The sequence below is a fragment of the Oryza glaberrima genome, chromosome 1 (genome assembly GCF_000147395.1).
Source record: "Oryza glaberrima chromosome 1, OglaRS2, whole genome shotgun sequence".
Lineage (NCBI taxonomy): Eukaryota > Viridiplantae > Streptophyta > Magnoliopsida > Poales > Poaceae > Oryza > Oryza glaberrima.
The window spans coordinates 13,013,214-13,085,302 of record NC_068326.1 but is presented as its reverse complement, the minus strand read 5'-3'; the positions used below and the strand labels follow the sequence as shown (position 1 = coordinate 13,085,302).

At 41.9% G+C, this 72,089-nt stretch overlaps 3 protein-coding genes and 1 pseudogene across 3 annotated transcripts; 1 reads left to right on the top strand and 3 right to left on the bottom strand.

The window, feature by feature from the left end:
* The first annotated feature begins 27,044 nt into the window (after window positions 1-27,044).
* Window positions 27,045-31,160, top strand: LOC127760458 (disease resistance protein RGA5-like; annotated as a pseudogene).
* A 121-nt stretch (window positions 31,161-31,281) lies between these two features.
* Window positions 31,282-32,992, bottom strand: LOC127759320 (cytochrome P450 89A2-like). The gene has a single exon (XM_052283971.1). The coding sequence runs from the start codon at window positions 32,980-32,982 to the stop codon at window positions 31,408-31,410; it is 1,575 nt and encodes a 524-aa protein (XP_052139931.1). The 5' UTR covers window positions 32,983-32,992; the 3' UTR covers window positions 31,282-31,407.
* Window positions 32,993-51,223: 18,231 nt separating this feature from the next.
* On the bottom strand, window positions 51,224-53,003 carry LOC127758070 (benzyl alcohol O-benzoyltransferase-like). Its single transcript, XM_052283694.1, has one exon. It carries the CDS (start codon window positions 52,987-52,989, stop codon window positions 51,622-51,624), a length of 1,368 nt encoding a protein of 455 aa, XP_052139654.1. The 5' UTR covers window positions 52,990-53,003; the 3' UTR covers window positions 51,224-51,621.
* An 11,704-nt stretch (window positions 53,004-64,707) lies between these two features.
* LOC127771206 (cytochrome P450 709B2-like) lies at window positions 64,708-68,040 on the bottom strand. Its single transcript, XM_052297054.1, has 5 exons — window positions 67,738-68,040; window positions 67,357-67,580; window positions 66,525-66,778; window positions 65,888-66,269; window positions 64,708-65,374 (listed from the first exon to the last, which is right to left on the bottom strand). The coding sequence occupies exons 1-5, from the start codon at window positions 68,024-68,026 to the stop codon at window positions 64,943-64,945; spliced, it is 1,581 nt and encodes a 526-aa protein (XP_052153014.1). The 5' UTR covers window positions 68,027-68,040; the 3' UTR covers window positions 64,708-64,942.
* Window positions 68,041-72,089: the final 4,049 nt, after the last annotated feature.

Below are 72,089 nucleotides of genomic sequence, written 5' to 3'. Positions count from 1 at the left end.
TCTTACTCTCCGTTGAGGAGCTCCAAAGAGCTGGGTCTCGATTAACCCCTTGCCTCACTTGTGCAAAAACCCCAGAAAAAATCCACAGCCTTCAACCCCAAACACCCCTAGGAAAATTTCTAGAATTGAGTGACCACCAAGATCCAACTCAACCTACTTCTAGAAATCCACCACAAGTGTGGTTGCTCTACTTGGAAAGCCTCTAGAATCTTAGCACAAGAACTTCACTAACTTACCTCGTTCCCTTTCGGAGGAGAGGAAATCCTTCACAAACTTACCCGGGACATCCACAATATGCAACGGATTCTCGCGGGCGACACCTAACCATCTAGGAGATCATCTCCAAGAGTAATAAGCACCAAGATGACAGCCCACGAGATATTCCAAGTGCTCACCCAAGATCCTAGGCTTCACACCTCTCCAAATCTTCTTCTCTCCCTCTCAATCTCTCTATCTCACAAGAATTAGGCTCTAGATTGAGTGGAGAAGGCAAGAAACACTTGGGAGAGGCTAGCAACAGTTCTAGGTTTGAAAAGTGAAAGTGGAATAGCCAAGGAACGAGCTGGAAACGAGCTGAATATGTATAACTGCTAGGTGACGTCATCTAGCCATTAGTCACAATTTTGAACTGGAAACTAGACAGGAAGTTCCGGACCTGGAAGACAGGAACTTCCGGACTACACTTAGGAAAAACTTTTTCACAAGACTGGAACTTTCGGACCTGGAAGATAGGAAGTTCCGGAGTTGCACTTTTGGACAGATGGAGTATATGCAAAAATGACTCCTAGGGAAACTTGACACTTGGTTCACACTAAGAGCACTTGACATATCTCAGAGCATCACCTGGAACCCCTCTTAATAGTATGGTTTTTCCTAAAAACTCGATTTCAAAAGATAAACTATCCTATGCACTTCTCGAGTTCCGGTCCGCTTTGATTTTGTACTTTTGGGGGGGTCTCAAAGCATCCATCTTTCACACCTTGGACTAATGCACCTGAAAGTCATTCAATGAACTCATTAGTCCCTTAACCACATTTGTCATTAATCACCAGAACCCACTAGGGGGATTAATGCACTTTCAATCTCCCCCTTTTTGGTGATGATGACAACATGGTTAAAACTTACAAAAGATTGATAAGAATTTTGTTTTGAATGGTTAGAGGTGAATGAAACTCCTCCTTAGTGTATGCATATATAATATATGAGAGAAGCTCATATGCATATATTAATGGGAGCAACCGAAGAGAGTTTCCTTCATCTCTACTCATTCGTGGAATGCAAATAAGCAGTAAGAATAGATATGATATGCAAAAGATACGACATGATGAGCACTCAAAAGGATAAAATCAACATCACATCACAAACAACAAATAAGACACTCATAGCATAAATGAAGTGCAGTATAAATAAAGAGCAGCTAAGAGCATCTAACAGTTATTACATCCACACAAATAGAGAATTATTACATGTCCATAAGATCTTAAGAGTAGAGGCCAAAGGACTGCCAGGTCCGGAACTTCCGGATAAAATACCCGGAACTTCCGGATAAGCTGACATGAATATAAAGCGAGGGAGCTGCCAGGTCCGGAACTTCCGGATAAGAGGATCCGGAACTTCCGGATTAAACAGACAGAGCAGGCAGCAAGCATCAAAAACAAAATTTTGACCCCCTTCGATTGCAATTTTCTCCCCCTTTGGCATCAAGACACCAAAAAGAGACAAAATCACAAGGAAAGAAGAGGATCAAGCCTCATCATCATCGCCATTAGAAGGAATGATCTCGGTTTCGCCGGAGTGAGGAGAGTCGATGTCTTGCCCGGTGGCATCCACCGCCTCATCTGGATCTGTAGGTACATTCTCAGTAGGTGCATCGGACTCCTCATCATCACTGCTCTCCTCGGAGTGAGAGGACTCCTCATTGAAGAAACGAGAAGTGCCAGAGGGACCCTCACCACTAGCAATGTCTCGAGCAGTCTCATAAGCAGCAAAAGGATCAACAAACTCCTCATCATCAGAAATGTCAGAGACATCCTTGCCTTCTGCAATCCAATCTTCCTTCTGACGCCTCTCTATCTTCTTTACCTTCTTAGCTGTCTTGGCACACATACAAAAGATAGCCCTGAGAGCCTTCTTTATGGGAGAAGAAGACTCAGAACGCTGTGGTGCAGCAGAGGAAGAAGGAGCAGCTGAGGTAGAAGTACGAGTTGCCCTGGTAGAAGGAGTAGCTGAAGTAGAGGGAGCATGAGGTCAGAAAGGCTTGTGTTGATTGTCCTTGAAATAACAAATCCCAGTCTTGGCCTCAATCATCTTCATGATATAAGGAGCATAGATGCAGCCGCTCTTTGGCTCACACACTGTCTCATAGATCTCACTCCAGATAAGCTTCATGATGCTGAAATCTGGCTTGTTGTAGCGCATGCGACTGAGGAGGAGCGCATGCCTACTCGGAAGAGCTGTAGCATCTCCCACTTTGGGGAGCAAAGACCACCTGAAGATAGAGTACAACACTCTATAGTATGGACGCAACCCACGAGTAGTCCCCAAACAATCCTTGGGAGCATCCTTCTTATACATAAAGGTAGTGCTGGTCGGTGACAGAGCATCCTCTACAAAGATATGTGGACGACTCATGTCATCATCATCTAACCCCAAAGCTACAGCAAACTGTGCCATAGAGACCCTATACTGTTGCCCCTGAATGGTCCACTTCACAAAATCAAGCCCCTTCTTGGTGGTGCCAAAGAAAGCAGTGGAGTAGAACTGACCAATCACTTCCTCATTCCAGGAATACTGCAAGGCCAACAAATCTGCCACGTGCTTGCGCTCGCACACCTTGCGTACCTCATTGAAAACTAAGTTGTTCTTTGAGGACATGTACTGCCAGTCTAGCCACTTCATCTCTACCACTGGATGAGATCTTCCCATGATCACAGAATTATACCAATCAACCTGCACCAAGGTCCTGAATCTGTCATCCTGAGAGTCAGCAGGCAAAGTATTAGGACTCACCATTTTGTCCTTTCCACACTTGAGCAGATTCTTCAGATAGTTCACTCTTGGGCGTCTAGGATCAGGATCAACAGCCCTTGTCTTATAAAGCCTCAAGGGATTGCTTTCAGAACCAGGCTCATCCTCATTGCCACCATCATCTGACCCTGATGCAGCTGGAGAGGGAGAGTGGGGAGCATCACGAATGACAATGCTACCAGCCCTCCTGGATCGGAATCTGACTCCCACTGTAAAAATCTCCAACTTTTTCTTTACCCAATCTCCCCCTAGGACCATGAACTGGGGGGCTCGAGTCAGCAGGAACATCTTGTGAAAGCTTCTGTCTCTTCTCACGAGGCATACTGACCACTACAACAAGAATCAACAAGGTTGGAGTGCAATGGTTAAAAGAAACAGTAGAGGAATCAAGGTTGCTGGCTGGCTGGACAGAGACCGGAAGTTCTGGGCCAAGAACACCGGAACTTTCGGCCTGCAAAACTGAAGAACAGAGGGTTCAAACAGGCCAGTGCATGTGACAAAATCCTATAGATCAGCAAACTACAAGGTAGCAGGAAGAATTCTATCCAAAAGGTTTTCTCCCTAGGTTCACATATTTAGAGATCGGGGCAAAAACATGATGAACCAAAAGAGAAGATCAAAAGTGCTACCTTGAGAGAGGGAATCGCAAATCGATCGTGGGATGAACCTCCTAGCCACCAATGTGGTTGATTCCACGGAGAGGAATCAAATTTCCACGGTTGAAAGTGAAAATCGCCGAGAGGAGTACTGTAGCGGCGGCTAGGGTTTTGGAATCGGGGAGGAGAAGAAGTGAGGAGAGAGATGGCAAGCTCGGGCTCCCCCTGGGTATTTATACCCCCGACCCCCGGAAGTTCCGGATTGGGGTGACCGGAACTTCCGGCCTGGCAGAACAGAGGGCAGTCAGGCCCAAGTTCAAAGGAATAGATGAGAATTCAACGAAAAGAAATAGAAACCTATGGATATATAGAGACTTATGATGAATATGACCAGCGAACAATCAACATTACTTAATAATGGTCAATATACATCACAAGAAATGGATAAAAACCAAATTTTCGCAATAAAAACACACACGAAAATTTTCGCAAATTTTCACAAAAGGGTTTTTGGATAAGAGAGGGAATGTTTGAGCTTTATTCCTGGTATCAAGACCATCTTCTACACAAGAAATGATCTCAAGACACAAAAGCTCAATTTTTTTTAATTTACATTTTAGTGATACATGTTTGGCTATGAAGTAGCCAACCACCCATCACCTAATGTTACGAGAGTCTAAGATATTGAGCTCACTCCTAAGCTCACAAAATCTTTTCTCATCTAAAGGCTTGGTGAAAATGTCGGCTAATTGGGTCTCGGTTCTCACATGGGTAAGGCAAATGTCTCCTTTAGTCTCATGATCTCTCAAAAAGTGATGGCGAATATCTATGTGCTTGGTTCTTGAACGTTGAACGGGATTATTGGCTATTTTGATGGCACTCTCATTGTCACATAGGAGTGGGATCTTGGTGAAGTTGTAGCCAAAGTCTTTTAGGGTTTGTTTCATCCAAAGGAGTTGAGCACAACAAGAACTGGCGGCGACATATTCGGCTTCGGCGGTAGATAAAGCAATGGAATTTTGCTTCTTGGAGGACCAATTAACAAGGGACCGCCCAAGAAATTGACAAGTCCCGGTTGTGCATTTTCTATCAACCTTACACCCGGCATAATCCGAATCGGAATAGCCCAAAACCTCAAAGTCACAACCCTTAGGATACCACAAGCCAAGATTAAGAGTATGAACTAAATATCTTAGAATTCTCTTGACGGCAATCAAATGGCACTCTTTAGGTTCCGCTTGAAAACGGGCACACATACACACACTAAGCATGATTTCGGGACGAGATGCACATAAGTAAAGCAAAGATCCTATCATGGAGTGATATACCTTTTGGTCCACACATTTACCATTATCGTCGAGGTCTAGGTGGCCATTAGTAGGCATGGGCGTCTTGATAGGTTTGGCATCCTACATCCCAAACTTCTTGAGTATGTCTTTCACGTACTTGGTTTGAGAGATGAAGGTGCCCTCTTGTGCTTGCTTCACTTGTAGCCTGAGGAAGAAGGTCAATTCGCCCATCATAGACATCTCGAACCTTTTAGTCATGATACTACTAAATTCTTCACAAAAAGAGGCATTAGTAGAACCAAATATTATGTCATCGACATAAATTTGGCATATGAATAAATCACTCTTAAATTTTTTAGTGAAGAGAGTAGTATCCGCCTTTCCAATTTCAAAACCATTCTTCAAAAGAAAATTTCGGAGACATTCATACCAAGCTCTAGGGGCTTGCTTGAGCCCGTAAAGCACCTTGTGGAGCTTGTACACATGGTTTGGCAACTTTGGATCCTCGAACCCCGGTGGTTACTCCACATAGACTAACTCCGAGATAGGTCCATTGAGAAAGACACTCTTGACATCCATTTGGAATAACCTGAAATCATGGTGAGCGGCATAGGCTAAAAGAATTCTAATTGACTCAAGGCGAGCGACAGGTGCAAAGGTTTCACCAAAATCGAGACCGTCGACTTGGGTGAACCCTTGCGCAACTAACCGGGCTTTGTTCCTTACAACCACCCCATGTTCATCTTGCTTGTTGCGAAAGATCCACTTGGTACCGATGACATTTTGCTTGGGTCTCTCCACCAAAGTCCATACTTGGTTGCGAGTGAAGTTATTTAACTCCTCTTGCATGGCCATCACCCAATCTGGATCACCAAGCGTATCTTCCACCCTGGTTGGTTCCAAAGAAGAGACAAACGAGAAGTGTTGACAAAAACTTGTGACACGAGAGCGAGTAGTTACCCCTTTTCTTATGTCACCAAGTATGTTGTCGACGGGATGATCTCTTTGGACAGTGTGATGTATCCTTGGATGGTGCACTGAGGGGACCTGAGCCTGATCAGTATGCTCTAAAGTGCCCGCAGCATCGATCCCATCCACTTGTGCCGTTGGCACGTCTTCACTGCCACTGGTCCGGAGGTTCCGGACTGTAGAACCCGGAACTTCCGGGCCTGGAGATGTCCGGAGGTTCCGGTCAATAGGACCCGGAACTTCCGGCTCAGCAGACACAACACTTGTAGGGCTATTGGATGTCGATGACGGAGGTTGATCCCTATCTTCTTGGTCATCCTGCGTCTCGACTGGTCGTATGTCTCCAATAGCCTTAGTGCCTATAGCTTGACTTGGATCCACATCACCCACAACATGTACAACAACTTGCTCTCCTTGGGAGCCATTAGATTCATCAAATGTCACATCCTTAGTGACTTCAACAATACCGGAGGTTTTGTTGAAGACACGATAGGCATGTGCATTTGATTCATAGCCAAGTAAGAATCCCTCATCCACCTTAGGTGAGAACTTAGATGAGCGAGGCCTCTTACTTAAAATAAAACATTTGCTCCCAAAGACACGAAAATATGAAACATTAGGCTTCTTACCACTCAAGAGCTCATATGAAGTATTCTTTAGGATCTTGTGGAGGTACAAGCGGTTGATGGTATGACATGCGGTACTCACAGCCTCCGCCCAAAAGACATCCGAAGTCTTGTACTCATCAAGCATTGCCCTTGCGGCTTCAATGAGGGTTTGGTTCTTCCTCTCAACAATGCCATTTTGGGGAGGATCATAGGGGGCGGAGAAATCGTGCTTGATTCCTTCTTCATCAAGAAATTCCTCCACTTGAGTGTTCTAGAATTCTCCTCCATTGTCGCTTCGCACCCTCTTGATAGTGAGATCATAGAGGTTTTGAGCTTGCTTTGCGAAGCGCTTGAAGACATCTTGAGCTTCGCTTTTGTCATGGAGAAAGTACACCCAAGTGAAGCGTGAAAAATCATCAACAATGACGAAACCATACTTGTTACCTCCAATGCTTATGTAGGCCACGGGCCCAAATAAATCCATATGAAGAAGCTCGAGTGGTCTTGTTGTAGTCATGATGTTTTTTATGGGATGTGGACTCCCAACTTGCTTCCCGGCTTGGCAAGCACTACACACATGATCTTTCTCAAAAGAAACATTAGATAGACCAAGAATGTGTTCCCCTTTTAGAAGAGACGCCAAATTTCTCATTCCAACATGGGCTAGCCTACAGTGCTATAGCCAACCCATAGAGGATTTAGCAATCAAGCATGCCTCCGGATTCACTCTATCCACGTCGAAATCAACAAGATAGAGATCACCATTTAACACACCCTTGAATGCTATGGAAGAGTCATCTCACCTAAAAACGGTCACATCCACATCGGTAAATAAGCAATTAAATCCTAACTTATACAATTGAGACACGGATAATAAATTGTAGCTTAATGAATTGACAAGGAGGACATTAGATAGAGATTGATTCTTGGAAATGGCAATCTTACCGAGACCCATTACCTTTCCTTTACCATCATCTCCAAAGACAATATTCTCACGACTTCCACCCTCCTCATCAAGACTTGTAAACATACTCCTCTCTCTCGTCATATGATTGATGCAGCTACTGTCCACAACCCAACTTGAGCCACCGGAGGAGTATGCCTTCAAAAGAAATCAAGCATGAGATTTACAAACCCAAACTTGTCTAAGTTTGGGTCCCTTGATGTTAGTCACCAAAGCCTTTGGCACTCATACACAAGTGCGGTACTCATCATTGTAATTCCCATTAAAATAAGCAACCACTTTGCCCTCTGAATTTTTGGAAATTACATATGAATCATAGTAAAGACCCTCTGGCCGGAACTTCCTGGCATTATACCCAGAACTTCCGGTCACCCCCTTCGGCCTATCAGAAGCCCGGAACTTCCTGACAAAATGTCCGGAACTTCCTGTCTTACAGGACAGGAACTTCTGGTCATTTTGCCCGGAACTTCCGGGTGTCTGACCAGTGAAGGGGCAAGTCACCTCACTTGCTTGTGGAGCTTTGCCTTCTCTCACAAACATCAAGCATTCTTTCCCATTTACCATCACACGCTTAGACACAGGACTTCCACCAGAAAACTCGAGCCCGTGTCCATCCTTGTTAGGATGAGCGGTGATGGTCTTGTAAAGGGCATCTTTTGAATGGTATGTCTTCATGCATCCATATTTCACCAATGTGCCCAACCTCTCATTCTCTTTCTTAAGAGCTTGCATAGCATCAACATTAGTAGCATAAGAGTTCAAATCATTATTGTAACACCTAGCACAACCATTGCTAGTAGAAGGGTTGGAAGAATTAGAAACCACATTTGGTTGAGAAGTGCTATTCCAAAGAGTGTCAAATTGAACTTTAAGATCTATATGACTTTTGTCTAAATTAGCAAATTTCTCTTGAAGAGTTTCATTGACAACCCTAAGGCTAGCTAGAGAACCATTAGCCAAATTAAGATCATTAGCTAGTTGTTCATTTTTAGCACATTCTTTAGCTAGGTTCTCCTCTAAGACAAGGTTTCTTTTCCTCTCAAGAATAAGCAATTCTTTTTGCTTTTCGAGTGATTGTTCTTTACTATCCAAAGCTCTCATTAACTTAGCCAAATGTTGCATAGCGGGTTTGCTAAAGCTCTTAAGCACATCATCTAATTCATTATCACTTTTCTCATCACTAAAATCAACATTAAGAGAGGTGTGAGAGGGCTTTTGAGTCATCACCTTGCGGCCTTGGGCCATGAAGCAAGAGTAGTGGTAGGAGTCGTCGTCGTCATCACTCAAGTTATTAAAGAAACGCTCCTTGCTTGAAGAGGATGACTTGAAGGCGACGATAGCAACACCACCTTCTCCTTCAACCTTGTCTTTTGGCTTGGGCTTGGGCTTGACCTCGGGATCTTCTTCATCTCCGGAGTACCACACCTCCGCCATGTGTGCCTCCGCCACATGAGCACGCTCCGGCTTCTTCTTGTCTCCCTTAGCCTTAGCTTCATTTGACTTGGGAAAATCGGCAATGAAGTGGCCATATTCGCCACAATTGAAGCAAGCTCTCTTTGATTGCCTCTTTCCCTTGTCATCATCTTTCCTCCCTTTGCCATAGCCACTCTTGCGAAGAAAGTGCTTGAATCTCTTGACAATAAAAGCCATCTCTTCATCTTCACTTTCTTCACAACTTGACTCTTCTTCTTGTTTTGCCTTCAAAGCTACTTCTTGATTTTTGATCATGGCGGCATTCTTCACCATTTGCCTCACTTCACGAGCTTCCTCTTCTTGCATCTCATGAGACACAATTCTTCCAAGAATGTCACTTGGGGTGAGCCTCTTGAAGTCTTTCCTTTCCTGTATCATTGATACAAGAGTGGGATTTCTTGGACCAAAAGCACGGAGAAGTCTCTTGACCACAAAGTGATTTGTCATGTCCTCACTCCCAAGTCCTTTGATCTTGTTGACAAGGATCATCATCCTATCATACGTCTCTTGAGGTGTCTACTTGTCATCCATCACAAATCTTCCAAGTCTTCCTTCCAACAACTCAATCTTGGCCTCAGGAATGGGGTGATCCCTCATGAGCCAATTGCAAAGTATCCCATATCTCCTTGGCCTCCTCAAGCCCATCAACCTTGTTGAACTCCTCCGGACTTAAGGCAGAGAGAATTGCATTGGAAGCTTGAGCATTGCGGTGGATGAGTTGTTCTTGCTCCGAAGTGAGCTCCATGTCATCATGGGGTACATCAACACCTGTACAAACAGCTTTCCAAATACTTGGATGCAAAGAGATTAGATGCAACTTCATCTTGTGCTTCCAAGCGGCGTAATGTGTCCCATCAAATTGAGGAGCACGCCCGAAAGGCACGGAGACAAAGTTGTGAGGGGGAATGGTAAGTTTGCTGTAATCAAAAGGTATAGTAGCTCCCTTGGGTGATGGAGTTCCCTTGCTGCTCGCTCCATATTCATTTCCATTTTCCCCGTTCTTTCCCCCTAAGTCCGACATCGTGGATCACTCAAAGCGGTGAAGCTTGAATCAAGAGCACCTTGCTCTGATACCAATTGAACGTGCTGATGAAGCCTAGAGGGGGGGGGGTGAATAGGCTGTCCCTGAAAACTTAAAAACAAATCGCAGCGGTAAAATTCAAACAGATAAGGAACTCCGGAACTTCCTGGTAAGGAACTCCGGAACTTCCGGCCTGCCAGGCCCGGAACTTCCGGTGTTCTAAGACAGGAACTTTTGGGTAATAGAACAGAGATGAAATTCAAATTTCGAAACAGGAGACTAAGCCAATCTTCACAAGATGGTGCACATGTATTCTAAGCAGATGATTTATCACAGAATCATCCACAGAAACATTACAGAAAGAGATAAGAGCGATTTTTTCCCGAAATTCGGATCTTGCGATCCTACTCTCCGTTGAGGAGCTCCGAAGAGCTGGGTCTCAATTAACCCCTTGCCTCACTTGTGCAAAAACCCCAGAGGAAATCCACAGCCTTCAACCCTAAACACCCCTAGGCAAATTTCTAGAATTGAGTGACCACCAAGATCCAACTCAACCTACTTCTAGAAATCCTTCACAAACTAACCCGGGATATCCACAATATGCAACGGATTCTCGCGGGCGACACCTAACCATCTAGGAGATCATCTCCAAGAGTAATAAGCACCGAGATGACAGCCCACGAGATATTCCAAGTGCTCACCCAAGATCCTAGTCTTCACACCTCTCCAAATCTTTTTCTCTCCCTCTCAATCTCTCTATCTCACAAGAATTAGGCTCTAGATTGAGTGGAGAAGGCAAGAAACACTTGGGAGAGGCTAGCAACAGCTTTAGGTTTGAAAAGTGATAGTGGAATAGCCAAGGAACGAGCTGGAAACGAGCTGAATATGTATAACGGCTAGGTGACGTCATCTAGTCGTTACTCACAATTTTGAACTGGAAACTAGATAGGAACTTCTGGACCTGGAAGACAGGAACTTCTGGACTACACTTAGGAAAAACTTTTTCACAAGATCGGAACTTCCGGACCTGGAAGACAGGAAGTTCCGGACTTGCACTTTTGGACAGATGGAGTATATGCAAAAATGACTCCTAGGGAAACTTGACACTTGGTTCACACTAAGAGCACTTGACATATCTCAGAGCATCATCTGGAACCCCTCTTAATAGTATGGTTTTTCCTAAAAACTCGATTTCAAAAGATAAACTATCCTATGCACTTCTCGAGTTCCGGTCCGCTTTGATTTTGTACTTTTGGGGGATCTCCAAGCATCCATCTTCCACACCTTGGACTAATGCACCTGAAAGTCACTCAATGAACTCATTAGTCCCTTAACCACATTTGTTATTAATCACCAAAACCCACTAGGGGGATTAATGCACTTTCAGCCACGGGCAAGGAGCATAAAAAAGACGAGGGCTACGCATGAACTCACGTATTGACAAGATCAAGATATTGGACTGTTCCTTCCGTTTCTTGAAAATTATGTTTCTTCCGTTTCACGGTACCACCAGTTCTCCAATATTATAGGAAATATGTTAAGTGTGTTTACATGTGTGCCAAAAAAATACCAACAGATAGTATGGTATATCGTCTAAACCGTTTAGACTTGTGTCTAGATTGTCTAGACTCTAGATCATGGGTCATCGTCCGTCTAGAGTCTGGTGTTTGGGTGAACACTGCCTACCCATTGACTAATTGTCCTCTTCTCTTCTCTTATATTTTTCTTTTATTTTCTGGTCTCCTTAGAGGCAGTAGATGAACTGGTGCCTTCCATCGTCTCAGCAAGTTCATGAAAGTGGTGCTGCCCGGATGCCCGCGGCCCCGATCCCGTCAATGTTGCGTGGTGGTGCTGCACGCGGAAGGGGGTCATGGAAGGGGATGGAGATGCCGCAAATGGAGGAAAGGGAGGAGAGTGCCGATGAGAAGGCAGAAGAGATAGACGGTACGTAAGAATTTTGTAATACATATACTCTATGACAGCTCAGTATTCTTTTTCCGTTAAAAATAAACTACTAAATGCAGCCTAAATAATTTCTTTGATGCTAAGGTGTACTCGTATACTCCCTCCAATTTCAAATTAGTTGATGTCTGCGGTCTGTTTGGCCAAAGAAGGGACGATGAATGGGAATTTAAAGGAGGAAGTTGATGGTAGGATTGATCATGGGAGTTATATTTTTAGTTTTCATTCCTTGTTTGGTTTAAGATAGAAATTAAAGGTGGGAATGTTAGGGGATGTTTAAAACCTCTCTTTGGTAGCTTGCAGGACGTGCGTTAAGGACACCAAGCTGAGGGTGCTTTCGCCTTTTCACCTTGAATTCCCTCGGTCTCACGAATTAATAGCCACCCTCCTATGAGATCGATGGGAATATTACCCATCCCAAACCCTATCAAACTAGGTGAAACCCCGCGCATTGCTGCGGGAACTTAGTATGATAACAATAAAAAAATAACGTGTAAGATAGCTAGATAACATCAGATTAAGTAAATTAATGTGGTTTATGATAATTTAAATTTAAATAGTATGTAGAATGATGATTTAAACGTAAAAAGTAAGGTGGTATGACTTTATGGAAGAAGAAAAGTAAGGAGATAGTTTGGACCGTAGATTAATCATCTAAAGGCTAAAAACAATTGATGTAATATGACTTAATTAGAGGAAAAAAAGGAGAAATATAATTTGGACCATAGATTAATTATTTAAGCACTAACTAAGTGAGGATGAACTATAAAGTATATAGGATATCATAAAACATAATAAAGATATACATTGAAACATTATGTGAATTATGTTGGATGATAATTTAACATGTTTGTATTTGAAAAGCTCTTAAATTATAAAAACTATAAAGATATAGCATGTTTGCATGATGTTTAAATGTGATGATTGTTAGTGGATGATGATGTGGCATCTTTGCATGTTATGCTTAAGGAGTTAGTGGGGGATAACTTTATAGTAAGATAGGATTCCTAAGTCTTCCAACCAAACTCCAAACTTAAACTTCTATTCCTTGCCACCAACTCCCTCCAATTAAATAATTAAGTTAGACCCTTTGGATGAAAAATGTTAACGTTTAGCCTCCCTGTGATAATTTAGGCTGTGTTCGGGAGTAAGGGTTGGGAACCATCACTCCATACCACGTAAAACAAAGTAGTGTTTAACGCATGATTAATTAAGTATTACCACAAATAAATTTGAAAAATTGATTAATATGATTTTTTGAAGTAACTTTCATTTAGAAATATTTTTGCAAAAAACGTACTGTTCAGCAGTTTGTAAAGCGTGCGCACGAAAAACGAGGGAGGTGAGTTGGGAAAGTAGAGATTAGAACTCAGCCTTAGACTGATTTGCCCTTGCATGAAATCGTGTGGATAAAATCAAATTACCGCATCATCTCCTACAACATAATAAAAATCGTGTGAAAAAGGTAGGTACCAGGTTTCGAAATTAGCACATGAATCTTTTGGGACTAGTAGTCATAATCACCAGGTTAAGAAGATGTGCTTGTTAGGCCATTCCCAACCCAATAACTAGGATGATGTCTATACCATTAAATAAGTTGTCATCTAAGATGAAAGATGATGTGGCAAGTGAATAAATGAGGAAAGAGAATAAATCCAGGTCTTGCATGAGACATGGTTTCTACACAACATTCAATACATTATGTGAGATAAACACATTAAATTTGAGTAAATTTCCTGTGTACCCCTGAAAGCTCACTCAATCCCTTTCATACCCCTGAAATTTACCCGATCCCTTCTATACCCCTGAAATTTCAATTTGATCCCTTCCATGCCCCTACCGTTACATTTTCCATCATTTCATTGTTACATTTGGTTGTAAATGTCCTTTTTGCCCTTGATGCTTTAGGTTCAAATATAAGCTTGAAAAACAATTAAAAATTTTGTTTGAGTGTACAGTATGTGCATTTTATAAAACTAAAGAGACTAAATAATTAGTGCAGAAAATTTTGACATAAATTTTGAAAATAAAATAAATGTAATAAATTAAAATTTTTATTTGAAATTTTAATAGGACAATGGTTTTTTTTATCGGGAGCATTCATTAAAAGAATGTTGTGAACATTGGTAGTTCTATTTTTATATGAATGCTCCTCATTTTTATGACTTTTTTTTAAAAAAATAAATATGTATTTTTTATTTCATTATCTAACAATATTTTTTGGGATAAATAATGCATCGAACAACAAACTCATAACTATAATAGTCTCATGCGAGAAGCTTTTATATTTTTAATAATGTAACTTATGAATTTCTTTGTTCATCCAAGAGTAAAATGGTCATTTTTATGGAAAATAGACGGTCAACTAACGGTCAACTGACGGGAGGGGTATGGAAGGGATCAAAATCAAATTTTAGGGGTATACAAGGAAGTAAGCAAAATTCAGGGGTATAGAAGGGATTAGGTAAAATTTGAGGGGTATACAAGGGATTTTTTCATTAAATTTAAGTATGGAAAAGTGTTGTTTGCATTGAAATAGTAGTCTAAGTACAAGTTTCTTGATGATGTGGAGTTTATGGAAACTATGTCTAGTGTCTTGGGTTGGGAATGGCCTTAGAGTAAGGATAATAGTGAGCTATAAGTCTACTATAAGCTTACGTGGAGGAGAGAGGTAACAAAAAATCAAGAGTGTTGGCTCTTATGTAAGAGCTAGCTTAACACAAATTTAAATACAAATACATTAAGGCCCTCTTTGTTTAGACTTATAAGCTGAAAAGTCTAAGCGTAAATAAACAAGTAGTTTGTTCGTTTGGCTTTTTTAAGTCATAAGCCACTCTAACACTATTAAGCCAAACGCTAGGTTGGAGAAACTTTTTTGGTTTATGTGAGGTAGATGTATGACTCTACCAGTAAATTTAGGATATTAAATTCACCGGCTTATGAATCATATAAGCCAATAAACCAACTTAAAAGTCTAAGCCAATAAACATAAATCTAAACAAAGAGGGATGAGAGATAGAGAGAGAAGAATAAAATTGTAGCCAACCTTATTATAGCTAATTTATTATTTATGTTGGCTTTAAGATAGGTTAATAGTAGCAAGTGAGCTCTACAGCTCTACTATTACCCTTACTCTTAGACGTGCTATCCTAATGTATTTAATATGGATAAAACATAAATATGCATCCTAATTAACCATTCCTTGGTACATGAGATCCTGTTCAAAACGTTAATAAATTTAAAACCGGAGGGAGTAATTGGGTTATCACTGACGCTGTGGTCCCACTTATTTTTATAATTATAATGTCATGCAACCACCATGTCACCCAAAACCAGTCCGAAAACTATCAATTGACTCAATTTGCACTGGTAAAGTTTAAGGATACCATATATCTGATTTTACGATTAAGGAATGCAAATGGAACTTGACCTATAGTTGAGGGATGTAAAGTGAACTTTTCCCGCCATTTTTTGTGGAATTATCGGGTTAGATAGGAGGTGTGATGGCCCAGCATCTACAATCCACCAATTATGACAGTATTTGGACCCGCATCAACCGAGCATGACCAACAACAGCCTAAAATTGTACTCCCTCCGTTCTGTATTATAAGTCGCTTAGACTTCTTTTATTCGAACCTTTTCAGTTTAACTAACTTTATAGGGATTAAAGGCTTCCTTTTTTCGGTACATCAAGCCATGTCTGATACGAGTATTTTTTTTCTAATCCCAACAGACTGACCCATAGGGCCATAGGTGCTCGCCTATCGGTCCATCGAAGCGCTTATTCTGACGCACAACCCACTTCCCCCTGCCCTAAGAGCCTACAGCCCTTTTTCAGATCCATATAGTACTTGCATAAACTTAATTTAGATGCTTATGATCACGTTAATTTGCCGCCATCAAATGATTAGTTACAATGTGCCTCAGTACAAACCAACGAAAGTGGCAGTGTCGCATAAGAGAACGTGTATACTCTCAGGTGTTTAAAAACTTTGGATTTTTTTCCATACTTCCTAGGATTTTTTTATCATTAATCATGGGAAATGTTGGATTGTTTCCATAGTTCCTAGGGTTTTCTGTGTCAACCATTCGAAACGGCCATCACCTGTTTTCATCTCGCGTGCTGTATTCATTTCGGGGTGAAATCATAGCGAGAAAAAGAGCAATTAAGGCCTTGGGAAAAATTTTTAGGTTTGGTTGTCACATCGGATATATGGATACACATTATAAGTATTAAACTTAGTCTAATAATAAAACAAATTACAGATTCTACCAGGAAACTGCGAGACGAATTTATTAAGCATAAGTGATCTATCATTAGCAAATGTTTACTGTAGCACCACATTGTCAAATCATGGCGTAATTAGGATTAAAAGATTCGTCTCGCAATTTATACGTAAACTGTGTAATTGGTTTTTTGTTTTGTCCACATTTAATACTCTATGCATGTATCCAAACATTCGATGTGATGTGAAAAGTTTTTGTTTTGGGTACTAAAAAGGCCTAATATGTTTGCTACCTCGGAGCAATTATTTATAAAAAATAATTCATGATTATTTTTTGTGCTCAAGATAGGCTAAACAAGATCATAGTGTTGTCTTTTCTTTTAATAACTTCAAGAGCTATATTTATAGTGAATATTTCTCTTTGCGATTTGATAACTTGATCTCAATAAATCATGTAAGAGCATCACCAGCACATACTCTATCTATCATGTCCTCCATCCATGAAATAGTGTATGGTGGAAGAAATCGACTATAGCGGATACGCCATTTGGGCATGCAAAGATAGTGCATGCACTATCCTTGGCGTTTCTCTCTCCTTATGCCATCCCGCAACTGCCGCTTGCATTCGGTTCTCCCGCTTCCATCTGGATTGAGCCATGGAGTGTGAAGGAGTGAAGGTAGAGAGGAGAGAGGATGCGCTGGTGGCCACCTATGCTGGCTGCTCTAGCCGTCGGCCACCTGCGCTCGCGCCGCTCCCTCCGTCGGCCACCTACACCCTCCCCTTCCACCGCATGCACATCCTCCTCCATCCGGCTACTCGCGCTGCTCCATCCGCACTGGCCCTACGCCCACGCTGTCCCTTTGCCTGCCCCGCCCTGCCGCACTGCCCACGCCGCCCCTCCGCCTAGCCACCTGTGCCACTCCTCCCATCGCGCTGCCCTGCCTGTCGGACCTCCTTGTCCTCCCTGTCCTCTCGACAGTGGACATAGAAGAGAAAAAGAGAAAGGTGAGAAAGTTTATTTAGAGTGGTGAAAGGTGAGAAAGTTAATATAATTGTACGGTACTTGAAAAATATTAGTAAAATATAGGATGTTGGTATATGTGTTGGTATTTCTTAACGACATTACTAGAAATATAATTCCCAGCAATGGCGCAGAAATACTCCTGGTATATTATGGTTACAGAGTTCATCCGCAAGCGCACGGATATACCATTGTAGCATTTCACTCGAGAGTATTCCAAGGGTATCGTATTTATTTTATCCCGTGGGAAAATCATGTAGAGAGAACTTGACTAATAATTTATATATTACTTGTGATAATCATATCATAACCAGGGGTTAATATAATCCAAGGGTAGAGTGACACACAAGCATCAGCTACTCATTCTCATACTAAAACATCTAAGCTAAGTGGAAAGAAAAGAGAAAGATAATCTATTCATATACTTCTAATATACATAGTATACATACATTCTAGTTACCCGATATACTAGCTAATACCCTCTATCCGATGCCCTCCTGGTATTTTGAAAAGCTACCCCTGACTGCCGAGTTTCTTATGACAGCCCGTCATGATCATACAACCGGGGCTAAATACATACATCAGCGGCCGTAGTGAGCTGTCACCATCAGCGGCCCACCTCTCATCCGCAACATATAACCTCAAATAATGATATCCTGTAATCTAGACACCACGTCTAAACTACCAGATACTACTCTAATATCATCGTCATGACATAGAGTAATTGAATAAGCAAACATTATACCCGCATCAAAGCATCCCCAAATAAGCTAACAACATATTCATATTCAGTATAACATGAATATAATATAAAGTAGGCATTCATATACTCGGAAAGTATTTCAATACCATAAATGTATATAGAAGAGTATTCTAATAAAAGTACAAAGCTTACAAAAGAGGAGAGGAAAGCTACTAGAGCCATACCCGAACTCTTCCGAAGACTTCTGGACTCCTAATTTCTACTCTATTCCTATTCCACTAGCTTGATACTACTAAACTAAACTTAAGAGAATATGAGAGGGCTTTGCTTGAAGTGTGTGAGTGAAGTGAGGATGAGAGCTCCTTTTATAGCCTCCCAATGATGGTTGTGACGGTTGGAAAGGTCGGTAATACCCACCAACCGTCATTGGGGAGTCATCTCAGCCGTCCAGGAGAACCCTGGATCGAGTGGCGCTGCGGGGGGTTCGACCGAACCATGGGCTAGGCCGACCTGGCCCAAAATCGGCAGGTGGCCTCCTCCTTTACTCTCTTTCGCAGACTTGTGAATTTTGGCCCAATCCATCATGTCAATTCTGAGTTCTTGGCCCATTCATGCATAAGTCTGATTCTCGACATCGTCCGATTGATTTATCGTTTGAGTTGATGTCGATTCTCCTCCGCTTTATGGTTATTCTCTACAAAAGGTTAGTGAACCTAATACTAGTGGAACATTATTATTTTAACATGTATATGCATTGCAAGCATCACTAGTTCTCCTCTATTTTGGTAATATTGACGGTCGAAACTGATTAATAACGACCGTTAACAATATGGAGGATGTAATATGGATAACTGTTGGAATGAAAAGTAATATAGAGTAGAAGTCTTTTTAGATTACCATTACTAAACGGGAACATGGAAATTTGGATGAGCTGCTGGGATGCTCTAAGGAACATATCCTTACCTTGTGCCAATGGTTAGTTACTTCAGAGTTGCTAAAAAAGTGGCACCATATTTTGTACAAATAATATGTCAATTCCTAGACCATACGATATGTGTTAAGATTCGTGCAGTACATAAAGTAAATCAGGGAACCCAAGAGACGAGCAGGATGAACTCATGACCTAAGCATTACAAACTCATTTTATACTTACACATAACTTACATGTGTAATTACAAATTACATTGTACTTACATGTGTAATTACACATGTAATTTAGAGACTTACACATATAATTTTGGGACTTACATTGTTAATACATTAAAATTACATATGTAGTTTATAAACTTACAATGTATTTATATGTAATTTATAAAATTACAATGTAAATACATGCTGACTATGTTTTTTGAAAAATATGACGCCGTAAATATAGCTACTGCTTAGTTACTTTTTCATGGCGCTCATTAATCAAAACATGCATAGATATTTTCCACAGTAGTATTAGATTGTCAGCCAGATGAAACAATACTAGCAATTATTTTCACATGCAAAACAAAAAAATATTTTGGACATTGCATTGACTTTACTGACACCCATGCTAAGTAATAAAACCTTAACTGATGTTAGAGCTGGTGTATAAAAAATTGACTGTTACCTGGTTGTTTCTACAGGTTTTAGATTATGAAAATTGAACTTTAATTTTCGTAATTTTATTTTCTTCCTGTTACAACGCACGAGCATATATTACTAGTAATAAGAAACATCTATAACACACAATTAGTTTCATTAAGTGTACCATTGAATATATTTTGATAATATGGGCCCTGTTCGGTGCAGCTTGCTGCTGCAGCAGCAGCAACTACACCAATAGTACCAAGTGTGTAGAAACAATATAGTCGTTGTAGTGGCTGCAGCTACAGACAAGTTGCACCGAACAGACCCATGCTTGTTTTGTATTGGATATTAAATCTATTAATTGTTACTTTTTTATAAACTAATAAAACTTATAAAAAGTTTGATTAGAAAAAAATCGAAACTATTTATAATATGAAATGGAGGGAGTACTCTCTAAATCTTTTGAGAATGTCTGATAAAGATTTAATGGCTCAAAGATATATATACTTCTATCCATCAATAGATATCCTAAATTTAACTCCCTAGAATAAAAAAAAGTGGGTTCACCTCCAATCTCTCCCCTCCCCTCGCGCTATCCCTCTCCTCCACCTGCTGATCTCGGATCCCCTCCCTCCGTGCGATTAGGTATTGGAAGCGAGCACACTTCCTCATAAGTAGAGGGAGAAGTCCAGTGTCGGCTAATCCAGTTTTGGGGATTCTCTTTTCTCCAACAAACTCTCAAAATTCAATATTGGTATAGTTTTAGGCTACGGTACGGTACTTGGCCATGCTTTAGAGCATCACCAAGAGACTAACCAAAATTCAATCTTCTTTGGAATATCCAACTGATAGGATTTAAAGGCATGAAAATATCTTACCCTAAAACATATATCTTAATTTAATTTTCCCAAAACAAGAAAAGTGGGCTACGTAAAAAAACAAAAAACATAATCGGTCCTCCCCCACTTTTGAACAGGTTAGACTCAAAATCGGATGAGAGAGTGATTCGAAATATTTTTGCAGAGGTTAAATCTCTTACTAAGTTTTCTCGAAAATCTACGTATGATTGTCTATTCCAAAGGAATTTCAAAAAAAAAAGGATTGAACCATTTGTTTCAAAGGCCTAAGAATATCTTTCACCGGATTGAAATCCTCTAAATTTTCTGTGTTTATCATATAAATAAAAAAAGGTATTAGGATAGCAAATCTGAATAAGTTTTTGCTACTCCCCCCATCCCAAAATATAAGAGCAGGTTTAATAGTATAGTCCATTGCTAGTTCCAAATCGTCTATAGCCAATACAATAGCCAACTCATATAATAGTAGCTTACTATACTATTAATATTTGGTCCCACCTGTTATACACACATTACGCCTTAGAGTCCGTGCTGCAGCGGCTACATATCTGTAGCCTGCTGCTCTTCTCTCTCTTCCTTTATCTCTTTAAAATACATTTATAACTGGCTTATAGCCTGCTATTGTACCTGCTCTAAGGTATAACCACTCATAACACAAAGACCAAGAAAACATTTAATCACCTTCTTGGTTGGATCACCTTGCAAGCAATGTGATTGAGAGGTTTGATGATATAAGATTTAAAACAAATCAATTTTATAGGACCAAGAGATACTAATTAATGTATGCATGCTTGCACTCCTTATATTACGAGACATGAGAGAAAAATGATTGTACCTTATATTTTGGCACGGAGGGAGTATAAATTAACATCTAAGAGCAAGTACAATAGCAGGCTATAAGCCAGCTACAAACATATTTTAAGGAGTTAAATGAGGAAAGAGAAGAGCAGCGGGCTACAGATTTGTAGCCAGCTGTAGCACGGACTCCAAGACGCAGTGTGTGTATGACAGGTGGGACTAAGTATTAATAGTGTAGTATGTAACTATTGTATGAATGAGCTATTAGATTGGCTATAGATGAATTGGAGCTAGTAGTTGGCTATACTATTAAACTTACTCTAATTACTACTCCTCCATCCACAAAAGTTACACATATTACTTTTGACACTAAAACCAAGGAGAAATTAAATCACCTTGGATGTTCTAATATTAAGGAGTGAATGCAAACATGCAATCAATGAGTATTTAGATGACTCCTTGGATTCTAATAAAATATTTAATTTATCTCTTTATTTAAGTCTTGAATGCATAAAGACTACAAATAGAAACAACTTATTTGAAAAAACTTAAATGTGAAATAGGTGTAACTTTTATGGATGGAGGGAGTACCATACTAGATCCTTTCCTTTCCTTTCACTAAATTTTCTGTGTTTATCGTATAAGGATATATATCCTTCTATTACGAATATTGGAATTTGAACGCGTCTCCTATTTAGGTTCGTAATATTAGGATGCATTGACATCAAGTAATAGGTTAGGTTTTTATGCAAGGAAGGAAGGGAGGAACCGCAAGCAAATGAGGCAGTAGTCCAGAAATATAATGTAGCGATTGAAATATTTTTTCTGGATGCATATGCCGCATGCGTACACCGGTACACGGAGTATATACACACACCACTAGTCCCGTCCAGTACACAAGCTAGCGATCTACCCTATGCTATGAGACCGCTCTTCTTCCGGGGTTTAAGCGTTTTTACCGAAGCGAAAATAATTAATGACGCGTCCATTCGGATTTCGAGAATTCACAGGTCCATTTAATTTGGCACAGATATCACAAGTGCTAGCTCTGGTCAGTTGCCCACTATATATGTCGCCATGAGCTCCATCCATGGCTTGATCTTCCCTGCATCTCTCTACGTGATCCATGGCTGCCATCGCCTTTGATCTGAACGAGCCACCCCCACCCGATCTGGACTTAAACGAGACAATTGATTGGATGAGCTCACTCGATGACTGCCACGAAAGTCCTGCTCATAAACTCGATTATGATGGTGATGAAGAAGGTTCTGTACAATTATTTGCTCACTTCTTTCATTTGGAATTCGGTTTATTGCCCTGCAACTCGATTCACACCTGAGTCTTTTTTTTTTTTTTTTTGCTTTCCTAGGTAGAGGTAACGAAGACGAAGAGAATGGAGATGGAGGAGAAGATGTGGCTGGAGGTGATGAACAAGATGATCAAGCCGGTCTGGAGGCACAAGTGCACGCCGGAGATGAACATGCAGAGGGAGTATTAATGCAGGATTTGAGTTTGGGTACTCCTTGCACTCCTGTACTTTCAGCTTCTGAATTTTACTGGTTTCCGAACTTAGTGCATGATGACGCTGAACTCTCCACACACTGCATGATGCTCAACTTAGTACTCCATGGAATTCATAACTTAACGGTTTCTGCATGATGCTAAACCCTGAACTTTCTCATGCAGTATTTGTATTTACTGGTTTGTCAATTTATTCTAAACTTCGTAGATTTGTTTGTTGGCCATGAAACTTAGTAGATATGTTTCAGTTTCAGATCCTAGTGACTTTACAGTTTCATTTTTCAGATTCTAGTGACTTCACAGATGTTGAACTTTGTAGATTTGGCCATGGAACCTAGTAGATCAGTTTCACTTCAGTAAATTGTTCTGCCTGCTAATATGCTTTGTGTGAGCCTCTTGTTACTCTGAAGAAGGTGCTATTTTTAGAGATGCACATTGGGGAATAGCAGAGATCTTATCTGTAACATCTGAGAAAGTTGTTCAGCAATTGTCAATTCATATTATTTACTGGTTTTCATCTTGATTTGTCTTTTCAAGTGACTTTTAGTTTCAGATGAGGTACAGTACTTACAGTTTGCCTGGAATCAGTTTCAGTTTCAGATTGTTAATTTTACATGGAATTAGTTTCAGTACTTATAGATTACTCCCTCCATCCCAAATTAATCATCATATAATGTTTGTGGACTAGGACCCAAAATAAATTAAACCACATCTATGCACAATATGCATACATTCTCTCACAATGCATGCATCGATTAAAAATACAATGCACAATTAGGTCCTTAGCATGCATACATTTTTCAGTGCTGTATTAATTGCACTCTGATAAAATCTATGTCTATGCAGTTATATGATGATCAATTTTAGAAAATTTGTTTTTCATTATATGATGATCAATTTGGGAAGGATGGAGTATAAATTTGTTTCAGTGTTAGTTTCTGCACTTACAGAAACCCAAAAAAATCTAGTGCCAGTTTACTTACATATTGTTAGTATTACTAGATCATGTGAAATTTTTACTAGCTCCGAATTTGTATTACTCTAAGAAGTTTCGGTTCCAACTGACTTTGTACAAGTGATCTTGCCCTGAATTTATACCATATCATGCATGTGTGCATCAGGCAATCTGTACTCATTCTTCTCACATGTTAGCCAAAAAAAAATGGCTACAGAATCTAACTTGTTTTGATTATATATGCTTTGTTCTTTGAAGGTGAGAACCTGAGAAAGAGGAGGTACTACTCGGACGAACTAAAGATCGCCATATACCTGGAGTTGTTGGCGAAGACAGATCCACCTGTGCTCCACCGTGGCGTTTCGAAGCAAGTCGCGCTGAAATTCGGCGTGCCTCTTAGACTTGTGCAGCATGTACGGCAAAATGGTAAGGAAAAGGGATGTGTAGACGGCGTTGTGAACAAGCTTTTCAAAAACGTTGGCCGCAAAAGGATAGAGATAGACTTGGAAGCCATCAGAGATGTTGTGCCTTCGGGGGAGCGTGCAACCCTCCGGCGTCTCGCAGATGCACTAGGTGTGAAGAAGACCACACTTCATAATCGCTTGAAGGAAGTGAAGTTTCGCTGGCGCTAGGCGCGAAGGGATTAAGTTGGAGATCCAGCTGCGGATGAAGATGAAGATGAAGATGAAGATGGAGCGTGCAAATATTATCATTATCAGTGCAAGTGATCACACTAGTAGATGATGAAAAATAAGTAATCTGGACAGAGGGAATACAGTTGATAGTATTATCAACGGTACAAGTGGTCTAAACTTTTGATTACATGTTCTAGTGGTAGTAGTGGAAAAAAATATGAATGGTACGGTGATATTTCAGCATTTTTACTCTTCACTAGTTTCATCTTAGGCCCGGTTTAGTTTCCAATTTTTTTTCCCAAAAACATCACAACAAGTCTTTTGGACACATGCATGGAGCATTAAATATAGATAAAAAGAAAAACTAATTGCACAGTTTGCATGGAAATCGTGAGACGAATCTTTTGAGCCTAATTAGTCCATGATTAGCCATAAGTGCTACAGTAACCCACATGTGCTAATGACAGATTAATTAGGCTTAAAAAATTCGTCTCGTGGTTTCTAGGCGAGTTATGAAATTACTCCCTCCGTCCCTAAATATAAGGGATTTTGGTGGGATGTGACACATCCTAATCCAATTAGGGACAGAGGAAATAGTTTTTTTATTTGTGTCTGAAAATCTCTTTCGACGTCCGATGTGATACCTAAAAATTTTCTTTTCACGAACTAAATAAGGCCTTAAAATATGGATTTTTTTTGTGTGCCGGAGGGAGTACCTCAGTATAACTTACTTCTAGTTGAGTTCAATTTTCTGGGACATTAGTTGGACAGGAGAACGTCCAATTTTTTTGGACGGAGGTGGTATTCATAGAGGACGGAGCATGTCATTTTTCGTGTCTCCAGAGTATCTCCAATAGCATGGCTATTTTTGCCTCTCCATTCATCCATTTGGCCAACTTGCCAAAAAAATTCCTCTTTGTATCTCCTACACGCTCCAACAGACTGTCCATTCCACACTCTCCATTTTTATTGGGCCCCACATGCCAGTGTCTCGGCACTCTTCTCCCTTTCATTTCTTTTCTTTTCCCACCTTCCCGTGGCATGGCAGCAATAGATGGTAAGCGGCGCTGGATGGCCGGGGGTGGAGGCGGATGTGGCTGGGGCACATGCGGCAGCATGAGGAGGTTGAGAGGGGCAGCACTGGCGTTGGGAGGAGGTGGAAGGCGGGGAGGAGCGATGCCGGAATCCTCTCCTTGGGGAGGTGCGATGCCGACGTCCCATTGCCACCGATCTTGAGCGCGGGCGAGCCGTTGACAGCGAGCTCGGGTGGAGGATGCGAGCGAGCGACGACGCGCCTCCTTCCCATGGCAGGGCACGAGTGGAGGGAGAAAGGGCACGGCGGTGAGGCGGAGGGACTTGGGCTCGTCGCCGCGTCCACCGCTGCTCGGGCTCCGCCGCCATCCGCTGCCATCCGGGCTCGTCACCGCCGTCCTCTGCCGTTTGGGCTCCGTCCCCATCTGTCGCAGCCGTCGCTGGCGGTAGTTGCGCAGAAGGCGTGGGAGCAGGCTCGAGCAGGTAGTACAGGGTGAGAGAAAAGCATCTCCAACATCGGGCCCACGAATGGCAAGGCAATTTGGGCTGGCCAAATTTAGCCATCGAGGGGAGGAGTTTGGCTAGTCATTTGGCTTAGCCATTCTAATAGAGAGGCTGTTGAAGTGAGATTTTTTTGCTAAAATGGGTAAATTTTAACTTGGAGAGTATATTGGAGAGTCTGTTGGAGATGCTGTGAGGACGGCTTCGCTCAGAGCAGGTACAGTAGCATTCTACCCCTTCCGTCAAAAAAAATCAAATGTTTCTAGATTCAAATCCAAGTTTGATTTTTTGGACATAGTAGTATAAGCCAGTTATAAACACACATCGAGAAGATAAAAGAAGACAGAGATGAGCAGTGGGCTATATATATTTGTAGCTAGCTGCCGCATAGACTCTAAGACGTAATGTATTTATGATAAATGTGACCAAATATTAATAGTATACTTTCTCTTTTTCATAATGTAAGACTTTCTAGCATTGCTTATATTCATATGGATGTTAATGAATCTAGGCACATATGAATATTTAGATTCATTTAAATCTTTATGAATGTGGACAATACTAGAAAATCTTATCTTGTGAAAACGGAAAGAGTAGTATATATTTATATATAATTATTATATGAATTGGCGTTGGCTATACTTTTAATTCTTATTGCTGCCGATACAGCTGAAATGTTGATTGACTGATCAACGTCAAATCGGTGGCAGTGGCACTTACACGTGTTGCTAAAACTAGACGCTTCTGTGGGAACCGTGAGGCGACGCCTGCATCCTTCTAGGGTGTGTTTGGTTCGTGCTCAATAGGATGCTACCTTCTAGAGATATGGTGTTCTAGTTTTTTTTTTGTTAAGTGGATATGGCCATACAGATTCTTATTTAGTGGGTGGATGAGAATAGATTGAATAAAAACAACAACATGTTAATTAATAATAAAATATGTTGATTATCATTAATATAGGCATAATTTATACTAATTAACAATAAAATAGAGTAACTATATCTAATCAACACTAATTTTGACAAGTTAATTAACTAATTAACAATAATACTTTAATTATTGCTAATCAAGAACTAATGATCAAGATTAGTAAAGGTGGATATCCTCATCCGGTCAATTTGGCCGGATACACTTATCCAGTATCTTTATAGAATATTCTCTCTCCGGACCGTCCGATTCACCCTCGCCCACCAACCAAACACACTCAAAAACTGAATCGCCATCTCCCATTCAGGAATATCTCTCCAACCAAACACACCAGGTGTCCCGCGCTCAAATCTAAACAAATCCATCGGCGCTGCACAATCGCCGTCGCAATGACACTTGCTTGGTCTGATTGCCACTGCCTCCGGCTCCACCACCACACCAGTCACGAGGAAGGACAAAGCTGGCCGGCGGCAACAGCCTGCGGTGCAGACGGCAGAGCAATGGAGACGGCGATGGCCGCGACGTGCAGCGCCCTCTCCAGCCTGGGCGACATCATGCTGGTGGTCAGGGAGGAGGAAGAAGAAACACGCGAGGGCGGCGCCGTCGAGCTCCTCGCGGCGGAGCTGACGGCCGTGCACGCCGCGCTCCGGGACGACTACCTCGCCGACGTGCCCCCTGCGCGGCTCGACGAGCAGGCCAAGGCCTGGTCCGGCCACGCCAGGGAGCTCGCGTGCGACGTCCACGACGCCGTCGACGCGGCGCTCTTGGCTCGTCGCGCGGACGGCTCCCCTGACGCGGCGCCGGCGGCGACGGTCAAGGCGCTTCTCGAGAGGGCCGCCGACCTGTCCAGGAGGAGGCCTCGCCCAACCGCGGCCGTCGACCCTCGCCGGCCGGCCGCTGCCGTCGACGCTGGCCCGCCGGCGACGGAGATCGTCGGCTTGGACGCCGCCAAGGACGACCTGATCAAGAAGCTCTGCGACGACGTCGACGGCGACGAGCAATCGGAGCAGCGGCTGAAGACCGTGTCCATTGTCGGAGCCGCAGGTCTGGGCAAGACGACGCTCGCCAAGATGGTGTACGACACGCTCCGGCCGCGGTTCGACTGCGGAGCCTTCGTGTCGGTGTCCGCCATCAATCCCGACATGTCCATGGTTTTCATGAGGATGCTCCGCCAGCTTGACGACGACGACAAGCACGAGAGCGTCGGCGGCGAGGAACCGAGCGTCAGCGGCGAGGCGCAGCTCGTCGATCAACTGAGCAAGTTCCTACGAGACAGGAGGTATGTACAGTAAGTTACTGCTTCACGTAGAAATTAGCATCAACTAATGATTGATTGGTGTTGGATTTCCAAATGGTTCTATCTCGAACTCGAAAGGACATGATACCTAGAGCAGTGGAGCTCGCCATGTGCACGATCGAATTAGAGTTTATTTGAGTACGTTTCTGTGGCAACTTTAGCTGTAAAAATAACAGTGAACAGGGGAATAGGAAAAAAATGGGTAGAACAGGGGAAAGCAGAGAGAAACAGGGGAAGAACAGGGGAAAACAGGGGAAAACAGGGGAACCCAAGGAAAAGGAAATGCGATTACACAGCTATTGTGTACACAGATGGTATGATGGAAACCTCTCCACATGATCTTGAGTGCAAAGAAAGCGTGCCTCAAGCATGTTTGACATTGGGAGAACTAAACTCACCTCTCATTTCTCCCAAAATCAAATAAAATTTCACTAAGGCCCATAATGGTATACTAATTGATATTTATAGTTGAGTTCAGATGGTTTGTTTAATACAAAATGTTTGACCTGCATGATGAATCTAGTAGCCGCGGCCAAGGTGGTTCGCAGAACTAGATGGTGATACATGCTCATACAGTAATACAACTCACAAAATCTTTATTTGGCTTGAATAGGCCCCGTTCTTTTCAGCTTATTCATCAGATTATTAAAATAGATTACATGCTCCAGTTTTTGAAAAAAAAAACGTTTTCTCAAAGAATACTTTCTTCAACTACATTGCTTAGACATCATTATTACTCCCTAAGGATATCACTATGTTTAAAATACATTTTAAGCTATTTATTAAGTTTATTTCTCAGTGCTCAATAATCCAAATTAAACATGACAATGCCACAACCTCCTACGGTTGAAAAATGTAATTCATTATTAGTACACCTTCAGGTTATCATAAAAGCTCAAAAGGCTGCCAGCCATAGTGCCATTTCGCTTAAAGATGAACTTTAACTTGTCAAGCACATGGTGCTTCCCTTTTTTGCAGTTGACACTCCTATTTTTACATTCGTGGAAAGGGTGCTTCTGAAATAGTCTATGATGTATAATACATTTTACTTTGTGTAACTACATTTCTCATCCAGTGTTATTGTACATGTATAGGTATCTCATTGTTATTGATGATTTATGGGATAAGCCATCTTGGGAAATGATCAAGCATGCTCTGGTTGAGAATTATTGTGGAAGTAGAATAATCACAACAACCCGAAATTTCAGTGTTGCTGATCAAGCTGGAATGCCATATGAACTAAAGCCACTTTCTGCAGAAAACTCGAAGATATTGTTCCTTCAAAGAATATTTGGCCATGACAACAAAATCTGTCTCGACGATGAGTTTGCTGAAGTAGCTGATAAAATTTTAAAGAAATGTGACGGTGTTCCTATTACTATTCTTGCACTAGCCAGTTTATTGGCTGGTAAAATAGGAGACAAGAAGGAATGGTATAAGGTCCACAACTCTATCGGTTCAACACTAGAGAATAGTGCTGACGTGAAGAATATGAGAATGACAATTTCCGTTGGATATTACTGTTTACCTGCAAATCTAAGGGCTTGCTTATTGTATCTAAGCATATTCCCGGAAGATTATGAGGTCAGGCGAGACCGACTTATATGGAGGTGGATAGCTGAAGGTTTTATCCAAGATGGAAATCACGAAGAGAGCTTATTTGAGCTTGGAGAGAGTTATTTCAATGAGCTTGTAAATAGAAGCATGGTCAAATTATTAGACATAGATTATAGCGAAGATGGTATCAGGGAAGAATACTGCTGCCGTGTACATTTCTCGGTGATGGATCTTATCAGCTCCTTGTCAAGCGAAGAAAACTTTGTGACTATATTGAACGATGAGCAGCAGACATGTTCATCAAACAAGGGTTGCCGGTTATCCATCCGAGGAAGCAAGGCATCAGTAGACACTACAAATCAGGCTACCATGATGAGCATGCTTCAAGCGCGGTCGCTTTCTGTCTTCAGCCCTGCTATTGGTAGCATCAATCTTTCAGAGTTCAAAGTTCTTCGTGTATTGGATCTAGAAGGCTGTGATATTTCACAAAGCCACCACGTCCTCAACGATCATCTTGGTAGTTTGATCCACCTACGGTACCTTGGACTGAGAAATACACGGATCACTGAACTTACAGAAGATGTAGGAAAGCTGCAGTTTCTGCAGACGCTGGACCTCGCGGACAAAAGGGTGAAAGAACTGCCGGCAACAGTCTTTCGCCTTGGAAAGCTCATGTGCCTTCGTGTTGAATTCCAGACAAGGATTCCGAGTGGGATAGGGAATCTGGTGTCACTGGAGGAGCTCTCGGACATTTCGACTCGCGATTCACCGGATCTTGTGAACGAGCTGAGGAACCTGACAAAGCTGAGGGTCCTCAAGATCACGCTGAGGCAGCCGACGCAGAGCACCGAGGAAGCCCTGGTAGAGTCCCTGCGAAACCTGCGTAAATTGCAGGATCTTCACATCTACGCCGCTAGCGGGAATGGGCACAAGAGGCTGCTCGATCTTCTCCAGGATGGCAGCTGGACGCCGCCTCCGCGCCTCCGATCATTCAGCGCGGAGGCGACGTACATCTCCTGTAGCCCACTGCGGCTGCTGCCAGCGTGGATCGCCGCCTCCGTCATGCCGCGCCTCGCCGTGCTGCTCATCCAGGTGAGGGAGCTCAGGCAGGTGGACATCGACGCCCTTGGGAAGCTGCCTGTTCTTCGGACACTTCGCGTGGAGCCATACGAGATGAAGGAGATGATTGTGATTGGTCGAGACGCGTTCCCGTGTCTGAAGGAATGCCGGTTCCGGAACTCGGACCTCGGGCCGGTGATCCAGCGGGGAGCCATGCCGAGGCTTCGAATCATCGAGTTCTGCTTCGGGGTAAGGCAGACCAAGGATCTCGGCAATGGCTTCGACTTTGGATTGGCAAACCTTGGTTGCCTCGAGGAAGCCACCGTTTACATCAACTGTAAGGAGGCCACCGAACCTGAGGCAGAGGAAGCAGAGGAGGCAGTGAAACATGCAGCTGACACACATCCTAACCATGCCAACTTTGATATGAACACATATGGGGAAGAGCTCATGCGTTTCGACGATGATGACTAAGGTACAACGCTCCACTCCACGTACCTAATATCCTTCGGTGGCATCTGTTCTATGTGTCTAATATGTCAACGATTTAATACTTATGGTGCCTGTCAGTCAGAGATATATAAGTCTCTTGCTAAAATGCTAATTGAATATATACGTATAGACTGAAGAAAACTCATGAACAGATACAAAGTTGAATTTATTTATTTTACTTCTACTTGTAATATTAGTTCGGGTGCATATATATATATATATATATATATATATATATATATATATGTGGAGAGGAGAGGTATCTCCCAAGTAATGAGAAGATACGCAACTCTCCAATTGGGTGCAGCTGCACACCATGCAGCGACGACGATCCAGGCATGCACACCCGTGCGTGGCGGTCACTCTCTCCTCCTCGGCACAACCAGCGCACGAAGCGGCTGCTCCATTATCACGGTGAACTCCGGCCTCTCGGCAAGGTTGATGCCACCACCACAATCACCATCCACCATCCCCCATTCGAACTCCCGGACCATGTTCGCCACGAAGTACTCCAGCTGCAGCAGCGCGAGGCCAAGTCCAGGGCAGATCCTCCTCCCAACTCCGAACGGCATCATCTTGATCTCCCGGCTTCCAGTCAGGTCAGTCCCGGCACCTTCCCCTCCGTCCAGGAACCTCTCCGGCAGGAACTCCTCCGGCCGGCTCCACACGTTCTCGTCGTGCGCCACGTCGGCCACCGAGAAGTTCACCGACCTGCCCGCCGGGATGCGGTGCCCGTCCAGCGACGTCTCCTCCACCGCGGCGTGCGACAGCAGGAAGTGTGCCGGCGGGTGCCGACGTAGCCCCTCTAGGACTAGTGCCTTGAGGTACGCCATGGACTTGATGTCTTCCTCGTCGACGTGCTCCTTGTCGCTCGACACCACGCGGTTGATCTCGTCCAGCAGCTTCGCCTGAATCTCCGGCTGCTCGACGACACGAGCCATGATCCACTGCAGCGCGGTGACAATCGTGTCGACGCTCGCGGTGAGGAACTCCGTGCAGAGGCTCACCAACTCGCCGTCGGTGAGCCGGCGATCGCCGGCCTCCTTGGGGAGCTTGTGGGAGATGATTGTGTCCACGTAGCAGCAAACCATGCTGCCGTCGTTGTCCATGCTGCTGATCTTGATGCGTTTTCTCCTTTCTTCGATCAGAGGAAGGAATATGTCTTCTTGCCTCCTCCGAATGGAGAGCACCTTCTGCCACCGCCGGAAGAACAGTCGCTTGGTGACCGTCGGGCAGAAGGCGAACACCTGGAAGCTGATGTACGAGGAGAAGAGCTCCCTTTGCACGGCCTCGATCTCCCGGACACCACGACGATCGAGCCTCTTACCAAAGCACATGTACGTGAGCAGCGAGAACATGGCGAACTGGAGGCAGTCCACCACGGCCACGGCCACGCCGCCACCCGTGTTTCCCGAGGCCGCCGCGAGGTCAGACGTCAAAAGATGGAGCGCCCACCGCCGTGCAGGCGCGTAGAGTGGGGCGCGAGAGCCGTGGCCGAGGACACCGGAGGTGAGGTTGCGGCGCAGGGAGCGCCAGAGCGGACCATACGGCGCAGAGCTGACGGTGCACTGGCCGCTGGTGAGGACGGCGAACGGCGCGATGGCCGGCGGGCGGCTGGCGAACGTGTGGCCGCGCTGGACGAGGGCGCGGTGGGTCACCTCGCGGCTGGAGACGAAGATGGCGGCGCGCGGGGAGAGGAAGGTGAGGCTGAGGATGGGGCCGTGCCGCCTGTGCAGCTCACGGATGGCTGGCTCGAGGTTGGAGCGCGCGCGCACGAGCCAGAGAAGCGGGCCGACGACGGGGACGGAGGGCGGCGCTGGGGGCAGCGGAAGGTTTGCCGTGCCATGGTGTCTCTTCTTTGCCGTGGAGATGATCAATAGGAGAAGCATGGTGGATGTGATGATGACAACCAGAGGCAACAAGATCACTTCCATTTCCGCAGCCTCCCTCTTCTGACCTGACTACTCTTCAGTCTTTTCACATGTATATATACTTCCTTTGTTTTTTAAATACATTACGCCGTTAAATTTTTGAGTACCACGTTTAATCATTTGTTTTATTTAAAAATTATAAATGTTATTTTTATTTATTTGGACAACTTATACTCATATAATAATATGAATGGTAAAACAGTTTTCTTGAAACTCAACGCATTTTATTAAAAAACGGAGGGAGTATATGTTAGCCCCTGTGTGTATAAGTTGTATAATTGTAGTGATACATTTTCAGACTTCATAGTGTTTTGATAACAATCTATCTATCTATCTATCTATCTATCTATTTATCTATCTATTATTATATTATTAAAGGAATAGAAAAATGAGCCTCCACGTTCGCTTTCATGGCCTAGAAATTCTCACATTAATCGGAGAAAAAGAAAAAGCAGAATCCATATAGAAATACAATTTAGAAATAGCTGAAATTTGGAATTAAAAAATAAGAAATATTAGAAGAGGAGACTAGAGTCCATACAGAAATACAATTTAGAAATAGTTGAAATTCGGAATTAAAAAAATAAGGAATATTAGAAGAGGAGACTAGAGTCCATATAGAAATACAATTAGGAAATAACTGAAATTCGAAATTAAAAACAAGGAATATTAGAAGAGGAGACTAGAGTCCATATAGAAATACAATTAGAAAATAACTAAAATTTGGAATTAAAAATAAGGAATATTAGAAGTAGAGTATAGAGTCCATATAGAAATATAATTAGGAAATAACTGAAATTCGGAATTAAAAATAAGGAATATTAGAAGTAGAATATAGAGTCTAGGTTAGAAATACAATTAGGAAATAATAGAAATTTGGAATTAAAAATAAGGAATATTAGAAGTAGAGTATAGAATCCATATAGAAATACAATTAAGAATTAAGAAAAAAAATAGAAATTCGAAATTAAAAAATAAGGAATATTAGAAGTAGAGTATAAAGTCCATATAGGAATTTAAAACTAACTAAAATTTGAAATAAACAAAATAAAATTAAAAGTAGAGTTTAGAGTCCATATAAAAATACAATTTACAAATAAATAAAATTCGAAATTAAGAAAAACATGGGAAGAAGAGTTTAAAGTCAATATAGGAATACAATTTAACTGAAATTCGAAATTAAAAATTAAAGAATATTGAAAGATGAGTTTAGAGTCCACATAGAAATATAATTAGAAATAATAAAAATTCAGAAATAAAAATAAATAATATTGAAAAAAGAGCATAGAGTTTATATAGAAATATAGTTTACAAAAAAATCGGAATTAAAAAAAAGAAATATTAAAAGACGAGTCTAGAGTCCATATAAGAATATTTATAATTTACAAATAACTAAAATTTGATATTAAAAATAATTAATAACTAACACGTATATAAAATACAATATGAATATTACACATTAGTAGTTTTATAAAGTCATTGCAAAATTTAAAATTATGTTGTCATTTTAATATATTTGAATAATATAATGAGAAAACAAATATGCTATTATATGGGAGAACATATAATGATGCTAGCCGCGCAATCTGCGCGGGCCACCATGCTAGTTATATTATTAAAACAGCTTTGAAAGGAGACACCACGTTTGCTGTGGGACTAGAAATTCCCACATTAATCAGAGAAAAAGAAAAAAAAAGAAAAGGAGAGTCCAAGTAGAAATACGATTTAAAAATAGCTGAAATTCAGAATTAAAAATAAGCAATATTAAAAAAGTTTCCATATAAAAACCCAATATGAGATTAATCAAAATTCGAAAAAAGAAAATAAAATCCAAAATTAGAAAAGGAAAGGAGAGTCCCAGTAGAAATATGATTTTAAAAATAGCTAAAATTCGGAATTAAAAATAAGCAATATTGGAAGAAGTTTCCATATAAAGACCCAATACGAGATTAATTAAAATTCGAAATAAAAATAAAATAAAATCCAAAATTAGAAAACGAAAGGAGAGTCTAAGTAGGAATACAATTTAAAAATAGCTGAAATGTGGAATTAAAAATAAGGAATATTAAAAGAAGAGTCCATATAAGAACCCAATACGAAATTAATTAAAATTCAGAATAAAAATAAAAATAAATCCGAAATTAGAAAAAGAAAATAAAAGAAGAGTTCAAGTAGGAATACAATTTAAAATTAGCTGAAATACAGAATTAAAAATAAGCAATATTGAAAGAAGAATCCATATAAGAACCCAATACGAGTTTAATTAAAATTTCGAATAAAAAATAAAATAATATCCAAAATTAGAAAAATTAAAAAGAGAGTTCAAGTAGGAATACAATTTTGAAACAACTGAAATCTCAATTATTATAAAAATTGAAGATGTTTTTGCCGGTACTTTTGGTACGTCATCCGTGTTTAAATTGAATCGGTTTTTAAATTCAATCGCTTTTGGAAATACATATCCGTGTTTGAGTCGGTTTTTAATTTTGTTCGTTTTTAGAAATGCAGAAGGAGTCGTATAAGAAATCTCTTTAAAAAACTTGCATGCTAACTTGAGATGATCGGACCCTTAATTGCGGCTCATCATTTTGTAAAAAGAATATCCAAACAAATTCCAACAGTGAATTTAACCTTAGCTAAACCATAATAAAATTAAAATAGCCTTCACCTGTTGCAACGCACGGGCATTTTTCTAGTTGAAAACAAAAAATAAAAACATTAAAAGAACACAATACGGTATTAACTAATTTTTTTTAAAAATAAATTCTGAAATTAGAAAAAAGAAAAATAAGATTTCAATTAGGAATACAATTAATAAATAAATAAAAATTGTGATAAAAATAAAGTATTGAAAAAAAATACCATCTAAAACACATGATGAGATAAAATTAAGTAACGGGCCTATAAAGGAGTAAAGTGGTGGCGGTTGATATGACATATAAAATTTGTTAATAAAACACCAAATAGAATTCTAATAACGATTAAAAGGAGGGACGTCAGGCATGCCGTAAAGCAAACAAGTAAGGCGGTTGCCGAGACTTCTAGAAAGTAAAAAAAAAACCATTGATAATCATATTCGATTTATAAAATCTCAGTGACAAATAAAAGGAGAAGCAGCGGGAGGGGTGCATAAGAGTATAGTTGCAGAGCCGCCGACGGTTGATGGGACTTCTAGAAAATAAAAAATAAATTCCGGCGATAGTTATGTTTGATTTTTAGAATCACAGTGACAATAAAGAGTGGGCAGGAGACGGGCTGTAGAGGAGCATAGTGGCATCGTTTGATGGGACTTCTAAAAATTATAAAAAATAAAACTACAAGTCCAATTTTTAAAGGTTCAGAACTTTTAAAAAGTAAAAAAAAACAACGATAATCATGTTTGATTTTAAAATCTCAATAATAATAAAGAAGGGAGGCAAGGGGCGAACCGTAGAGGAGTACAATGGCAAAGCTGTTGACGGTTTGGCGGGACTTTTAGAAAGTAAAAATGAACCCAAATGATAATTATCTTTGATTTTTAAAATATTAATGACAATAAAGAGAAGAGACAGTGAACAGGCCGTAGAGGAGTATAATGGCAATGTTCGACGGGACATCTAGAAATTATAAAAACGAAACCCAACGTGAAATAAACTCTAAAAACTATAAAATCCAATTTTTAAAGGTTCCAAGAAGAATGAATAGAAATAGTGATAGATCGAGTAAGCAAATAAAGAAGGAGATTGACATAAGGGGTAGCAACTTTTGTGACTTTTAAAAACTATATAATTAGAAACACGAGGATGATAAGGTTTGATCTTTCAAAGTCTTAAGACAATGAGGTAGCTATTTAATAAATTTTAAGTAAAATCATACTAAAAGAATATATGATTTTGTTTGGGTGCTAGCCACGCTATTGCGGAGGCCAACCAGCTAGTTTGTTATACTACTTTAAAACTCCCCCACTAACTCTACCGTTTTAAAAGTAAAAATTAAATAACATATGAGACAAAGGGTTCACATGTCAACTAGCCTTACCATTAACTTCCTATATTTTGTGGAAAGGATAAAATAAATCGTGTGGGATTAAATAGTTCACAAGTCAGAAACAAATATAAAAACAGAAACTATATGAGAGCATGAAGAGACCATGCATATAGAAAATGATGGTAATAACCATGCATATAGCCCGCACGCCGCCGTTGCTGCTCAACCCGTACCACCGCACGCGGCTCTCGATCCCCTGTAGATGCTGACACCAACGCCGCTCCCCACCCCCCACCCCCCCCCCCCCCCCCCCCACCCCCCCCTGTTGCCGCGTGTGCGTCGCCTTTGCCGATGCTGACCAAGCATGCCGCCTGAGAACCCCGTGCGCCACCCACCCGCCGCAGCCACCACTCGTAACCGTTGCCGCGTGTTAACAGTAAAATTTGGTAAGTCCGGAGTAATCATCGGCTTAGAGTCAGCATCGGCTTCGAAGTCCTGAGATTAGCCGATGAGAGTTATCAAGTTGTCAGTTGTCAGATTCTTGCTATATTCGGTTAAGGAAATTGATCTACTAAAGGATGTTTATCCAGAAGAGACCGAGTTTAAAGAGAATGCGGCATACAAGTTATCTATTAATTAGTAATAGTTTGTTTTCTTTTATCTTTAGGAAAGTGTGTTTAGTGTCTGATAAGGACTTTCTGTTTTCCTTTTATCTTTAGGAGAGTTTCTTTCTTGTCCGACAAGGACTAGTATCTCCCAATGGGTATAAATATGTACACCCGAGGTCATGTAAATTATCACATAGATCAATACAACTACTCTCGGCGCATCGCCACCCTCTTTACTGAGGTTTTACTTATCAACCGGCGGAATTTGGCACCTGACGCGGGGCTGCATCGGATTTCGATCTTCGCGAAGGGGTAAGTCCTACGTTCCGCTGGCCCTGGTGAATCTATCGGCTGCATTGGTGTTGTTCAAGGCTACATCGCTTCCATCTCTTCGATCGCTCTGGTTTGGTTGATATATTTGCCTACCTGATATCTCAATTCTATCTCTAGTTGCATTGTATTTAGAGAACGCATCGGTTTAGTTGGGAATGTCTCGGTTAGGTCCGATCTTCTGCCTTAGCCGATATATCTCTACAATCACAATGCTGTTATAAATAGATTTGTTATATCCATCATATTAGACAGATCTATCGGCTCATCGAGTATTAGATTATCATATACAATCTCGTGCTGCATCGGTTAGGTTCGACCTACTAGATTGTTGTTGATAATATAAGTCTTGTTAAGCTGATAGGTTCATGCTAATGTTTTATCGGGGTGCTAGCCGATAAGTTATCTGGACGTTGCATCAGCTTATAAGGATTGCATATACATATAAGTTGGACTTAGCCGGTCGCAACAAAGGTTTCACTGTTTATCTAATCTTGTGGATTTTATGACATCGGACCTCCAGCCGATGTATGATTTAACCATCGGATCAGTGCTTGTTCTACTATATCATATTGTAGCCGATTGGTTTATACTGGATTATATTGCTATATTATATTATCATCAGCCGATTGCCTTCATATCATTATCTACATTGGACATAAAACCGATAGCTCAAAACCTTATCACTATCGGCTGGCATCGGCTATTGGCTGGAACTACTACATCGGCTTGTCAGCCGATCGGCTATTTGATCTACTATTTACATATCTTGTCAGTTACAGGATCAAACTGACTGGCACGCTCGCATCTCATCAACCTTTGGACCTGCACAGGAGCTAAGCAGATCTCCCAGGCCAGTGTGTGTTTTTCGTATCAACACCGCAGCCGCCAGTCACCGCTCTAGGGCTCAAGGGAGGAAGACGGGGAGGATAGATAACATGAGGAGAGGGGTGTGAAGGGGTAGTTCAGTGGTATATCGTGTAAATACATGAAAAAATTAAAGGGTAGTGGGTCTTTTGAAATAGAGTGGAGCAGCAAAAATTCAGCTCTACCCCTGTAGTATAATTTTGTGGAGGAGCTGTGCTAGTTGCGTTCCAAAAAATAAAGAATCTGTATAGTTTGACATAGCTCCATATCTAGATAAGTTGAAGTTAAGAGTTAGAACTATGCCAAACAGAACCTAAGTCACTATGGGGCTGTTTGGTTGCTCGTATCCACGTAGCCTGGTTCATCTCCCTCATCCAGGTGGAGTTGGGCCTGGCTAAGGATATACACATGCAACTGTTTGGTTATCTGTATGAAATCAACCTGGCTATGGTCAGATGTTGTTTGGTTGATTGTATTACATGTACTTTTTATTGGAGATTTTGTTTGGTTGATTTAAGCTTCCCTCCTCATCCTTGCTGGGCGATGCTTTTTGCACCCACGGGTGCAGGCTCTCACACATGAGCAGGCAACCAAACATGCATCTCTCTGCTCCCACGATGCGAGCCAACCTAGATACGAGCAACCAAACATGCCCTATTGACACTCCTATACAACCATCCTAACGCATCCGTTAATTTATTACTGGTGTATTCTTGGGAAAATAATACATCCAACACTTTTAAATATGGACTAATTATTTTAACCATTAAATTATATTTGTTTTAAAGTCAACCCCTTCCTCCTAATCTCCTGCCTAAGTACGAACGTGGTGAACATGGCCAGTACCAGAGCATGATGACACGAACATGCGTACATAGGAGAAGAAGGTCAGAATCGGCAGGAGGTAATTTTGTACGTACTTTGTAAAGACTACGTACCACTAACGAAAATATTAATCCTTCCCGCCTAATTCTTAAATAAAAAATTAAATTGATATACAAACGATCGGTCCACCCTCTCGCCTTTTCATAGAAAATTTACAAATATGAATATGTCAACGATATTTTGATTAAAAAAATATCACATTAAACCATATATATTCTATCCCTTTTTTATATTATTCTCATCCAAATTAAATACTCTTGAAAATTAGAAAAATGAAATTTGACAGCATATAATGTTCCATCAAATATTACAAGAAAATGAAATCAAAACCAATATTAACTGATCATATGTTTGCTAACGATTAATGCACGTGCAAAAATATCTGTCCCGGGCGTAAAGTCGAGATGATTACGTAGGATCGAATAGCAAGAATTAAGCCAACCAGAGGGGGTGAATGGTTGGTATACCCAAAAACCGAAAACTTTTAGCGGAAATAAAAGTTACCCTCGAAATCGACGGAGATCGGTCTGATCGAGATTGATCTGCCGGTCTGACCGAGTGGATGCCGCCGGTCTGACCGGTATAGATCACCCGGTCTGACCGCCGATGTCGCCTACCGCGCCTGTTGCCGCCGCCGGTCTGACCGCCGCCTTGCCGTTGGTCTGACCGCTGGTGAGTCGTCGGTTGGACCGCCGAAACCCGGTGAAACACAAATCGAAGAACTCTTAAAGTGGATGACGACTTTATTACTTCTCTCTGTGTTTACAAAGTGCACCAACAGCACTCCTTACAAATTTCGACTAAACTCGAAACCCTAACTTAAAACTCAACTCAATTGCTCTCAAAAGCGATACCGGGAAGCCTCACGCTCCTCCTCTATTTATACATGAGGTAGGCAGCCTAAAACCACGAACCAAACTCATACTAGGAGTCCTAAACACCTTAGAAAACCCTCTAGTACAAGAAACAAACTTTACATAATCAATCGTACCAAATTCGGACTCCTTCCAAATTCGACTCCGCATCCCATACGCACACAATAACTCCATCGTATGCCATATGGAATCTCCATCAACCACGTGCATCAACTCTAGCCTAAGTATCCCGCATGATCTCTGACCACCACGGACGTCGTCTTATCCCCAAGCCGACTCCCGGTCCATCACCGCAAATACTCTCCCGAGACATCGAGTCACCTACACATGAAAAAAACAAAGAAACTATATTCCGAGACCAAGCTATCTCCAACTTGACTTATTAGTAGCAAACAACAGTATTACATACGTATAGTATCCATCTAGAAGTCATAATCATGAAATAATCACGGATATCCAAATAAACAACCCGAAACCGAAACCGATACAGCGTCGGTCGGTCAGACCGCGGGCTGGCCGGTCCGACCGCTCGATCACCGCCGGTCTGACCGGCAACACCTGCCCGGTCTGACCGGTCACATGAAATAACAGCGATTTCCTGTATATTCACCTGCGAAATCCAATCATCTCCAAAACCACTTCAAAAATAAATTCCAAACAACAAGACCAATAATCTCCAATACCCAATTGTTCATCACAGAATAATAATGAAAACACCTTTGATTTTACAATGTCCCCCTTGATGAACACATTGGCAAACCCTTAAAAATGTTTTGGTGTTTGAAAAAATAAAAACAAAAGTGGTAAAAAGCACACTTCGTACAAACAACATCTCCTTTCTCAACATGATCCCTCAAAAAGTGAAAGCGAATGTCAATATGCTTTGTGCGTGAGTGTTGAACATGATTCTTAGCAATATTAATAGCACTTGTATTGTCACAAAAGAGAGGTACTTTCTCAAAAGTAAGACTATAATCTTTCAAAGTAGATAAAAGCCAAAGAATCTGTGAACAACAACTAGCAGCAGCAATATATTCAGATTCAGCAGTTGATTGAGCAACACTAGATTGTTTCCTAGAAGACCATGCAATCAATGATGTACCAAGAAAATGACATGTTCCACTAGTACTTTTCCTATCAATTCTACAACCACCAAAATTAGCATTAGAATATCCACTTAAGCATATAGAAGATGAAGTAGAATACCAAATTCCAAACTCAAGTGTATGATTTAAATACCTCATTATTCGCTTGACCGCTTGACGATGTGAAGCACGAGGAGAAGCTTGAAAACATGCACACAAACACACAGCAAATTGTATGTCTGGCCTAGAAGCAGTTAGATACAACAAAGATCCAATCATACTTCTATATTCCTTTTAATCAACAGCTTCACCATCTTCATCAGGATCCAACACAGCTGTAGAACTAATTGGTGTTGAAATTGGCTTGCAACTCTCCATCTTGAATCGTCTCAAAAGATCCTTCGTATACTTCATTTGATGCACAAAAGTACCTTGAGGTGTTTGCTTAATTTGCAATCCTAAAAAGTACGATAACTCACACATCATGCTCATCTCAAATTCCCTGTGCATAGTCTCAGCAAAATCTACAACCAAAGCGTGAGTTGAACAACCAAAGATGATATCATCCACATAAATCTGAACAAACAGTTGATTATCACCATATTTAAGAACAAAAAGCGTTTTGTCAACCTTTCCCATTGTAAAACCTATCGCAAGCAAAAAGTTCTTAAGCCTATCATACCATGCCCTAGGAGCTTGTTTCAAACCATACAAAGCTTTAGACAATCTAAAAACATGGTTAGGAAAATCAGGATTTTCAAAACCTGGTGGTTGTTTGACATAAACTTCCTCCTGTATAAAACCATTTAGAAAAGCATTTTTCACATCCATTTGATATAATTTAAAACCTTTTGAAGCAGCAAAAGCCAACAAAAGTCTAATTGCTTCAATTCTAGCAACAGGAGCAAAAGTTTCATCAAAATCCAAACCCTCCACCTGAGTAAAACCTTGAGCAACAAGTCTAGCTTTATTTCTCACAATCAAACCATCCTCATTTTGTTTATTTTTGAAAACCCATTTGGTTCCAATAATATTATGTCCAGAAGGTGGTTCAACTAAAGCCCAAACTTTGTTTCTCTCAAAATTTTCAAGTTCTTCATGCATGGCGTTAATGCACGATTCATCAGTTAATGCATGTAACACATCTTTGGGTTCAAAAGAAGCAACAAATGCAGAATTTGCACAAACATTATGAGTCGTTACCTTAGACCTTGTAGTCCGCTCACCTATATTACCAATAATTTGTTCCGGCGGATGTCGTCGTTGAATGTTCAAAGGAGCAGTGACTTCTGAAGTTGATCCACGTTCTATATCAGTACTGGTCGAAGTAGTAATTTCCGGAGGACCATCTCGAACAACATCAACAGAACCCTCAGCCGACGACCCTGCCTGGTCTGACCGCACCTCCTGTGTCGGTCTGACCAGCCTCACGCCCGGTCTGACCGGCCGAGCCAACCTCATCATCATCATCGTTGTTGTCGTCGCTCTCGTCTTCAAAAATACGACCATCCTCCCCCTGAACCTGTGACAGTGTACCTGAAATTTCGGGTCTAGTACCTGGACTAGCCTCATCAAAAGAAACTTCGCAAGTCAACAATTTTGTTAGTCTCCAAAATAAGTACACGATAGCCACGAGTATGTGCGGGGTAACCAAGAAACAATCCATCGATAGAACGTGCCTCAAATTTGTCCAAATTTCCAGATTTCAAGACAAAGCATTTGCAACCAAAAAACACGCAAATGTGAAACTTTGGGTTGATGACCAAATCGAAGTTCATAAGAGGTTTTTCCAAGTTTAGATCGCAAGAAAACTCGATTTGAAATATAACATGCAGTGTTAATAGCCTCAGCCCAAAATTTTCTAGGAGTTTTATATTCATCCAACATTGTTCTAGCCATCTCAACCAAAACACGGTTTTTCCTTTCAACAACACCGTTTTGTTGAGGAACACGAGGAGAAGAAAATTCATGTTCAAGATCTCTTTCATTGCAAAATTGTTCAAAAGAAGCATTTTTAAACTCTCCACCATTATCACTTCGAATTCTTTTCAAAGAACCAGGAAATTCAAGATTCAATCGAAGAAACAAACCACGAAAGTGTTGAAAAGCTTCGTCCTTAGTTGCCATAAAGAAAACCCAAGAATATCGAGAAAAATCGTCAACAATAACCAACACATACCACTTTCCTCCAACAGATTGCACTCTAGCTGGACCAACAGTGTCCATATATAATAGCTGTCCCGGTGCATCCGTCATCACAGAAACAATAGGAGTATGTGAAGTAGAAACCATCTTAGCATGACGACACGGTGTACAAACCAAATCAAGATCTTTCTTAAGTTTAGGCAAACCACGAACAAGATCCAAACCACTTAACCTAGTGAGATAATCAAAACTAACATGTCCAAGTCTACGATGCCAAAACATCGCATCTTTATCAAACTTAGCAACCAAACATGTTATCACAGGTGAAACAGGATGTTCAAAATCAGCTTTAAACACTCTTCCATATCGAGAAATATTCAGCACAAAATCACCACGAGAATCAAAAACTTTACTTCCAGTTTTCTTAAAGTGAACCTCAAACTATTCATCAACAATTTGTGAAACCGAAAGCAAATTGTACTTTAAATCCTCAACCAAAGCTACATTTTTCAAATCAAAATTTTCATTTACCTTAACCAAACCTGTAGCGAGAACGGCACTTGTAGAAGCATCACCAAAGATAATCGATTCAGTTTTGGATGCCTTTTTAAGGGAGGAGAACCAATTTTTATCACCGGTCATGTGCTGCGAACAACCGGAATCTACGATCCACATGTTCTCCTTCCTTGCCACCAAAGCCTACACACAAGCAAAAGTCGAAGCCTCAGTACTGGGGTTAGATGATAATAAAAATTTAGGAATCCAGTACTGAGACACACGACCAGAAGATCCAATAGGCATATATCCACGAGCAAAATCAATTTTAGAATTTTCAGAAAAATTCCTCCAATGCCAGTCTGACCGTAGTACAGTGGCCGGTCTGACCGGGGGCCGGTCTAACCACCGCTGCACCGCCGGTCTGACCGGTGTCCGGTCTGAGCGAGGCTCTGCAGCCGGTCGGACCGGTCGCCGGTCTAACCGCGGGACCCATTGCGGTCTGACTGGTTTCCTCGAGGGAAAACTAGATTTTCGCCATTTGGTTTTGCAAAAGCAATCTCTCTCTCTCCTTTTTCTGTTTATGAGCTAATCTGAAACAAAAACCAACAATATGTCCATCTTTGCCAAAAAAGAACAAGTATATTTTTCACGATGATTAGACACATTGATAGCACTAGAAGACTTAGCAACAGAAGCAACAATAGGAGGTTTTGTATGCACAACATTGGATTTTGAAGAAGATGCATTCATGGTAGACATGATACCAGCAGATTTAAACACAGTTTTATTAGTATCATGTTTAATCAAAATCTCACCACTTCTAGCACCAACACCTAACACAACAGGAGGATGTCTAGAATTATGAGCATAAGGATCAAAACCTAAACCATGGTTATGTGTGCTAACCTTAGATTAATCCAAAATCATGTTGAGGTTCTTTTTACCATCAGAAAATCTTTGCAAAGAATTTTTGAAATAAGAAACCTCTTTTTCCAAATTTGTACAATTTTCACAATCTACCACAACACCTTTGTTTTTACGACATTTGGGGCAAGAAAGCACTTCATTGTTTTTCACAACATCTTCCATGTACTCAACACGACCTAAAGCATCTTTTAGTTTCATCTTATTCAAATTACATGTTGAGCAATCCAAAACATCATGAGGTTGTTTTAACTTTTTAGCAGAAATAATGTTAAACATCAAACTAGCATGAAAAACAATTTGATATTTTTGCAACAACTTTTTAGTTAAAAACAACTCATCCAAAGTGCGTGTGTGCAAAGCAAAACTACAAGCAAGAGAAGATCTATTTTTCAAATCATGTGCAGCATTAACATCTCTAATTTTTGAAATCTTATTCATTAAAACCTCACAATTTGAGCAATCATCATCATTAGGAATAAGAGATTTTAATCTAGCAATTTCAGATTTAAGAGATTCAATGATAAATTCCTGTTTTCTATACATCTTCTCACACTTCATATTTTTTGCACTCAAAATATTAATAGCTTCCTCAAAAGCACTTACCTTATGATCTTCATACTCAATATCCGATTCACCACGCGCCATGAAGCAAACACCAGAGATGTTCTTTCCCTTATCATCATCACCACTCTCACCATCTACATCACTTGATGGCTCAAATGCAGCATAGACTTGATCAAAAGCCCTCCTAAGATTCTCCTTGAACTTCCTCGCTTGAGATGAACCCTGCGACTTGTTGTTGCTTGTCTTCTCACCATCTTTGTCTTCTCTTTTGCCTCTCCCAAGCTTAGGACAATGCGAACGAAGATGATCAATTGAACCACATTCAAAGCAATGATTTGGACCTCCTCTTTTCCTGTTCCTGGTATTATTCATAGCTCGAGCAATACGGTTAGCAACCAAAGCCAAATCCTCCTCCTCGATTTGTTCGAGTTGATCATCGGATGTGGCATTAAAAGCAGCAAGAAAAGAAGGCATAGATGAAGAAGCATCAACATCCAAGGAAGAAGTAGAAGAAACCAAAGCAGTCGACTTAGAATCAACTTTTCGAGAAAGAACATTCATCTCATGTGTTTTCAATTTTGTCTAAAGTGAATCCAAAGTCAAAGTAGACATGTCAACAGACTCCTGAATAGATGTAACTTTCATCTCCCAAATAGACATATTAAGACCATTCAAAAAGTGACGAGAAATCTCAGATTGTGGATAATTAGTATCATAAGAAGAATCAACAGATCTAAGATCACTCAAAATTTTATTAAACCTAGAGAGATAGTCATCCAAAGCTTCTCCAGGTTTCATCTCAAATTTAATATACTCCTTTTTGAAAATATCACAACGAAGTTCTTTTATGTTATTTGTTCCTTGATGAAAGTTACTCAAAGCATTCCAAATCTCATGAGCAGTTCGAAGATGCGCAACACGATCATAATCAGAACGAGAAATACCACTCAAAAGAATGTTGCGGGCTTTGCAATTTTGTTCAAAAGCAACTTTTTCAGCAGCAGTATTAATAGCTTTAGGAATCAAATAAGGATAAGAAACTTTTCTTCAAAGATCATAATTTTCAGCTATAATGTAAGATTGCATCCTACTACACCAATTAGAAAAATCCGTTCCATCGAAAATATGAGGCTTAGTTGTAAACTTAGCGGGAGTAGCCATGGCAAAAACTCTAGATCAATAAAAATCCAAAGAAGAAAACAAGGCTCTGATACCACTTGTAGGATCGAATAGCAAGAACTAAGCCAACTAGAGGGAGGGTGAATGGTTGGTATAGCCAAAAACCGAAAACTTCTAGCGGAAATAAAAGTTACCCTCGAAATCGACGGAGATCGGTCTGACCGAGATTGATCTGCCGGTCTGACCGAGTGGATGCCGCTAGTCTGACCGGTATAGATCACCTGGTCTGACCGCTGATGTCGCCTGCCGCGCCTGTCGCCGCCGCCGGTCTGACCGCCGTGCTCCCGCCGGTCTGACCGCCGCCTTGCCGTCGGTCTGACCGCTGGTGAGTCGCCGGTTGGACCGTCGAAACCCGGTGAAACACAAATCGAAGAACTCTAAAAGTGGATGACGACTTTATTACTTCTCTCTGTGTTTACAAAGTGCACCAACAGCACTCCTTACAAAAATTTCGACTAAACTCAAAACCCTAACTTAAAACTCAACTCAATTGCTCTCAAAAGCGATACCGGGAAGCCTCACGCTCCCCCTCTATTTATACATGAGGTAGGCAGCCTAAAGCCACGAACCAAACTCATACTAGGAGTCCTAAACACCTTAGGAAACCCTCTAGTACAAGAAACAAACTTTACATAACCAATCGTACCAAATTCGGACTCCTTCCAAATTCGACTCCGCATCCATACGCACACAATAACTCCATCGTATGCCATATGGAATCTCCATCAACCATGTGCATCAACTCTAGCCTAAGTATCCCGCATGATCTCTGACCACCACGGACGTCGTCTTATCACCAAGCCGACTCCCGGTCCATCACCGTAAATACTCTCCCGAGACATCGAGTCACCTACACATGAAACAAACAAAGAAACCATATTCCGAGACCAAGCTATCTCCAATTTGACTCATTAGTAGCAAACAACAGTATTACATACGTATAGTATCCATCTAGAAGTCATAATCATGAAATAATCACGGATATCTAAATAAACAACCCGAAACTGAAACCGACACAGCGTCGGCCGGTCAGACCGCGGGCTGGCCGGTCCGACCGCTCGATCACCGCCGGTCTGACCGGCAACACCTGCCCGGTTTGACCGGTCACATGAAATAATAGCGATTTCCTGTATATTCACCTGTGAAATCCAATCATCTCCAAAACCACTTCGAAAATAAATTCTAAATAACAAAACCAATAATCTCCAATACCCAATGTTCATCACAGAATAATAATAAAAAACACATTTGATTTTACAGAGGAAAAAGTACGAATTACACCCCCGAACTATCGCGGTCGACTGAATTACCCCCCTGAACCACAAAACCGGACATTGCTCACCCTAAACTTTGAATACCGGACGAATTACCCCCCTCGACCCAATCCAGAGCGGTTTTGGCCTACGTGACGTACGCGTGGCATCCAGTCAGCATTTTCTCTTTTTTTTTAATGGCCCTCCTGTCATCTAACTCTCTCATCTCCCCTCTCCCCTCTTCCCCCTCTCTCTTCTCTCTCTCGCTATTCCTCTATCCGTCGCGGGTCTTGCGGCGACATCCGTTAGGCGATGATGGCAGGCTCACGTGCAGCAGCGTTGGCGCGATCCTGCGTGCGCGCGGCGGCCTCGCGACGGCAGCGGCTGTGTCTGCACCACGGCGTGCGCGTCCTCCCCACGATGTGTTCTGGCGTGGCGGGCTTATCCTTGGCCAGCGCCGTCCACACCGTCCGCGCCGCTGTTCGCGGTGCCATGCACGCCGTCCGCGGCGACCACCTCCTTCCGTCGGCGGCTTCTTGCTCCCTCCTCCACTACCTGCAGCTACAGCGGAGATGGACAGAAGAATTTGTTTTTTAGAGATTTAATTAAGGACGGAAAAAATCATTTGAAAAATCAATCAGATAGTAGGGTTAATATATATCACAGGATATTCTCCTAGCTACTACTACTACATATATTTGTTCATCATGCATATATATGATCGGGCGCACATATCATAAGCAAATAAATGATCATGCGGTGCAAGTGCAAGTGCAATATAGGACGTTTAAACGAACGCAAGGAAGCAGAGAGATGCATTAACAAATTTAAACGAACGCACGAACCGCAGGAGCGAGAGCTCCGTGGCGAGCTCAAACGCGCGCGCGAACGGCGTGCACGGGGGAGGGGGGGTGCACACCGAGCGGCGGCGGGCGCGCTGGCGCGGCTGGGTAGATCAAGTCGGCGGCAGACGCGGGCGCGGGAGAGGGAACCGGCTGGCAGCGGGGAGGTGGCGACCACGATGACGGCGGATCAAGCGGCGCCGGTGACGGGAGTCTGCGGATTGAGGTCACGACGGACCGGACAGCTGCCATCGCGCGTCTCCCTTGCATCCTTCTCCTCAGGTCCAACATCGAGCCGCCTCCTCGCCGTCCCCCTCCGCTGTAGCCGTCCACCCCGACCTCCTCGTCTCGCGGCCGCTGCAGCCGTCCACCCCGACCTCCTCAGCGCCGCCGCCCTCTGCCGTCGCCCACGCCAAGGCCACCGCCAACGCCGCCTTCTCCCCCGGCGCCAAGCCCGTCTCCCGCGCTAGCGCGCTATCTTCCCGCGTCCCCTCCCGACTGCCGCCACACGCTGCTGTGCACGCCGAGAGATAGGGAGAGAGATTGAGAGGAAGAGAGTTAGATGACAGGTGGGCCCCACCATTAAAAAAAGAGAAAATGCTGACTGGATGCCACGCGTACGCCACGTAGGCAAAAACCGCTCTGGATTGGGTCGGGGGGGTAATTCGTCCGGTATTCAAAGTTCAGGGTGAGCAATGTCCGGTTTTATGGTTCAGGGGTAATTCGGTCGACCGCGATAGTTCGGGGGTGTAATTCGTACTTTTTCCTTTTACAGATTAGGTTTCTTATATATGCAATTCCATCTATTAAAATGCACCCAGCTGTCAAAACAATGACAATAAGTAGCGCTGATAGATGAATTTACACACAACCAGGATAGTGTTTTTTTTTTTTGAATACGAGAGATATTTTATCATTTGTTATTTGAAACTCTATTGTGTATTTCACGGTATAGATATTCCTTCCATGAATATAAATACTGAAATATGACATCTTTTAGTTTTTTTAAAAAATAATAAATAAGTAGACCGTGGGACTTCTTCCTAGTTGTAAGAAAATGAGCAAATTATTCTCACGGCATATGAACTTGCAAGGTGGATACAAATAGATAAAACAAGTTGTGTTCCGTCACAATAACTTATCTGGTCCATGCTAACCTAAACCAAAATAGAGAAAATTATGTGAGGGCGTGAGGCAGTGGCAGGTTCAGCTCCCTAAGCAGGCCGGGCGGCTGCCCGGGCTTCACACCGTATAGCTGTTAATTCCTAGCGGCCTATTATACTCCAAATTAGTGTTTAAACATCTGATGTGATAGAGAATAAAGTTTAGTCCCTGTATACAAACTACCTTTGAGCTGGATTCCCGAGCAACTTAGTTGTGGGTGCATGGCACCAAGCCTTATGAGGTTGTGTCCTACCGCTTGAAGACAGTGAATTTATTTTGAAAATATTATTATTTTAGTGGAAAATCGAAAAAATGGTGGTTGCCCAGATAATTTTTCCAAAATAGGGTCATGTCGAACTGTTGTAGTTTGACCAGGCCCTATCGAATGGTGGTTGTTCAACAGGTGGAGGCTATTGAACAATGGGAGTAGCGGGCAGGGCCTGTCGAACTGCGGCTGTTCAACATGTCCCAGCCACCGTCCCTGTCGAACAATGGGCGTTCAATAGGGCCCCTTAAGAACGTAACCAAAGGGTGAAGTTATTGGGTAGTAACATAGTAAGATAATTTGTCATGTTTTATCAGGTGTCAGGTGATGTGGTCGTTCGTATATATTATAGCAATGCTCCTATACAAATTTGTGATAGCAGGGTGGATTGACCGTATATGCCTTTGTTTATACTAGCCTGAATGTACACTAGAGCAGTTGGTTTTGAACGACATGTTTGGGTTGTTGTATAATATGTTACTAGCGTGAATACACTGGAGCAGTTGGTGTCGAAAGACATGTTAGGGTGGTTGTATAATATGTTCCAGGTAGATGCAGCGTTGGAAAAAATTATCATAAAAGTTGTGTGCTAGTAAGAGGAGAATATGGATGGCAGGGGAGAGTAGTAGATCTTGCATCTATCAGAAGTTGGAGAAAGTTTATGGCTAAAGTAAGGAGAATGGGTATAGTCTGGTAATATTGGTGTAGAAGAAAACTTATGTTTTTGGAATCAGATAGACAAACATATGGAGGTGAAACAAACTCCAATGGAGGTTGCGCAACACAATAATGTTTGCTGGAGCAGTCAAAGTGAAGCTCCAGAAGAGGTTATTGTGACGGTAAAGGTCATTGCGTGTGACAGTAATTATTTAGAACGACGATGAGATGGAGTCACCTTTGGTAACTGAATATGTACAATAGAAACACACAATTCATGCTAATTTACTAGGTCCTGACCAACTAAAACCCTACTTAAAAAATATTTAGCGAAACAGATCTCATAACATTAGCAATTGAAGAGCTTTTCTTTCGATCATTAAGCTTTTCCCGTGCATAGAATAGTCTAGTAGTAAAAGTTAAAAGTATTTTTGGGTTACCACCCGTACGTCCCTAACGTACAGATGAATTATTGTGTGGTAGCATGCAGGTGTGCAGTACGTAGCTAGTGGGGTCAATGAGTATATATGACCTAAGTGTTGAGAAAGCTCTCCAGCTCAGCCGAGAACCTCCCCATGACGAGCGATGGCAATGAAACAACGGCACCCACGACATTGCTGCTGCCCTTGACGTTGACCAGCAAGCTCACCGTAGGAAGCGCCCGAGCTGGGCCGCCGTACACCGGGTCGCCCCACCCAAAATCCACGCGGTCGAACCCCACGCGTCGGACGTCGGTAACGACGAAGAGGTTGGTCCTGGCTAAACGCGGGCGCCGCCGCAGCACCAGACATTCGGCCGTGGATCGCACGTACTCGGCGGTGACGGCCGCCTTCGCCTCCTGCACCAGCCTCACCACGTCTCCCAGCGTGCAACCGCGGAGCAGCTCCCCGGCGGTCATCACCACCGTGGGGTACGCGCATGTGTTGCCGTAGTAGCCGGATGGTAGGCCCAGCGCGGCGATCCTGCTGAAGCCAACGACGGCGACGAGGCGCACCTCCTCGTCCGCCGGGATCTCCAGCGCCGCAGTGCGAGCGCGCCAGAGGAACGCCGCGAGGACCTCGAAGCTCGTCGCCGTGCTGCTGCCGCCGCGGAGGCGGTGCTCGGGGTGTGGCAGTAGTGCTTCCTCCTTAAGCGCGGCGATGTCGGTGGAGCTGAACAGGAAGGATCGAACGATGTTGTCGGCCTCCCTGCCGCCTCCAGGGAGGATGTCGATCATGTCGTACTCGCGATGTGGGAACGCCGGCGCCGGAGGGCTGCGTGCATCGAGCAGCTCACGCGACCATGTCGCGTGGACGGCCGGCGCAGGGAGGCCACCGGCGATGTCGGCGACGGCGTTGAGGAACTGGACGATACCCATAGCATCGCACACGCTGTGGTTGACGGCGGTCCCCACGATGAAGCCACCACAGAGGAGGCGTGTCACCTGGATTCCCACCAGCGGGCAGCTGAGCACGCTGCCTCCTCGGCCTGATGATCGCACGTCGGGGACGAGCTGATCCACGCAGGGGAATGGCGGCCTGAGCCCGTGACCACCAGCGGCGGCGGCCTCCATCTCTTCCAGCCGGACGTCCGCGTCCGCCTCCACGAACACCACCCCCTCGCCGCTGCAGTCGATCACCAGCTTCCGTCCTTCCACCTCTCTCAGCCTGCCGGCGAGCGGGTAGTAGTGCACCAGCGCCCGCGACAGCGCCGCGCGGATGATGCCCGACGGGTCATTGTCGCGGACACATGGCGCCGGAGGCTGACCACCACGGTATACGAGGAGGCCGGGAACGTGGTAGCGCAGGGACTCTTGGTCGTCGATATCGGAGAGGCGCTTGGTTTCGCACGGTGTCGAAACCGATGGGCCGACGAGTACCGCCTCGCGGCGGTGCACGGTGAAGGACAGTTCCATGGCCATCGACCGTCGTTACGTTAGTGCGTTATTCAACTCACAACACATGCATGGCAGTGGGTTTTATACATGGACTGTCTATAGATCATTTGACACAAAATCCCCTTACAAATCTTGTAAATTTTGGACCACCCGATTGCTTTAAGATTCGTGCAGGCAACTAAACCCTAAAAATCCTCTCTCCTCTCCCGATTCCTCACGCCGCCGCTCCTCAGCGCTTCCCCCCCCCCCACCTCCGCCACCGCCCCAGCACGCTGCCGCCCGGTCTCACCAGCTGGCCGAAAAGTGTCAACAGTGCCGGCGAGCCCCCCCCCCCCCCCCCCCCCCGCAGCCCCCTTCCCCTCCCTTTCCCCCTCCCTCTCCTCTCCTTTGCCTCAAGCCGCCGGCGGCGAGCTGTTCGTCGTCTTCCCTGTCGGTGGCGGGGCGCCACCACTGGCCGCCTCCTCCTACCACTCTTTCCGCTTTGCCCCCGCCGCCTATACCGGCCCGTTGCCCGCTCCCGACCCCGCGGCTTCAGCGACGCCACCGCCGCCTCGCTGCCCGGCCGATCCGCCACCACCGCCGGGCTGCTGCCTCCCATGGCCATCCCTTTAAAGCCGGTGAACTCCCCCTCTTCCCCCTCCCCTCCCCCCCTCCCACCCCCACCCCACCCCGGGACCATAATTCATCGGCCCTTTGCCGGGTTTTGGGTTCGCCGGCGCCGGAGAAGAAGAGGTGGTCGCAGGAGTTGGGTTAGTTATGCATATCTTATAGCTGAAATCAATAATATGTCAAAAAACGAAAAGAAACATATCAGTGGAAGCAATATATGGTTCAAATAGTTAAGACTTTTAGAAAGAAAATACTCACACAGACTTTTATGTCATTATATGACACGTCTGTCGACAAACATTCAAAACAAGCTTACGTGATCAAAAGAAACTACACATGAAACAACAAAGTGAGCAGCTAGTTAAGATCCTTGTGCGGAACATGTCTACCTTGTTCATGTCATACACTTGTCACAGGTGCTCACATTTACATTGACTAATTAAATTCATCCATTGATAGGGAACAAACCCCTCCTACTTCCCAAGTCCTAAAATATAATGCAGCGATATTTTTAAAAATGTCAACATGTGTAAACTTTGACTGTAACTAAACTAACAGTATATAAGTTTGACTATAGGAAAACTAACACTATATAGTTTTGGTGTTAGATTCATTTTTCAATATACTGACATACAATGTTCTTAATTTTGTAACTGTTGATAACAAACTGTATATGAAATTAATTATCGAAGTATAATTTGGAAACCATATAAAAATATTATATGCCTTATATTTTAGCACTGATGGAGTATAATGCACATTGACAGTAACACACTTTGTGGTGATTTTGTGAAACATAAAGTATATTGGCCCGGTCTCTCGAAGGCGTCATTTCATGCCATTCAAGAAAAAAAAAGAAATACAATACACATTACTCAAATATTGCATCATTACTAGTTTTTTAATCTGCAAATTAAATATACAATATGTTTTTTCACTTCGATTTTCAGACCAGCATTGTATGATCGCAATTGCTTCTAGTTTCTACCTAAACCAGGGGTGGTAGACTGGTAGTGCTAATCTATATTGTTTACATATTTATTCTACAAAATAACTCAAAAATATTAGTATTTTCATGGTCTGACTTGACTGATATATGGGAGTTTCCTCTATCTCCACATCTTGCCTCCTATTTCCTTCGTCCCAAAATATAGTGCACCCATAATTTTTGAAAAGTCTGACATATGTAAACTTTGACTAATACCTTTAAACTAACAACATATAATTTTATTGATTGCATTTGTATTTCAGTACACTATTGTACGACGAACTTAATTGTTTTATTGTTGACGAGAAATTTTGAATGAAATTTATGCTCAAAAGTATGATTTGAAGACCATTAAAAAAATATTATATGCCCTATATTTTGGCACCGACAGAGTACAACACACATCGACTGTGAGACGCATGACATGATTTCATTAATCTTCTGATAAGTTGGCACTGTCCATCAGATGTGCTCACAGGGGTGAGTTGATAAGCTTAACTATGCATGGATGTATGTGTTTTGTAAAGAAAACACATGGATGTATCAATATTTCACACAATATATGGATAGATAATACATATATTTGGAGAAATAAGATAGTAGGAAATAAAATTTGAGAATAGCAGTTGTATATGGTTGAATTTGTTATTCTTTTTATAAGAACAAATTCAATTAAGCGTGTTTGTGTTGGGAAGTGTGATACAATAATATATTTTATTTTCCTTTCCACACACACACACACACACATATATATAGATATGTATATATATATATATATGTATATGTATATATATATATGTATATGTATATATATATGTATATGTATGTATGTATATGTATATGTATATGTATATATGTATATGTATATGTGTATATATGTGTGTGTGTGTATGTATGTATGTATGTGTGTGTGTATTCATGATATCCTATAATAATTAATAACCTTTGCAAGATATCAGTGTTAAGGAGGTAGATTCCCTCAAAGTCGACTTTGTATCAACCACATGCGATGGTGCTTGGTGTGCCTACATTAAGTCTCCTAAGATTTTAATTCTAAACTTGTCGTATGTCAAGTACAAATGGACTAACACATGTGAAGTATGTACGCTAACATATGGGACTCCATGCGTACCATTCGAAAAAACAGAAATATAATACTTAATGTATGTACATTAAACTTGTTGTATGTCAAGTACAAATGGACTAACATATGTCAAGTATGTACACTAACAAGAATATAATAATAAAAATGAAGAGGATTCGGACGAATAGTGGTCATACCATATCTTAAACCATATTTTTTAAGCGGGTGCATATAGTGTACAGATGCGGATTGTTTCGGATGTCGGAAATAGTGCAGAGTCTGTTCGGAAACGGATTAAATTTATCGGATATTACGTGCGTATATAATCAATACAACATCAAGTTAGCAAGCAAGGAACAATAATATAATAATCAATAAACAACCCATCATAATAATTATGTGTTTAAGTGCTAAACAATATGAATACATGATGTCCATAATATAAAAATACAGCTACACAAGGGTGACATGAGACGGTAAAAGCCTCGGACTGAGAAATCTATGTTAATTGATGAATTAGGCTATTGGATGGACCAACTTATGTTATATGCAATAGATAGAGTGGTTACATGTTTTGATAATTTCGGATTATCTGGCAAACGACCTATCGGATAATCTGATAGAAAGGTCGGATAATCCGCATCCGCCGGATTTTAGAGATACCGTATCCTCATCTGCGTCCGCATCATACTATCCACATCTGCATGCATATCCGCCGGATTTCTGAAACCCCATACCATATTCTTATTTCGAACGGATTCAAAGCGGATCAGATCGGATCGGATCGGATATTACCCAATCCGTTTTCACCCCTACACATTACTCAGAGATTGCATCATTACCGATTTTTTTTAATCTGCAAATAGCCATTCCAGCTAGCACTGTATGGCCGCAATCACAGCTAGTTTCTACCGAAAGTAGCGGCGGTAGTGTGATTATAAGTTTTTACATATTTTTTTCTTCAAAATAAGTCAAAAATATTTGCATTTTCATGGTAAATATACACGGTCTCACGTAATTGATCTATGGTATTTTCATCTATCTCCATATCTTCGGTCCTACTTCCTTCGTCCCAAAATATAGTACAACTATAATTTTGGAAAATTCCAACATATGTAAACTTTGACTAATACTTTTAAACTACAAATATATAATTTTATTGATTACATTTGTATTTCAATACACTATTGTACGACAAACATTCAAAAATATTATATCCCTTATACTATGGCACCAACAGAGTAGAATATAAATCGACTATGAGACGCACGTGATAATTTCATTAATCTTAAGAAACGTTGGTCCGGTCCACTAGACGTGCTCATTGGTTAATGATATACGTGTGTGAGTTCATAAGCACATGCGTGTACAGGAGCGTCCTTGTTTGTACTGTGTTTCATAAAAAAAACACATGAATGGAATATCAAGATTAAATTAAATATATGGAGAAAATAAACTTTAGCAATCAAATTTGAGAATTGCAGTCGTATATGGTTGAATTTATTATGTTTTCTATTTTTTAAGAACAAGTTTGATTAAGCGTGTTTGTTGATGGAAGTGTGATAGAAAAATATATTTTATTTTCATTTTCAAAAATAAATATTTTTTATTTCATGATATCCTATAATCATTAAGAACCTTCACCAAATATAAAGGTTAAGAAGGTAGATGCCCTCAAAGTCCACTTTGTATCATCCACATGTGACGGTTGTCTGGTGTACCTACATTAAGTCTCCCAAAATATTAGTTCTAAACTTGTCTTATGACAAGTACAAATAGACTAGCATATGTCATGTATGTACATTAACATATGGGACTCCATGCGTACAGTTTCAGAAAAATGAAATACAATACACATTATTCAGAGATTACATCATTATAAAATTTTTAATCTACAAATAACCAATAGGTTCTATCACTTTGGTTTTCCAACAAGCTTTGTATGGCCCCAATTAGGGAAACAAGTGGGCCAACCCGTGAACCTTCTTATAGGAAAAAATTAGTGAGTAACCCATGGGTTACCTACTAATTTGATATATAAGTGAGTTCATGGATTGATCCTGACTGCGGCAAGTCGGGTGATAACGCAGGAACCTGCGGGTTACCACTTGTTTGACCTATAAGAGGATCCGCGGGTCAACCCACTTGCATCCCTAGCCCCAATCCCAATTAGTTTCTACCAAAATCAGTGGCGATTGTGGGATCCAAAGTTTTTATATATTTTTTCTTCAAAATAAGTCAAAATCATATTTTGTATTTTCCTGATACATATACACGGTCTCACGTGAATGATACATAAGATTTACCCATCTCTCTCCCTCTCCACATTTTTCCTCCTACTTCCTCCATCTTAAAATTTAGTATGCCCATAATTTTTGAAAAGTCAAGATATGTAAACTTTGACTAATATCTAAATATTAGAATCGCCGACGGAGTAATATATACACGTCGACTGTGAGACACATGTGGTGATTTCATTAATCTCATTAGGGTATGGTATACATGTAAGAGTTCATAAGGGCAACTGTGTATGTGCATGTATATAAGCATCCTTGTTTGTTTTGTGTTTCATAAAATAACACATGAAAGGAATATCAAGGTTAAATTCAATATATGGAGAAAATAAACAGAAACAACCAGAATTTTAGAATCACCGCCGTATTATCGTTGAATTTATTATTCTTTATTTTTTCGGATCAAATTTGATTAAGCATATTTGTTTTCGGAAGTGTGATATACCATGATCTATTTATTTTCCTTTACAAATATATTTTTTATTGCATGATATTATACAATTATATAGAGCCTATGCAAAAAATAAATAAAGGTAACGAGGATATGTGCCCTCAAAATCCACTCTATTTATCATGCACATGTGTTGAATGTCTGTTATACCTACATTAAGTCTTCCGATATTTATTTCCAAACTATTTGGTCGTAAGTCAAGCATACATAGACTAAATACGACATATATGTACTGTATCACACGAGCATCCATAAGTACAGTTCCATGAAAAAGGTTATACAATACACGTTGCCATGAAGATAGCATAATTGCTTATTTCTTAACTTTTTCAACACCAATGGTTGTTTGACGTACCTACATTAAGTCTCCCAAGATATTATTTCCAAACTTGTCATATAACAAGTACACATAACATATGTGCCTCTGTGTGTACCACATTACCACAGAGATGGCATTATTACAATTTTTTCCAACTGTAGGGATATATGGAACCATAATTTAATTTATCTGAAAGGTTGTGTTCTCAAGGCTTAAAATCCAATTCCTATCACGTACATCACATATCCATGTTTTTGACTTGTTGTCCGGTGTTGGTACAGTAGTAATAAGTCTCCTAGGAATTAATTTTCAGTATGCTTCGTGATATGGGGAGTAAATCTACAACACTGACTAAACACAGCAGTTGCACAACATGTATGTACTCTAACCTGTGGTCAAATGTGCATACGGTTCCGCTAATACACATGTTGTACAGTACCAGGGAACGTAGAATCGCTATCTCCTGCCAATTTTCAAAAGTTCTTTAATTAACCGGTAGTACTATGTTGAATAAAGTTACATCAATATTGTCAACGTAACTTTCCTTGCACTAGCATTAGAGTAGGCTCCAATCGCACTAAGAGCAAATGTTTCATAGAAATAAAGGCCTAACTAAAAAGTTGAAGCAATATAAGATACAAATCGGTCAAGTTATGGACTATAATGATATATACGATCGTGAACTTCGATTTTATCAATGTGTTAGCATTCCAAACAACACATTAGCATTGCTTTCTTGCGTTGAGCGCATGGTACATAACACATTTGATCAAGGCTAATAATATAACCAACTATTGGCTATAACTTATTGTCGTGTCATATATAGCCATTTAATAGCTTAGCCATACAATAGTTACCTATAGATATATACCATAGCATTAATATATGGCCCACCGCCTACCTCATCCTCTCACAAGGTATAATTTGATGGTCACAGTATAAGTTAGAGACCATATATATATAAATATTATATGCGTTATATATACTTTTGCATCGAGCATAATACACATGTTGAATGTGTGATGTGATTCTCTTTCCAATAAATTATATATTATAATAGACAAGTTCAGTTTGAGAATAATAATTGGATTTCCTGGCTAATTAGTTTTCATTCTTTCCCTTCAAGTGGTGTTCTAGGGTAAGTTTTGTTTTTAAATGCAGCTCAAAAGATTCATGCCAAGTTGAAGTTACTGGTTGTAGATTGAGAGGGCCCCATTCTTTTCGCATAAAGATAAAGATTTTACTTCAATTTCCGTTAGCACGCTTTTCGGACTACAAAACGGTGTGTTCTGTACGAAAACTTTCTATATAAAAGTTGTTTTAAAATATCAAATATATATCTTTTTTTTTAATTTGTAATGATTAAGGAAGATATTTTAAAACAACTTTTATATAAAAAGTTTTCTCAATTAATCTTCAAAAGATTCGAACAGGGCCGGTTGACATGATGCTAGCTACCATGTAGATACTAGTTGACAGTGTTACGGATTATGCATCAGCTGATTCGTAGCTGCTAGTAATACTGTATACCTATTTTTATACGGAAGGATACACTCAAATATGAGACGTTTATAGATAAGATGAAAATTCCTTTGTGGTGAGGGAAGATGTCGGACTCTAATCCACATGCTACAATATCTTGTTGGGAATAGTCCCACATTGCTAATTTAGTTGGAGTTGAACCAACTTAAAAGCGGGGGGAGTCCCTCACCTCTTGAGCTAGCTTTTGGGGTGTAGCGAGGCTTTCTCCCGGTTGGGCCAATGTCTCCCGATTTTGGGCTAACAAGTGGTATCAAAACCAAACCCACAATCTCTAGTGCTTGTGCACACTCAGGATGGAGTAAGCCCAAAGCCCAGTGGACCACGGGTGTGAGGCCCGTATGTGCCCGTGTGTGGAGCCGGTCAGTGCTGTGAGGGGCACCAATGTGTGACGTGACGGGGGCTCTTGAGCTAGCTTTTGGGGTATAGCAAGGATTTCTCCCGGTTAGACCAATGTCTCCCGGTTTTGGGCCAACAAGTGAAAAATTATAAGCCTACTTTAGCCCCACGTACATGCAGTTAATTAAGGCTTTCTCCCGGTTAGACCAATGTCTCCCGGTTTTGGGCCAACAAGTGAAAAAATATAAGCCTACTTTAGCCCCACGTACATGCAGTTAATTAACTAACAGATTAACCATGCATACAGCTAACTAACTTGCTACTTCTACTCTCAGACTCACTGATTTTTTAGTCAAGCTGCAACACATGCAATTGCTGATCTCTAATAGACCAAGCAATACTTAACTAACCACCACCTACATGCATGACACACATGCGCACGTGAACATATCACCTTCCTAGCTACCAGCAACTCATGCAAGATTAAATACATATGCAAGTAAGGATTAATGCTAGCAATGCGTCCCCTAATCATGACAGATTAATGCTAACAATACCTCCCCTAATCATGACTTGCATAATTCACATACACTTCATCATAGGAGACACGACTCTTCGTTGGCCGTTGCGACAAGTGCATGTTCCTTCCTTGGCTTGCGGCAATCCTTGGCAAGATGCCCACGTATGCCACAGTTGTAGCACTTCCCTATCTTCCTGTCCGACATGCGCCCGTTGTCATCGGAATCATCACTTGCATCGTCGTCATTGTTGTCATTGCGGCCACGAACGAATGCCACTGTGACCACCACCAGCCTTGTGGTTCTTCTTCTTGAGTGTGAGACTCTCCCACTGTGTACGCAAACCCACAATCTCTAGTGCTTGTGCACACTCAGGGTGGTGTAAGCCCAAAGCCTAGTGGACCGCGGGTGTGAGGCCCGTATGGGCCCGTGTGTGGGGCCGGTCAGTGCTGAGGGGCACCAATGTATGACGGGGGAGATTGTTGGAAATAGTCCCACATTGCTAATTTAGTTAAGAGTTGAACCAACCTAAAAGTGGGGGAGTCCCTCACCTCTTGAGCTAGCTTTTGGGGTGTAGCAAGGCTTTCTCCCAGTTAGACCAATGTCTCCCGGTTTTGGGCCAACAAGTGAAAAAATATAAGCCTACTTTAGCCCCACGTACATGCAGTTAATTAACTAACAGATTAACCATGCATACAGCTAACTAACTTGCTACTTCTACTCTCAAACTCACTGATTTTTTAGTCAAGCTGCAACACATGCAATTGCTGATCTCTAATCGACCAAGCAGTACTTAACTAACCACCACCTACATGCATGACACATATGCGCACGTATATCACCTTCCTAGCTACCAGCAACTCATACAAGATTAAATACATATGCAAGTAAGGATTAATGCTAGCAATGCCTCCCCTAATCATGACGGATTAATGCTAACAATACCTCCCCTAATCATGACTTGCATAATTCACATACACTTCATCATAGGAGACACGGCTCTTCGTCGGCCGTTGCGACAAGTGCATGTTCCTTCCTTGGCTTGCGGCAATCCTTGGCAAGATGCCCACGTATGCCACAGTTGTAGCACTTCCCTATCTTCCTGTCCGACATGCGCCCGTTGTCATTGGAATCATCACTTGCATCGTCGTCATTGTTGTCATTGTGGCCATGAACGAATGCCACTGTGACCACCACCAGCCTTGTGGTTCTTCTCCTTGAGTGAGAGATTCTCCCACTGTGCACACCAAACCCACAATCTCTAGTGCTTGTGCACACTTAGGGTGGTGTAAGCCCAAAGCCCAATGGACCGCGGGTGTGAGGCCCATATGTGCCCGTGTGTGGGGCCGGTCAGTGTTGAGGGGCACCAATATGTGACGGGGGGATTGTTGGGAATAGTCCCACATTGCTAATTTAGTTGGAGTTGAACCAACTTAAAAGTAGAAGGAGTCCCTGACCTCTTGAGCTAGCTTTTGGGGTGTAGCAAGGCTTTCTCCCGGTTGGGCCAATGTCTCCCGATTTTGGGCCAACATATCTTATCTGCCTAGAGATTGTAGCCAACCAATTTGGTAATGCGACTGATCCAGCCTACTTTGTTGCCAGGAATTACACAACACATGCATTTTAAGAGTGCTGGTTTAGACGATGCAAAATGAATTATATTCCAATTCGCATGCATTGCCCAGATAAATTTGTATACTCCAGCACGAAGACTTCAGCAGTCCAAGCATGATAGGGGAGAGGAACTATATGGGTAACTACTTTTGAAATAAAGGCGATCAGAATCATTTCAGAAATAGTAACATCATCCCAAAATGTATTATGTTAGTTAGTTCATTTAATTAAGCAATGTAAAAAAAATAGTTTCTCCATCAATTGGCCACGCATGCCTAAATCCATTCTGAACTAGTGCCCTAAGTTGCTGGCGCTGGTGAATTTAATTGATTTAGATCGAGTAGATTTTTGAACCATTGGATTTTCCTGATCGTCTTTTCGCATTGGTGAGGACAGGCTATACCAGTTCGATGGTTCAAGTAACAAGAATCCAATAACATATGGGACAATAGTATTGATATTTGGAGATTATTGGTGAAGTAGTTTTGGAGATGATTGGATTTTCATATGATGGAATCCAATAACATATGGGAGAATAGTATTGATATTTGGTGATTATTGGTGAAGTAGTTTTGGAGATGATTGGATTTTCATATGATGAACAGGGATTACGATTTGTTTAGGTCCGGTCAGATTAGGCTGTGGTAGCCTGTCAAACCGGCGGTATTCGCGTGGTCAGACCAGCCAGCCCGCGGTCTGACTGACCGACGTTGTGCCGGTTTCGGTTTCGGTTTCGGTTTCGGGTTGTTATTTTGGATATTTGTGATTATTCTATGATTATGGCTTCTAGATGGATACTATGCGTATATATCTAGTATTGTTGTGTGCTAACAATGAGTCAAGTTGGAAAAAACTTGTGTTCGGATATGGTTTCTTGGTTGAAGCATGTGTAGGTGAGTTGGCGTCTCGGGAGAGTGTTGCCGGTGATGGATCGGGAGTCAACTTGAGAAGATGACATCCAGACAGTCAGGATATCATGTGAGATGCTTAGGCTAAAGATCAATACACATGGTTGGTGAAGATTCCATATGACATACGATGGAGATATTATATGCGTATGGGATGCGGAGTTGAATTTGAGGGGAGTCCAAATTTGATACAATTGGAGTTTGTAAAGTTTGTTTCTTGTACGAGAAGGTTTCCTAGGAGATTAGGACGACTTGTACAAGATTGGTTCGTGGCTTTAGGCTGCATACCTCGGGTATATATAGAGAGGGAGGGTGTAGCCTCCCGGTATCGATTAGAGTTGAGTTGAGAGTAAAGTTAAGGTTTCGAGTTTTAGTCGAGATTTTTGTGAGTGTTGTTGTTGCACTTTGTAAACACATATAGAACTAATAAAGTTTCAATCTATTTTGAATGATCTTTGATTTGTGTTTGCTCAGGTGCGGTGGTCAAACTGACAGTCAGACCAAAGACATCTGTCCGGTCAGACCGGTGGCTCCTCGGCGGTCAGACCGGTGATGGTTGCGGCGACAGAAGGTGACGGTTGCAGTGACAGAAAGCGACATGGCAGCAGTTCGACCGGACGATCTACACCGGTTAGACCGGCGGCACAAGTGCGGTTAGACCGGCAGAGGACATGCGGTCTGTCCGATCTTCATTTGATTCAAGTGTAACTTTTATTGCCGCTAAAAGTTTGGATTTTTGGGTACTCCAACCATTCACCCCCTTTGGTTGGGTTAGTTATCGTTGTTCGATCCTACAAAGAAATGTAGCAGAAGGGACAGGAGTATTATACACCTATATTTTTTTAGAGATTTGCTCTAGACCAACAAAAAATACCTCGAGGTAATGGTACCTCACGGTACCAAATCGATTCCGATCATTGGATCTAGCTGGATAGGACGGGTATTGTTAATTAGATCCAATGATCGGAAATGATTTGGTACCGTGAGGTACTGGTACCTTGAGGTACTTTTTTTTTTGACAGGAGCAAATCTCAAATTTTTAACTTTGTCATAAAGTGTACCTTGAGTTTCTGCTGCATATTTCTAGACCAACATAGAAGCTTTGTAATATATATATTCAAGTGGCCGGAGTAGAATTTATTCATTTACTTTTCCAGCCAAAATGTGTGTTGCTTCTTCTGGATAACAGTATTCACTTTCACTCATTACCTTTTCCGTAGGATAAATAAAGGAAAATTGCGCAAATATATAATGAAGGCACGAACCGTAGAGATCGACACACTGTATAATATATAATAGTACGTACGGTCCATCTCATCCCTGGAGATTCCTTAGGACAACAGGAAGTCCAAACCTGGGCCTCAAGGTGATCGCCTCCATGGGAGCATGAACGTACGATGGAGACAGCCTAAACTCGAACCTCTGGAGGATCATGGCGATCGCGATCTGCGACTCTAGCATCGCGAAGGTCTGGCCGATGCAACCTCTTGGACCCTGTGAGAAGGACAGCAGCGCGTTTGGGTAGCTCGCGGCTCTCGACACGCCATTCTTGAACCTTGCAGGGTTGAACTCGTCGGCATCGGGTCCCCATACATCCCTGTCCCGGTGTATCTTGGCGATCGGTATGGAAAGCACAGTTCCCTTGGGAATTTTTAGGTTGCCAAGATCGATATCTGAACCAGCAATCCTCCTTATGATTACTACTGGGCTGTACAGCCTCAGTGATTCCAAGAGAACCATGTTAACCTGAAGGCCAAATGATAAATTCTCACGCAAAATGAGGGCAAAAACAACAAATTAAAATGAATCGATAGATGGATGGAGTAAATGAAGGGTGAGTTTGTTTGGGCATACTCCTTTTAATTTTGTACACATAACTATGTAAATATCTTTTTTTTATATAGTAGGAGCCTCTCCTGTTGTTTCCTAAAAAAAAAAGATTGTTTGGGCGGTTCATTCAGGATTTTTGTTGGAATGAGAAACGAGACAAACCGAAAGGCGTATGACTAATTGAGACTGGAATAATGGATTTATTTCATTTTTTCTGAAAAAACTTTTGTATAAAAAACATTTAGCAGTTTGAAAGCGTGCTCGTGGAGAACGAAGAAATTGCCGCAGCAAGTTACCCGAACGAACTCAGAGTAGGTTTGCAATTTCGTTTTGAAATTTTTGAAATTTCGATAATTTCGGTCCCCTGGCAAAAAAAATCTAATTTCGAAATTGAAAAACCCTGACTCAGTCAGACAAAGTTCAACGTACCAGTTTCAGCCTGTTAGCCATGTCGGGCGTTGGAATTGCATCTCCACACACTGTCAGCACCTCCTCCCGTAGCTTGTCTTGCCACTGAGCGTTGCTGCTCAGCAGGAACATCGTCCAGACGAGGTGGTTGGAGGTAGTGTCTTGCCCCGCGAAGAAGAAGGTCTTGCACTCATCTATGATCTCCTGGGTGGTGAGAACCAGGCCGTTCCCTTCCCTCTCCAGAGCTCGTGCCTCCAGCATCAGTCCAAGAAGATCACTGCCATAGCCGGCTTCGGCAGCTTCGACTTTGGCAAGCCGTCCTTCGATTATCTCCATGAGCATGGTCCTCGATTTCTTGACGAGCTGATGAGCTCGTGTGTTCCCCCTTACGATTGGTAATTTCCTGCGTGTGAACAACCATAAGATCAAGGAAACAAAATTACTCGCTCTGTTTCACAATATAAGTCATTCTACCATTTTTCACATTCATATTGATGTTAATGAATCTAGACAGTCTAGATTCATTAACATCAATATGAATATGGGAAATGCTAAAATGACTTATATTGTTAAACGGAGGAAGTATATATTAGTTGTAGTTTACGAATGAAGAAATAAGAACTGATGTAGTAGGTGGCAAGAAAAGAGTATCTAATACCTTAGAAAAACCAGAGCTGGCACATCTAATGATGATGAGAAGGCCAGTTCTTGGAGCTCTTTCTGTGCTTGGTAGACCTCTTTGCCCTCCTCGTGGCTGCTACCGAAGGCCGAGCGGGTGATCACATCAGAAGTAAGCTCTGACAACTCTCTGCTTAGGTCTAATTCAACCTGGTTATTTCCAGCTTGCTGTATCTGTGATTGCCAGCGCTGGACCATCGACTCCACGCTTTCCGCCATGACCACAGACATGAACTGAGAGATCGACACAAAAGATATATATGATCCTCTAATTCAGGGCTAATTAACATGTCAGATATAGAAATATAATAAATATATATATTGTAAACTCGACACGCATAACATTATGTATAGAAACACTCTCTTTGTATAAAAATATTTAAATCTAAATTTAAATCGGCTATATATAACCTTTTGTGCTATTAGTTTTAGGTGTATATTGATGAAAAAAAAAGGGAAAGCGGTGAAAAAGAAAGAAAACTAATTACGTGGTTTGAAGAAGACAGTAACACACAACACGCAGTTGATCGAGCTAGAATTACTCTATCCGTCCTAAAATATAAGTATTTTTGGATCCTGACACAGTCTCCGAGATGCTACTTTAACCAATAATATCTATAAAACTATGATGTTTTAAATAAAAAGAGTTTCATATTATGATAGGTTGTTTAATGATAAATCTAGTAACATTAATTTTACATGATTGATCTTTTTAAATTTTTTTTACTATTAATGGTCAAAATTAAAAATGTTTGACTTGTTATTATGCTAAAAATAATTATATTTTGGGATGGAGGGAGTAACTAATTAACCTTGAGCTTGTCGTGGTTGAACGCTGGGTGCACAACCTTGCGATGGCGCTCCCAATCCTCGCCGTTGGCCAGGATGAGGCCCCTGCCCAGCAGCGCCTCCAGGTTCGCGTTCATGTAGTTCTTCGTGAAGGACCCCGTCCTCTCCAACAGCACCTGCTTCACCTGCTCCACCCTGCCGAGGCTGACGGCCGGCACAGCGCCAAGCCAGTAAAGAAACGTCTTCCCTGTGCCATACATACATAGTACATACGTGGCCGGATCACATCACATCACTCATCGATTGAAAGGTCACTGAATAATTAAGGAGTACTACACAGATCGATATGACGATGAACTTAATTAGCTGAGGGATCACTGGCCGGAAGAAGCATGCGTACGTACCGTGATCTGTGGCCCATTTGCTGTGCTGGGGCAGCACGATGGGGATGAAGTCGTGGGAGTGGGCGCCGGCGGCGACCTCGTCGGCGGCAGCGGCGGCCTTCATGCGCTTGATCTCCGGGAGGGACCCGACGAAGAGCCTGTATTTGGGGCCTGTGATGCCCTGCCCACGGAACAGCTTGGTGATAGCGTAGGGCTTCCACAACAGGTGCACCAGGGCGCTTGTCAGGAGTCTCGAGACCAGGACAACCAAAATGGGGATCACAACTGAACTGACAGAAGGAACATCCATCTTACTCTTGTGCTTTGTTTGTCAGTGGAGAGATTTTTTGCTATAGCAGTAGTAAATATATATATAGCTCTATAGTGCTCTTGAGCATGGCCTGGTCGTGCTGAGGGAGTTTTTTTTTTTTGTTTAAGACAATGGAATAGAGTATTCCGGCCTTTGCTCAACAAGCTATAACAAATTATTACAACGTAACACACAAAAATAAAATAGTTCACAAAAAAAGAAGACACCAACCGTGAAGAAAAGACAAACTAGCTAAAGACTACCAACTCAAGATAAGTATTACACAATTATTGAATTCTATTTGTGAATCTTCATCCAAAATTGGTAAACAGTTGCATAACCGTTATCTCAAGATTATGACATGCAACTTTTAAGCACTCGCCCTCTTCCTCACACTTTTGTAGTTGTGTCCAAGACCTGAGCCAATGTGTTGCTCTGAAAATTACCTGCATATATGAAACAGACGGTGATTTGCCAAAAATCATGTCATTACTACTCAATCATAGAGCCCAACATATTTAAACGGTACATATACATATATATATATATATATATATATTTATATATCCATATACGGTATTGCTAAGTTTGTATCGATATATTTTAGGGCTAATTACAGTCAGATGTTTTAACAGTGAGATCCTCCGATAAGATTAATTAGCACCTGCAACTGATCAAGCACCTACACCTATCTTACAACTTATGCGAACGAACCAACTGCACCTAATCAAGCTCCAAGCTCATTAGCACTCACTAGTACAGATCATCTCATACATGCCTGAACTTCTTAGGCCATCAGAACGAAGTCATCTCAATCGAACCTAAAATTACACCGTTGTAGATATACTCGTACAGATATAATCGAGGCACAAGTACATATAGCCCGTCACCGATGACACTCATCTGTGACGGGCACACAGTTAGGCCCAATTGAGATGACCTCCACTATCTCAATCGGGCCCACTTACTAAGCCCGTCAGTGATGAAGCACATCGGTGACGGGTTCCAAAGAAGGAACGATTGAGAAAACATGGCCACCCAAAAAAAAAAAGTTCCCTTAAAAAAAGGCATTTAAACCGCCACCCACCAATCCACCCACCCATCGTCTCTTCCCCTGTCAACCCACACACCGCCACCCTCTCCCTCCCTCCTCTCAGCAGCAGCGGCTCCGGCGGCTGTGGTAGGGAGGTCAATGGCTCCGGCGATGCGGAGGAGGGGGCGGCGGCGGATCTGGCGGCTGTGTTGGTGGGTAGAGCCGGATCCGGCGCCTGCCTCCCCACCAGCGGCGGCGGCGATGCTCAGGAGGGCTCTCGGCGATGCTCGGGATGCGGCGATGCTCGGGAGGCCTGCCTCCCCAATGGCGGCGGCTCTTGGAGTCGGCTCAGGGAGAGGGGCGATGGATCCAGCGGCTGTGTTGGTGGGAAGAGTCGGATCTGGCGCCTACCTCCCCACCGGCGGCGGCGGCGATGCTTGGGAGGGCTCTTAGTGATGCTCGGGATGCGGCGATGCTCGGGAGGCCTGCCTCCCCACCAGCGGCAGCTCTCGGAGTTGGCTCAGGGAGGGGGTGGCGGCGCGGGGTAGGGGGCGGCGGATCCGGCGGCTATGTTGGTGGGGAGAGCCGGATCCGGTGCCTGCCTCCCCACCGGCGGCGGCGGCGGCTCTCGACGTTCGCGCGGTGGGTGGGGATGGATCCGACGGTGTTTGCGTTCATCTCTCGACGACGGCAACGAAGATCCTGTGGATTTGTTTCTGTGATGTAAATTGTGATGACATTTGAATTTGTTAACTGTGCTTGATTTGTGGATTTGTTACCTGTGATTTGTGATGCAAATTTAAATTGTGGATTTGGGAATAAATTTTTTTGTGGGTTTTGGGTGTGGATTTTTGGGGCGGTAGGGGTAGCTTGCGGCGGGTGCGGCCGGCGAGCTCGGGCAGCAGTGCTGCCGCCTGCAGCTAAGGTTTCTTTTTTTGGAATTTTATTTTTTTATGTGATATTTTCTCATCCGTGACGGGCCTACAATTTAGACCCGATTGAGATAAGAGTCATCCGTGACGGGCTATAATTTAGGTCCATTTGAGATGAGAGTCATCCGTGACGGGCTTTTATGTTAGCCTGATTGAGATATGTGTCATCCGTGACGGCCAGATGCCTGATTGAGATATTTTACCACATCACTTGCCTTTGCTCTATTACGGGGGCTCTACCCGATAGAGATGAGGATTGCCGCCCGTTACAGATGACCAAACCTGTGCTAGTGACTTCGCCTCCGTCGTAAAATTAATAATGAAATCATTTTTTCTCTCGTATTGCGTGCCCACCCTTTGTTTTGAGAAAATATAACAATTCAAGTTTTCAAATTTACATAATATTTATAAAGTTTTAAAATTTACATTGTAATTGTAGTGTAAGTGTAGATAATTTGCAGTGTTAAAATGATTTAAACTATCGGGTTTGCTAAAAAGTTGTCGTCACATTTTGTGGCTGATTACAGTCAACATCTGACGGCTAGGATACTATTCAGGACAGATCGTGTGCTTGGCTAGATCAAGGTCACCTCATCTAATGTGTGCACGTACTGTTGCGCAACAACTACAAACTAGGTAGGTGGTTATTTATATATTTATACTAATTTATACAGTAGTTATATCCCACTTACACACCACTTATATATGTAATTAGTATGTAAATTTGGGATTTACATATGTAATTTTAGGACTTATATATGTAATTTTGGGACTTACATTGTAAATACACTAAAATTACATATGTAATTTAGGGAGTTACAATGTAAATGCATGCCAACTATTTTTTGTGAAAAATATTGCGACATAAATATAGCTACTCCCACTATAAAAGCTAGCAAGGTTTGGTTTCATATCATCAAAAAGGGAAAAGTCAAAAGAAAGGTCTATTCATCCGTAGAGGGAACATCCCCTCATTTCTGCATGCCACCTACAAGTCATCAAAATTTTCGAAAATATTAATAAGATAGATCAATATGTGATATATCAATCAACAAACATGCATGCAATCTCAAATTCAACTTATACAATTAGAAACAAAAATAAAAAAATGACTTAGTCAAACTTTTATTTTTTAATTAATAGGTCAAATTTGAATGTGCATGTTCAATATTGATCTATCTTGTCAAAAAAAAATTTAAAAAAAATTGATGATTTTTTATATGACATGCACATCACGAAGGGATGTTCTTAGAAGGACAAAAATCCATCTTCTGTCAAAAGCATGTATTTAGTTTTATACCACCAAAATTTCAATTTTGGGCACTCTTCAACATAGACCTACAGGACTCCGCTTCGATATCCATACCATAATTCCATTACATTGTTTTGATTTTTACCACATCTCTTGGAAGAAGCAGTTTCATCCATTAATGGAGGTAAAAGTATGAATTGTGTTGCTTCTCCCATTATCTCTCTTGATCTCCATCTAAACTCCCTTCCCTTGTTTCCAATAGTACTCCTAACCCAATTGCTCAAGCGACTTGCACATAGATAAACGAGGCTTTAACTATAAGTTTGGATTATATGCTGTTACCAAGTTGCGTAATAGTAGTTACCTTGCATATACATGCACTACCTAGAAACCATTTATCTATGACAAGTGGTAACCCAAATCTGCATCACTGATCATTTCGTAGTGATATGAAAAACATCATCTATGACGGGCGAATACCCTATCACAAATGACAGGTGGTAAGTCATCTGTGACGTCTAAAGACTTACCACATACCACTACGGGTTATAACTTACCACCTGTTGTGATAGATAGGTCATCTATGATGGATCAAAATTACAAGTTGTCACTGATGACCGATTTCTGAATTTTGTATCGGCATCTAACCATGGTAACATATCGGTAGCAACAAATCCATGTTTTTTCGAGACAACTATGAGCATATGTGGCATAAAATGCTCAAACGTGGGACAACTTGCTCCACATAGCGTACCCTAGCCATCTCACCTATATAGCACATGTCAACATTTTTGTTGTTATTGTGGACTATTTATGTCTGAAATGTGTAGAACATATTTGACACTC

What these genes read in the sequence shown, in the direction of transcription:
- LOC127759320 (XM_052283971.1), bottom strand. Translation starts at nt 32,982, where the DNA reads ATGGAAGTGATCTTGTTGCCTCTGGTTGTCATCATCACATCCACCATG.
- LOC127758070 (XM_052283694.1), bottom strand. Translation starts at nt 52,989, where the DNA reads ATGGCCATGGAACTGTCCTTCACCGTGCACCGCCGCGAGGCGGTACTC.
- LOC127771206 (XM_052297054.1), bottom strand. Translation starts at nt 68,026, where the DNA reads ATGGATGTTCCTTCTGTCAGTTCAGTTGTGATCCCCATTTTGGTTGTC. An exon ending in CAAATGGGCCACAGATCACG is followed by an intron (nt 67,581 to 67,737) that starts GTACGTACGCAT and finishes TGTATGGCACAG; the next exon opens with GGAAGACGTTTCTTTACTGG. An exon ending in CCAGCTCTGGTTTTTCTAAG is followed by an intron (nt 66,270 to 66,524) that starts GTATTAGATACT and finishes GTTCACACGCAG; the next exon opens with GAAATTACCAATCGTAAGGG.